The sequence below is a fragment of the Scardinius erythrophthalmus genome (genome assembly GCF_964197995.2).
Source record: "Scardinius erythrophthalmus genome assembly, chromosome: 6".
In the NCBI taxonomy this organism is placed as follows: domain Eukaryota; kingdom Metazoa; phylum Chordata; class Actinopteri; order Cypriniformes; family Leuciscidae; genus Scardinius; species Scardinius erythrophthalmus.
In genome coordinates, this window is record NC_138226.1 from 33,809,830 (window position 1) to 33,881,918 (window position 72,089).

Below are 72,089 nucleotides of genomic sequence, written 5' to 3' on the forward strand. Positions count from 1 at the left end.
AAAGGAGTCTATAACTTTATATAGTTTGAACAATTTTGAGGACACTTTGACCACAAATAAGTTCAAAAGGTCAGATATGGACATCTATATGGCTTATGAAGCATCAGAAGGAGTCTATGAGTATGGATAGAAAGCATGAGATCGAGAAATCTTTGGCCAGAAATATGTTCAGGAGGTCAAAAATAGACCTCTGAATAGCTGATTTCTCAGATATGAGGTCAGATATGGACATCTATATGGCTTATGAAGCATCAGAAGGAGTCTATGAGTATGGATAGAAAGCCCAAGATCGAGGACTCTTTGGCCAGAAATATCTTCAGGAGGTCAAAACCTCTGAATAGCTGATTTATCATCAAAAGGATTCTATAACTTTTTTATAGTTTGAACAATTTTGAGGACACTTTGACCACAAATAAGTTCAAAAGGTCAGATATGGACATCTATATGGCTTATGAAGCATCAGAAGGAGTCTATGAGTATGTATAGAAAGCCCAAGATCGAGGACTCTGTGGCCAGAAATATGTTCAGGAGGTCAAAATGGGACCTCTGAATAGCTGATTTATCATCAAAATAATTCTATAACTTTATATAATTTGAAAATTTTTGAGGACACTTTGACCACAAATAAGTTCAAAAGGTCAGATATGGACATCTATATGGCTTATGATGCATCAGAAGGAGTCTATGAGTATGGATAGAAAGCATGAGATCGAGAAATCTTTGGCCAGAAATATGTTCAGGAGGTCAAAAATAGACCTCTGAATAGCTGATTTCTCAGATATGAGGTCAGATATGGACATCTATATGGCTTATGAAGCATCAGAAGGAGTCTATGAGTATGGATAGAAAGCCCAAGATCGAGGACTCTTTGGCCAGAAATATCTTCAGGAGGTCAAAACTTCTGAATAGCTGATTTATCATCAAAAGGATTCTATAACTTTTATATAGTTTGAACAATTTTGAGGACACTTTGACCACAAATAAGTTCAAAAGGTCAGATATGGACATCTATATGGCTTATGAAGCATCAGAAGGAGTCTATGAGTATGTATAGAAAACCCAAGATCGAGGACTCTGTGGCCAGAAATATGTTCAGGAGGTCAAAATGGGACCTCTGAATAGCTGATTTATCATCAAAATAATTCTATAACTTTATATAATTTGAAAAATTTTGAGGACACTTTGTCCACAAATAAGTTGAAAAGGTCAGATATGGACATATATATGGCTTATGATGCATCAGAAGGAGTCTATGAGTATGTATAGAAAGCCCAAGATCGAGGACTCTTTGGCCAGAAATATCTTCAAGAGGTCAAAAGGGGACCTCTGAATAGCTGATTTATCATAAAAAGCATTCTATAACTTTATATAGTTTGAAAATTTTTGAGGACACTTTGACCACAAATAAGTTCAAAAGGTCAGATATGGACATCTATATGGCTTATGATGCATCAGAAGAAGTCTAGGAGTATGTATAGAAAGCCCAAGATCGAAGACTCTTTGGCCAGAAATATCTTCAGGAGGTCAAAACCTCTGAATAGCTGATTTATCATCAAAAGGAGTCTATAACTTTATATAGTTTGAACAATTTTGAGGACACTTTGACCACAAATAAGTTCAAAAGGTCAGATATGGACATCTATATGGCTTATGAAGCATCAGAAGGAGTCTATGAGTATGGATAGAAAGCATGAGATCGAGAAATCTTTGGCCAGAAATATGTTCAGGAGGTCAAAAATAGACCTCTGAATAGCTGATTTCTCAGATATGAGGTCAGATATGGACATCTATATGGCTTATGAAGCATCAGAAGGAGTCTATGAGTATGGATAGAAAGCCCAAGATCGAGGACTCTTTGGCCAGAAATATCTTCAGGAGGTCAAAACCTCTGAATAGCTGATTTATCATCAAAAGGATTCTATAACTTTTTTATAGTTTGAACAATTTTGAGGACACTTTGACCACAAATAAGTTCAAAAGGTCAGATATGGACATCTATATGGCTTATGAAGCATCAGAAGGAGTCTATGAGTATGTATAGAAAGCCCAAGATCGAGGACTCTGTGGCCAGAAATATGTTCAGGAGGTCAAAATGGGACCTCTGAATAGCTGATTTATCATCAAAATAATTCTATAACTTTATATAATTTGAAAATTTTTGAGGACACTTTGACCACAAATAAGTTCAAAAGGTCAGATATGGACATCTATATGGCTTATGATGCATCAGAAGAAGTCTAGGAGTATGTATAGAAAGCCCAAGATCGAAGACTCTTTGGCCAGAAATATCTTCAGGAGGTCAAAACCTCTGAATAGCTGATTTATCATCAAAAGGAGTCTATAACTTTATATAGTTTGAACAATTTTGAGGACACTTTGACCACAAATAAGTTCAAAAGGTTAGATATGGACATCTATATGGCTTATGAAGCATCAGAAGGAGTCTATGAGTATGGATAGAAAGCCTGAGATCGAGAAATCTTTGGCCAGAAATATGTTCAGGAGGTCAAAAATAGACCTCTGAATAGCTGATTTCTCAGATATGAGGTCAGATATGGACATCTATATGGCTTATGATGCATCAGAAGGAGTCTATGAGTATGTATAGAAAGCCCAAGATCGAGGACTCTTTGGCCAGAAATATCTTCAAGAGGTCAAAAGGGGACCTCTGAATAGCTGATTTATCATAAAAAGCATTCTATAACTTTATATAGTTTGAAAATTTTTGAGGACACTTTGACCACAAATAAGTTCAAAAGGTCAGATATGGACATCTATATGGCTTATGATGTATCAGAAGAAGTCTAGGAGTATGTATAGAAAGCCCAAGATCGAAGACTCTTTGGCCAGAAATATCTTCAGGAGGTCAAAACCTCTGAATAGCTGATTTATCATCAAAAGGAGTCTATAACTTTATATAGTTTGAACAATTTTGAGGACACTTTGACCACAAATAAGTTCAAAAGGTCAGATATGGACATCTATATGGCTTATGAAGCATCAGAAGGAGTCTATGAGTATGGATAGAAAGCCTGAGATCGAGAAATCTTTGGCCAGAAATATGTTCAGGAGGTCAAAAATAGACCTCTGAATAGCTGATTTCTCAGATATGAGGTCAGATATGGACATCTATATGGCTTATGAAGCATCAGAAGGAGTCTATGAGTATGGATAGAAAGCATGAGATCGAGAAATCTTTGGCCAGAAAAATCTTCAGGAGGTCAAAAGGGGCCCCATGAATAGCTGATTTATCATCAAAAGGAGTCTATAACTTTATATAGTTTGAAAAATTTTGAGGACACTTTGACCACAAATAAGTTCAAAAGGTCAGATATGGACATCTATATGGCTTATGAAGCGTCAGAAGGAGTCTATGAGTATGTATAGAAAGCCCAAGATCGAGGACTCTTTGGCCCGAAATTGTGACGGCTGACTACAAACAAAAAGGTGTGAGGACTCAAAAGCTGGAGAAATAAGTATTTATTAAATAAAAACACAAAACAAAACCCACGAGGGGGAAAACAGAACTAAGTAAATACAAAAATAATAACAGACTAAACACTCTGGAAGATCTCAGGGAAACAGGAAACAAAAGACAATGAACCGACACAGACTGCAAACAAGAGGGGACTAATAAAGGGAACTAATCAAGAGGGAACAGGTGGGAGAACTCAAACAATAATCAGATAACAAGTGGGAGGGATCAGACAATGACATGAGCACATGGCCCAAAATAACAAAACACCCATGTGCAGCACAAGACAGGACAGGCATGTGACATTACCCCCTCCCTACGGAGCGGCTACCAGACGCTCCATCAGACAAGGGCGGGACGGGAGGATAGACCAGGGCGGGACGGGACGGGAGGGACAGACCAGGGCGGGACGGGACGGGAGGGACAGACCAGGGCGGGACGGGAGGGACAGACCATTGCGGGACGGGAGGGACAGACCATTGCGGGACGGGAGGGACAGACCATTGCGGGACGGGAGGGACAGACCAGGGCGGGACGGGAGGGACAGACCAAGGCGGGACGGGAGGGACAGACCAGGGCGGGACAGGGGGAACAGCAAAGACAGACCAGGGTGGGACAGGGGGAACAAGAGAGACAGACCAGGGTGGGGCATGGAAAATAAACAGTTCTGGAGTCCAGGGTGGTGCCGAGAGTCCATCGGACGGCCAGGGCGGAACAGAGAGTCCATCGGGCGGCCAGGGCGGAGAAGACCCCTCGGGCGGCCAGGGCGGAGAAGACCCCTCGGGCTGCCAGGACGAGGAGCCCTCGGGCGGGCAGGGCGGAGAGGACCCCTCGGGCGGCCAGGGCGGAGAGGACCCCTCGGGCGGCCAGGGCGGAGAGGACCCCTCGGGCGGCCAGGGCGGAGAGGACCCCTCGGGCGGCCAGGGCGGAGAGGACCCCTCGGGCGGCCAGGGCGGAGAGGACCCCTCGGGGGGCCAGGGCGGAGAAGACCCCTCGGGCGGCCAGGGCGGAGACTTTCCCTCGGGCGGCCAGGGCGGAGACTTTCCCTCGGCCGGCCAGGGCGGAGACGACCCCTCGGGCGGCCACGGCGGAGACGACCCCTCGGGCGGCCACGGCGGAGACGACCCCTCGGGCGGCCACGGCGGAGACGACCCCTCGGGCGGCCAGGGCTCAGGCACTGGAACCGGCACCACCGGCTCGGGCACTGGAACCGGCACCACCGGCTCGGGCACTGGAACCGGCACCACCGGCTCGGGCACTGGAACCGGCACCACCGGCTCGGGCACTGGAACCGGCACCACCGGCTCGGGCACTGGAACCGGCACTGGAACTGGCACCACCGGCTCGGACACTGGAACTGGCCCCACCGGCCCAGGAACAGACATAGACACAGGAACAGACACAGGAACAGGCTCAGGAACAGGCTCAGGAACAGACACTGGCTCCGGCTCAGGAACAGACACTGGCTCCGGCTCAGGAACAGACACTGGCTCCGGCTCAGGAACAGACACTGGCTCCGGCTCAGGAACAGACACTGGCTCCGGCTCAGGAACAGACACTGGCTCCGGCTCAGGAACAGACACTGGCTCCGGCTCAGGAACAGACACTGGCTCCGGCTCAGGAACAGACACTGGCTCCGGCTCAGGAACAGACACTGGCTCCGGCTCAGGAACAGACACTGGCACCGGCTCGGGCACTGGAACCGGCACTGGAACTGGCCCCACCGGCTCAGGAACAGACACTGGCTCCGGCTCAGGAACAGACACTGGCTCCGGCTCAGGAACAGACACTGGCTCCGGCTCAGGAACAGACACTGGCTCCGGCTCAGGAACAGACACTGGCTCCGGCTCAGGAACAGACACTGGCTCCGGCTCAGGAACAGACACTGGCTCCGGCTCAGGAACAGACACTGGCTCCGGCTCAGGAACAGACACTGGCTCCGGCTCAGGAACAGACACTGGCTCCGGCTCAGGAACAGACACTGGCTCCGGCTCAGGAACAGACACTGGCTCCGGCTCAGGAACAGACCCTACGGCGACCATCTTGTCCGAAGGCACAGGCTCGGCAGGCGTGACGTGAACAGGTTCGGCGGCGGCCATCTTGTCCGAAGACACAGGCTCGGCAGACGTGACGGGAACACTCTCGGTGGCGGCCATCTTGTCCGAAGACACAGGCTCGGCAGGCTTGACGCGAACAGGTTCGGCGGCAGCCCTCTTGTCCGAAGACACAGGCTCGGCAGACGTGACGGGAACACTCTCGGTAGCGGCCATCCTGTCCGAAGACACAGGCTCGGCAGACGTGACGGGAGCACTCTCGGCGGCGGCCATCTTGTCCGAAGACACAGGCTCGGCAGGCGTGACGTGACCAGGCTCCGGCTGGGCAGACGTGACGTGAACAGTCTCTGGCTGGGCAGACGTGACGTGAACAGTCTCTGGCTGGGCAGACGTGACGTGAACAGTCTCTGGCTGGGCAGACGTGACGTGATCAGTCTCTGGCTGGGCAGACGTGACGTGAACAGTCTCTGGCTCGGCAGACGTGACGACCTCCATGTCTTGAGGAACAGAGGACGCCTGCTTCCTCCCTCTCCGGACCACCCGACTCGAGACCACTAAACCCGGGACCACCGGACCTGGGACCACCGGAACTGGGACCACCGGAACTGGGACCACCAGACTAGGGGCCTCTGAATCAGGAGAAGCAACAGTAGCCCCCCTTCTCCTGTGCTTTCGAGGTTGAGGTTGTGTGAGAATAACCTCCTCTGGAGATGCTGCCACTTCTGGAGAAACTCTAACCTCCTTAGCTGGAGAGTTGTCGTGACGATCAAGGAGTCTCACAAACCCCTCAAATGTCAAAAATGACAGTCCTCTCATTACTTCAAATGATATTGGCTCATCAAGGGCATAACTAAAGAAATCCTTCAGAGCCGCATCACCAAGTCTCAGTCCCTCTGCCGCAGCACTGAATCTCTGGGCAAACTCCCTCACGTTGGTCCCCTGTTGGCGAAGAGAAGTCAAGTCTCTGAACTTCAATATGCGTTCATATTGAGGGCATGGCACAGGAGAAGCCGGTGGTTTGGGCAAATCCTTCCTCCGCTGAGTCCTCATAAATGGTCGGTTCATTCTGTGACGGCTGACTACAAACAAAAAGGTGTGAGGACTCAAAAGCTGGAGAAATAAGTATTTATTAAATAAAAACACAAAACAAAACCCACGAGGGGGAAAACAGAACTAAGTAAATACAAAAATAATAACAGACTAAACACTCTGGAAGATCTCAGGGAAACAGGAAACAAAAGACAATGAACCGACACAGACTGCAAACAAGAGGGGACTAATAAAGGGAACTAATCAAGAGGGAACAGGTGGGAGAACTCAAACAATAATCAGATAACAAGTGGGAGGGATCAGACAATGACATGAGCACATGGCCCAAAATAACAAAACACCCATGTGCAGCACAAGACAGGACAGGCATGTGACAGAAATATGTTTGGAGGTCAAAAGGGGACCTCTGAATAGCTGATTTATCTTCAAAACAATTCTATAACTTTATATAGTTTGAACAATTTTGAGGACACTTTGACCACAAATAAGTTCAACAGGTCAGATATGGACATCTATATGGCTTATGAAGCATCAGGAGGAGTCTATGAGTATGTATAGAAAGCCCAAGATCGAAGAATCTTTGGCCAGAAATATGTTCAGGAGGTCAAAACATCTGAATAGCTGATTTATCATCAAAAGTTTGAAAAATTTTGAGGACCCTTGAACAGAAAAAGTTCAAAAGGTCAGATATGGACATCTATATGGGTTTTGAAGCATCAGAGGGAGTCTATGAGTATATATAGAAAGCCCAAGGTCGAGGACTCTTTGGCCAGAAATATGTTCAGGAGGTAAAAACCTCTGAATAGCTGATTTATCATCAAAAGGATTCTATATCTTTATATAGTTTGAACATTTTTGAGGACACTTTGACCAAAAATAATTTCAAAAGGTCAGATATGGACATCTATATGGCTTATGATGCATCAGAAGTAGTCTATGAGTATGTATAGAAAGCCAAAGATCGAGGACTCTTTGGCCAGAAAAATGTTCAGGAGGTCAAAACCACTGAATAGCTAATAGCTGAATAGCTAACCACTGAATATCATCATAAGGATTCTATAACTTTATATAATTTGAAAAATTTTGAGGACCCATTAACCAGAAATAAGTTCAAAAGGTCAGATATGGACATCTATATGGCTTATGAAGCATCAGAAGGAGTCTATGAGTATGTATACAAAGCCCAAGGTCGTGGACTCTTTGCCCAGAAATATGTTCTGGAGGTCAAAAGAGGACCTCTGAATAGCTGATTTATCATCAAAAGAATTCTGTAACTTTATATAGTTTGAAAAATTTTGAAGACACATTGACCACAAATAAGTTCAAAAGGTCAGATATGGATATCTATATGGCTTATGAAGCATCAGAAGGAGTCTATGAGTATGAATAGAAAGCCCAAGATCGAGGACTCTTTGGCCAGAAATATGTTTAGGAGGTCAAAAGGGGACCTCTGAATAGCTGATTTATCTTCAAAAGAATTCTATAACTTTATATAGTTTGAAGAATTTTGAGGACCCTTTGACCACAAATAAGTTCAAAAGGTCAGATATGGGCATATATATGGCTTATGATGCATCAGAAGGAGTCTATGAGTATGTATAGAAAGCCCAAGTTCGAGGACTCTTTGGCCAAAAATATGTTCAGGAGTTCAAAAGGGGCCCCATGAATAGCTGATTTATCATCAAAAGGAGTCTATAACTTTATATAGTTTGAAAAATTTTGAGGACACTTTGACCACAAATTAGTTCAAAAGGTCAGATATGGACATCTATATGGCTTATGAAGCATCAGAAGGAGTCTATGAGTATATATAGAAAGCCCAAGATCGAGGACTCTTTGGCCAGAAATATGTTCAGGAGGTCAAAAGGGGACCTCTGAATAGCTGATTTATCTTCAAAAGAATTCTATAACTTTATATAGTTTGAAAAATTTTGAGGACCCTTTGACCACAAATAAGTTCAAAAGGTCAGATTTGGACATCTATATGGCTTTTGAAGCATCAGAAGGAGTCTATGAGTATGTATAGAAAGCCCATGATCGAGGACTCTTTGGCCAGAAATATATTCAGTAGGTCAAAAGGGGACCTCTCAATTGCTGATTTATCATCAGAAAGCGTCTATAACTTAACATAGTTTGAAAATTTTTGAGGACCCTTGAACAGAAATAAGTTCAAAGGGTCATATATGGACATCTATATGGGTTTTGAAGCATCAGAGGGAGTCTATGAGTATATATAGAAAGCACAAGGTCGAGGACTCTTTGGCCAGAAATATGTTCAGGAGGTCAAAACCTCTGAATAGCTGATTTATCATAAAAAGCATTCTATAACTTTATATAGTTTGAACAATTTTGAGGATACTTTGACCACAAATAAGTTCAAAAGGTCAGATATGGACATCTATATGGCTTATGAAGCATCAGAAGGAGTCTATGAGTATGTATAGAAAGTATAGAAAGCCCAAGATCGAAGAGTCTTTGGCCAGAAATATGTTCAGGAGGTCAAAACCTCTGAATAGCTGATTTATCAACAAAAGTTTGAAAAATTTTGAGGACCCTTGAACAGAAAAAGTTCAAAAGGTCAGATATGGACATCTATATGGGTTTTGAAGCATCAGAGGGAGTCTATGAGTATATATAGAAAGCCCAAGGTCGAGGACTCTTTGGCCAGAAATATGTTCAGGAGGTAAAAACCTCTGAATAGCTGATTTATAATCAAAAGGATTCTATATCTTTATATAGTTTGAACATTTTTGAGGACACTTTGACCAAAAATAATTTCAAAAGGTCAGATATGGACATCTATATGGCTTATGATGCATCAGAAGTAGTCTATGAGTATGTATAGAAAGCCAAAGATCGAGGACTCTTTGGCCAGAAAAATGTTCAGGAGGTCAAAACCACTGAATAGCTAATAGCTGAATAGCTAACCACTGAATATCATCATAAGGATTCTATAACTTTATATAATTTGAAAAATTTTGAGGACCCTTTAACCAGAAATAAGTTCAAAAGGTCAGATATGGACATCTATATGGCTTATGAAGCATCAGAAGGAGTCTATGAGTATGTATACAAAGCCCAAGGTCGTGGACTCTTTGCCCAGAAATATGTTCTGGAGGTCAAAAGAGGACCTCTGAATAGCTGATTTATCATCAAAAGAATTCTGTAACTTTATATAGTTTGAAAAATTTTGAAGACACATTGACCACAAATAAGTTCAAAAGGTCAGATATGGATATCTATATGGCTTATGAAGCATCAGAAGGAGTCTATGAGTATGTATAGAAAGCCCATGATCGAGGACTCTTTGGCCAGAAATATGTTCAGGAGGTCAAAAGGGGACCTCTCAATTGCTGATTTATCATCAGAAAGCGTCTATAACTTTACATAGTTTAAAAAATTTTGAGGACCCTTGAACAGAAATAAGTTCAAAAGGTCATATATGGACATCTATATGGGTTTTGAAGCATCAGAAGGAGTCTATGAGTATATATAGAAAGCCCAAGGTCGAGGACTCTTTGGCCAGAAATATGTTCAGGAGGTCAAAACCTCTGAATAGCTGATTTATCATCAAAAGGATTCTATAACTTTATATAGTTTGAACATTTTTGAGGACGCTTTGACAAAAAATAATTTTTAAAGGTCAGATATGGACATCTATATAGCTTATGATGCATCAGAAGTAGTCTATGAGTATGTATAGAAAGCCCAAGATCGAGGACTCTTTGGCCAGAAATATGTTCAGGAGGTCAAAATCACTGATTAGCTAATTTATCATCAAAAGGATTCTATAACTTTATATAATTTGAAAAATTTTGAGGACCCTTTAACCAGAAATAAGTTCAAAAGGTCAGATATGGACATCTATATGGCTTATGAAGCATCAGAAGGAGTCTATGAGTATGTATAGAAAGCCCAAGGTCGTGGACTCTTTGGCCAGAAATATGTTCAGGAGGTCAAAAGAGGACCTCTGAATAGCTGATTTATCATAAAAAGGAGTCTATAACTTTATATAGTTTGAAAAATTTTGAGGACACTTTGACCACAAATAAGTTCAAAAGGTCAGATATGGACATCTATATGGCTTATGAAGCATGAAAGCCCTGATTTATCTTCAAAAGAATTCTATAACTTTATATAGTTTGAAAAATTTTGAGGACCCTTTGACCACAAATAAGTTCAAAATGTCAGATATGGACATCTATATGGCTTTTGAAGCATCAGAAGGAGTCTATGAGTATGTATAGAAAGCCCATGATCGAGGACTCTTTGGCCAGAAATATGTTCAGTAGGTCAAGAGGGGACCTCTCAATAGCTGATTTATCATCAGAAAGCGTCTATAACTTTTCATAGTTTGAAAAATTTTGAGGACCCTTGAACAGAAATAAGTTCAAAAGGTCATATATGGACATCTATATGGCTTATGAAGCATCAGAAGGAGTCTATGAGTATGTATAGAAAGCCCAAGATCGAGGACTCTTTGGCCAGAAATATCTTCAGGAGGTCAAAACCTCTGAATAGCTGATTTATCATCAAAAGGAGTCTATAACTTTTATATAGTTTGAACAATTTTGAGGACACTTTGACCACAAATAAGTTCAAAAGGTCAGATATGGACATCTATATGGCTTATGAAGCATCAGAAGGAGTCTATGAGTATGTGTAGAAAGCCCAAGATCGAGGATTCTAATGGCTTATGATGCATCAGAAGGAGCATGTGTAGAAAGCCCAAGTTTCGAATACTCCTTGGACAGAAAAAAATTCAGTATGTCAAATATAGACTTTTGTCAGGAGGATATATAATCCGAAGATATCAGTCTGAAAATATCAGTATTAATCTTTTAGGACTCTTTGGCCAAAAATATGTTCAGTAGGTTAAAAGGGGCCTCTGAATAGCTGATTTATCATCAGAAAGATTCTATAACTTTATATAAATTGAAAACATTTGAGGACCCTTTGACCAGAAATAAGTTCAAAAGGTCAGATTTGGACATCTATATGGCTTATGAAGCATCAGAAGGAGTCTATGATTATGTATGGAAAGGCCAAGATCGAGGACTCTTTGGACAGAAATATGTTCAGGAGGTCAAAAGGGGCCCTCTGAACAGCTGATTTATCATCAAAAGGAGTCTATAACTTTATATAGTTTGAACAATTTTGAGGACACTTTGACCACAAATAAGTTCAAAAGGTCAGATATGGAAATCTATATGGCTTTTGAAGCATCAGAAGGAATCTATGAGTATGTATAGAAAGCCCATGATCGAGGACTCTTTGGCCAGAAATATGTTCAGTAGGTCAAAAGGGGACATCTCAATAGCTGATTTATCATCAGAAAGCGTCTATAGCTTTACATAGTTTGAACAATTTTGAGGACCCTTGAACAGAAATAAGTTCAAAAGGTCATATATGGACATCTATATGGCTTATGAAGCATCAGAAGGAGTCTATGAGTATGTATAGAAAGCCCAAGATCGAGGACTCTTTGGCCAGAAATATGTTCAGGAGGTCAACAGGGGACTTCTGATTAGCTGATTTATCATAAAATGCATTCTATAACTTTATTTAGTTAATTTTGAGGAGACTTTGACCACAAATAAGTACAATTGGTCTTATATGGACTACAGTCTGGCTGATCATCATAAGAAGTATGTATAGTAGTAGAAATATGTATAGTAAGGTAAATGTTCAAGGTCTCTGGCCAGAAATATGTTCAGAAGGTCAAATATGGACTTCTGTATGGCTGATTTAATATCAGAAGGAGTCTGTATTCGTTTATGGTAGACTTTTGAGAACTCTTTTGTCAATGATTTATTATCAGAAGGAGACTATAACTTTATATAGTTTGAAAAATTTTGAGGACACTTTGACCAGAAATAAGTTCAAAAGGTAAGCCATAAGCCATATATAGATATCCATATCTGTATGGATATCTAAATGGCTTATGAAGCATGAGGAGTCAATGATGTATAGAAAACGAGGACTCTTTGGCCAGAATTATGTTACTTTGGTCAAATATGGACTTCTTTATGGCTGGATTAGGAGTCGAAGAGTATGTATAGAAAGTTAACATCAGCTGACTGAATGTATAAGTAGATTAATTAATGTGCAGTAAAGGAAAATCATTGCTTTACAATGGACACAATAAACTCATTCCGTTGGACAACGATAGAATGCACTGAAGAATAAACATATAGATAATACACTTTTCGCATTGCATTGCACACCAGAACTAACTCCTTCCCATGTTCATTAAAGAGATACCATTTATGTTGTTGCATTGCATTGCACAAACGATCTAACGTTGTCCACTGAACAATAACATATAGGCTATGCACTTCTTGGATTGCATTGCATTGCACGCTACAACTAATTCATTCCCATGTTCATTAAAGAGATAACATATGTTGTTGCATTGGACAAACGATCTATCGTTGTGTATCATTGAAGAAAAACATATGCACTTCTATCCCTGCATTGCACACCAGAACTAACTCCTTCCCATGTTCAGATATAACATCTGTTGTTGCATTGCATTGCACAAACGATCTAACGTTGTGCAATGAAGAGTAACATAGGCCATGCACTTTTTGCATTGCATTGCGTTGCACACCAGATCAAACTCCTTCCCATGTTCAGTAAAGAGATAACATGTTGCATTGCATTGCACAAACGATCTAACGTTGTGCATTGAAGAATAACATACAGGCTAAATGCATGCATTGTATTGCATTGCACACCCGAACTAACTCCTTCACATGTTCATAAAAGAGATAATATTTTGCATTGCATTGCACAAAACGATCGTTTGTCTCAACGATCAATGTTGTGCATTAAAGAATAACATATAGGCTAAATGCATGCATTGTATTGCATTGCACACCAGAACTCCTTCCCATGTTCATTAAAGAGATAACACATGTTGAATTGCATTGCATTGCATTGCAGAAACGATCTAACGTTGTGCATTGAAGAATAACATTTACGCACGCATTGCACACTGAAACTAACTCCTTCCCATGTTCAGTAAAGATATAACATGTTGCATTGAATTACATTGCATTGCAGAAACGATCCAACGTTGTGCACTGAAGAATAACATTTAGGGTATGCACTTTTGGCATTACATTGCATTGCACACATCCTTCAAATGTTTATTAAAGAGATAACGTAGGCCATACACTTTTTGAATTGCATTGCACATTAGAACTAACTCCTTCAAATGTTAATTGAAGAGATAACATTTTGCATTGCATTACGCAAATGATCTAACGTTGTGCATTGAAGAGTAACAAAGATCATGAACTTTTTGCACTGCATTGAATTGCACACCAGAACTAACTTTTTCCCATGTTCACTAAAGAGATAACATGTTGCATTGCATTGCATTGCAGAAACGATCTAATGTTGTGCACTGAATAATAACATTTATGCACTTTTTGCATTGCATTGCATTGCATTGCACACCAGAACTAACTACTTCAAATCTTAGAAAAGTTAGTTATGGTGTGCAATGCAAAAAGTGAAGAGCCAATGTTACTCTTCAATGCAAAACGTTAGATCGTTTGTGCATAACATATGTTATCTCTTTAATGAACATGGGAAGGAGTTAGTATGGGTGTGCAATGCAAAACAATGCATGCATTTAGCCTATATGTTATTCTTCAATGCACAACGTTAGATCGTTTGTGCAATCCAATGCAAAATGTTATCTTTTTAATAAGCATTTGAAGGAGTTAGTTCTGGTGCGCAATGCAATGCAATGCAATGCAAAAAGTGCATAAATGTTATTCAGTGCACAGCCTCGCTTATGCAAAGCAATGCAATGTTGCATAACATATGTTATCTTTTTAATGAACATGGGAAGGAGTTAGTTCGGCTGTACATGCAACACAATCCATGCATTTAGCCTATATGTCATTCTTCAATGTACAACATTAGATCGTTTGTGCAATGCAATGCAAAATGTTATCTCTTTAGTAAACATGGGAAGTAGTTAGTTCTGGAGTGCAATGCAATGCAATGCAATGCAAAAAGTGCATAGCCTTTATGTTATTCTTGTGCACAGCGTTAGATCGTTTGTGCAATGCAATGCAATGCAACATGTGTTATCTCTTTAATGAACATGGGAAGGAGTTAGTTCTGGTGTGCAATGCAATACAATGCATGCATTTAGCCTATGTTATTCTTTAAGGCACAACATTGATCGTTGAGACAAACGATCGTTTTGTGCAATGCAAAATATTATCCCTTTAATGAACTGGGAAGGAGTTAGTTCTGGTGCGATGCAATACAATGCATGCATTTAGCCTATATGTTACTCTTCAATGCAAACGTTAGATCGTTTGTGCAATACAATACAAAATGTTATCTCTTTAATAAATATTTGAAGTAGTTAGTTCTGGTGTGCAATGCAATGCAATGCAAAAAGTGCATAAATGTTATTCTTCAGTGCACAATGTTAGATCGTTTGTGCAAAGCAATGCAATGTTGCATAACATATGTTATCTCTTTAATAAACATTTGAAGGAGTTAGTTCTTGTGTGCAATGCAATGCAAGAATTGCATAGCCTATATTATTCTTCAATGCACAACGTTAGATCGTTTATGCAATTCAATGCAAAATGTTATCTCTTTAATAAACATTTGAAGGAGATAGTTCTGGTGTGCAATGCATAAAGTGCATAGCCTTGTTATTCTTCAATGCACAACGTAAGATCGTTTGTGCAATGCAATGCAAAACGTTATCTCTTTAGTAAACATGGGAAGTAGTTAGTTCTGGAGTGCAAAGCAATGTAATGCATAAAGTGCATAGCCTGTATGTTATTCTTCAATGCACAACGTGAGATCGTTTGTGCAATGCAATGCAAAATGTTATCTCTTTAGTAAACATGGGAAGTAGTTAGTTCTGGAGTGCAAAGCAATGCAATGCATAGCCTGTATGTTATTCTTCAGTGCACAGCGTAAGATCGTTTGTTCAATGCAATGCAATGCAACGTGTTATCTCTTTACTGAACATGGGAAGGAGTTAGATCTAGTGTGCAATGCAATACAATGCATGCATTTAGCCTATATGTTATTCTTCAATGCACAACGTTAGATCGATTGTGCAATCCAATGCATCATGTTATCTCTTTAATGAACATGGGAATGAGTTAGTTCTGGTGTGAAATGCAATACAATGCATGCTTTTTGCCTATATGTTATTCTTTAATGCACAACATTGATCGTTGAGACGAACGATCGTTTTGTGCAATGCAATGCAAAATATTATCCCTTTAATGAACAAGGGAAGGAGTTTGTTCTGGTGTGCAATGCAATACAATGCATGCATTTAGCCTATATGTTACTCTTCAATGCAAACGTTTGATCGTTTGTGCAATACAATGCAATGCAATGCAAAAAGTGCATAAATGTTATTCTTCAATGCACAACGTTAGATCGTTTGTGCAAAACAATGAAATGTTGCATGACATATGTTATCTCTTTAATGAACATGGGACGGAGTTAGTTCGGGTGTGCAATGCAATACAATGCATGCATTTAGCCTATATGTTATTCTTCAATGCACAACGATAGATCGTTTGTGCAATGCAATGCAAAATGTTATCTCTTTAATAAGCATTTGAAGGAGTTAGATCTGGTGTGCAATGCAATGCAAAAAGTGCATAAATGTTATTCATTAGTGCACAGCGTTAGATCGTTTGTGCAAAGCAATGCAATGTTGCATAAAATATGTTATCTTTTTACTGAACATGGGAAGGAGTTAGATCTGGTGTACAATGCAATTGAAAAAGTGCATGGCTATGTTACTATTCAATGCACAACGTTAGATCGTTTGTGCAATGCAATGCAACAACATTGCAACTTATCTCTTTAAAGAAAATGGGAATGAGTTAGTTCTTGTGTGCAATGCAATGCAAGAATTGCATAGCCTATATTATTCTTCAATGCAAAACGTTAGATCGTTTATGCAATGCAATGCAAAATATTATCTCTTTAATAAACATTTGAAGGAGATAGTTCTGGTGTGCAATGCAATGCAATGCATAAAGTGCATAGCCTGTAGGTTATTCTTCAATGCACAACGTAAGATCGTTTCTGAAATGCACTGCAACAACACTTGTTATCTCTTTAATGAACATGGGAATGAATTAGATCTACTGTGCAATGCAATGCAATCCAAGAAGTGCATAGCCTATATGTTATTGTTCATTGGACAACGTTAGATCCTTTGTGCAATTCAATGCAACAACATAAATGTTATATCTTTAATGAACATGGGAAGGAGTTAGTTCTGGTGTGCAATGCAAGGTCTATATGTTTATTCTTCAGTGCATTCTATCGTTGCCCAACGGAATGAGTTAATTGTGTCCATTGTAAAGCAACAGCTAGTGCAATGATTTTCCTTCACTGCACATCAACCTACTTATACATTCAGTCAACTGATGTTAAATCTCTATACATATTCTTCGACTCCTTTCTGGTCAAACAGTCCTCCATTTCTATACATACGCATTGACTCCCGATGTTTCATGAGCAAATATAGATATCCATGGCTTTTGGCTTACCTTTTGAAATTATTGTTGCTTAAAGTGTCCTCAAAATTTTTCAAACTATGAAAAGTTATAGTCTCCTTCTGATGATAAATCAGCTATTCATGGGGCCCCTTTTGAACTCCTGAACATAATTCTGGCCAAAGAGTCCTCGATCTTGGGCTTTCTATACATATAGACTCCTTCTGATGCTTCATAAGCCATCTAGATGTCCATATCTGACCTTTTGAACTTATTTGTGGTCAACGTGTCCTCAAAATTTTTCAAACTATGAAAAGTTATAGAATTCTTCTGATGATAAATCAGCTATTCAGAAGTCCCCTTTTGACCTCTTGAACATATTTCTGGCCAAAGAGTCCTCGATCTTGGGCTTTCTATATATACTCTTAAACTCCCTCTGATGCTTCAAAAGCCATCTAGATGTCCATATCTGACCTTTTGAACTTATTTGTGGTCAAAGGGTCCTCAAAATTTTTCAAACTATATAAAGTTATAGAATTCTTTTGATGATAAATCAGCTATTCAGAGGTCCCCTTTTGACCACTTGAACATATTTCTGGCCAAAGAGACCTCGATCTTGGGCTTTCTATACATACTCATAGACTCCTTTTGATGCTTCATAAGCCATATAGATGTCCATATCTGACCTTTTGAACTTATTTCTGTGTAAAGTGTCCGCATATAAAGTTATAGAATCTTTCTGACGATAAATCAGCTCTTTAGAGGTCCCCTTTTGACCTACTGTACATATTTCTGGCCAAAGAGTCCTAAAAGATTAATACAATAAATTCAGACTGATATCTTTGAATGTTATATCCTCCTGACAAAAGTTCATATTTGACATACTGAATTTTTTTCTGTCCAAGGAGTATTTGAAACTTGGGCTTTCTATACATACTCTTTCTGATGCTTCAAAAGCCATATAGATGTCCATACCTGACCTTTTGAACTTATTTGTGGTCAAAGTGTCGTCAAAATTTTTCAAACTATATAAAGTTATAGACTCCTTTTGATGATAAATCAGCTGTTCATGCGTCCCCTTTTGACCTCTTGAACAAATTTCTGGCCAAAGAGTCCTCGATCTTGGGCTTTCTATACAATACTCATAGACCCCTTCTGATGCTTTAAGCCATATAGATGTCCATATCTGACCTTTTGAACTTATTTGTGGTCAACGTGTCCTCAAAATTTTTCAAACTATATAAAGTTATAGAATTCTTCTGATGATAAATCAGCTATTAGAAGTCCCCTTTTGACCTCTTGAACATATTTCTGGCCAAAGAGTCCTCGATCTTGGGCTTTCTATACATACTCAAAGACTCCTTCTGATGCATCATAAGCCGTATAGATGTCCATATCTGACCTTTTGAACTTATTTGTGGTCAAAGTGTCCTCAAAAATTTTCAAACTATTTAAAGTTATAGAATGCTTTTTCTGATAAATCAGCTATTCAGAGGTCCCCTTTTGACCTCCTGAACATATTTCTGGCCAAAGACTCCGCGACCTTGGGCTTTCTATACAATACTCATAGACTCCTTCTGATGCCTTATAGGCCATATATATGTCCATATCTGACCTTTTGAACTTGTTTGTGGTCAGTGTCCTCAAAATTTTTCAAACTATATAAAGTTATAGAATACTTTTGATGATAAATCAGCTATTCAGAGGTCCCCTTTTGACCTCCTGAACATATTTCTAGCCAAAGAGTCCTCAATCTTGGGCTTACTATACATACTCATAGACTCCTTCTGATGCTTCTTAAGCCATATAGATGTCCATACCTGACCTTTTGAACTTCTTTGTGGTCAAAGTGTCCTCAAAATTTTTCAAACTATATAAAGTTATAGACTCCTTTTGATGATAAATCAGCTGTTCATGGGTCCCCTTTTGACCTCTTGAACAAATTTCTGGCCAAAGAGTCCTCGATCTTGGGCTTTCTATACAATACTCATAGACTCCTTCTGATGCGTTATAAGCCATATAGACGTCCATATCTGACCTTTTGAACTTATTTGTGGTCAACGTGTCCTCAAAATTTTTCAAACTATATAAAGTTATAGAGTACTTCTGATGATAAATCAGCTATTCAGAAGTCCCCTTTTGACCTCTTGAACATATTTCTGGCCAAAGAGACCTCGATCTTGGGCTTTCTATACATACTCAAAGACTCCTTCTGATGCTTCATAAGCCATATAGATGTTCATATCTGACCTTTTGAACTTATTTGTGGTCAACGTGTCCTCAAAATTTTTCAAACTATATAAAGTTATAGAATTCTTCTGATGATAAATCAGCTATTCAGAAGTCCCCTTTTGACCTCTTGAACATATTTCTGGCCAAAGAGACCTCGATCTTGGGCTTTCTATACATACTCATAGACTCCTTCTGATGCTTCAAAAGCCATATAGATGTCCATATCTGACCTTTTGAACTAATTTCTGGTCTAAGTGTCCTCAAAATTTTTCAAACTATATAAAGTTATAGAATACTTTTGATGATAAATCAGCTATTCAGAGGTCCCCTTTTGACCTCCTGAACATATTTCTGGCCAAAGAGTCCTCAATCTTGGGCTTACTATACATAATCATAGACTCCTTCTGATGCTTCTTAAGCCATATAGATGTCCATACCTGACCTTTTGAACTTCTTTGTGGTCAAAGTGTCCTCAAAAATTTTCAAACTATATAAAGTTATAGACTCCTTTTGATGATAAATCAGCTGTTCATGGGTCCCCTTTTGACCTCTTGAACAAATTTCTGGCCAAAGAGTCCTCGATCTTGGGCTTTCTATACAATACTCATAGACTCCTTCTGATGCGTTATAAGCCATATATATGTCCATATCTGACCTTTTGAACTTGTTTGTGTTCAGTGTCCTCAAAATTTTTCAAACTATATAAAGTTATAGAATACTTTTGATGATAAATCAGCTATTCAGAGGTCCCCTTTTGACCTCCTGAACATATTTCTAGCCAAAGAGTCCTCAATCTTGGGCTTACTATACATACTCATAGACTCCTTCTGATGCTTCTTAAGCCATATAGATGTCCATACCTGACCTTTTGAACTTCTTTGTGGTCAAAGTGTCCTCAAAATTTTTCAAACTATATAAAGTTATAGACTCCTTTTGATGATAAATCAGCTGTTCATGGGTCCCCTTTTGACCTCTTGAACAAATTTCTGGCCAAAGAGTCCTCGATCTTGGGCTTTCTATACAATACTCATAGACTCCTTCTGATGCGTTATAAGCCATATAGACGTCCATATCTGACCTTTTGAACTTATTTGTGGTCAACGTGTCCTCAAAATTTTTCAAACTATATAAAGTTATAGAGTTCTTCTGATGATAAATCAGCTATTCAGAAGTCCCCTTTTGACCTCTTGAACATATTTCTGGCCAAAGAGACCTCGATCTTGGGCTTTCTATACATACTCAAAGACTCCTTCTGATGCTTCATAAGCCATATAGATGTTCATATCTGACCTTTTGAACTTATTTGTGGTCAACGTGTCCTCAAAATTTTTCAAACTATATAAAGTTATAGAATTCTTCTGATGATAAATCAGCTATTCAGAAGTCCCCTTTTGACCTCTTGAACATATTTCTGGCCAAAGAGACCTCGATCTTGGGCTTTCTATACATACTCATAGACTCCTTCTGATGCTTCAAAAGCCATATAGATGTCCATATCTGACCTTTTGAACTAATTTCTGGTCTAAGTGTCCTCAAAAGTTTTCAAACTATATAAAGTTATAGAATACTTTTGATGATAAATCAGCTATTCAGAGGTCCCCTTTTGACCTCCTGAACATATTTCTGGCCAAAGAGTCCTCAATCTTGGGCTTACTATACATACTCATAGACTCCTTCTGATGCTTCTTAAGCCATATAGATGTCCATACCTGACCTTTTGAACTTATTTGTGGTCAAAGTATCGTCAAAATTTTTCAAACTATATAAAGTTATAGACTCATTTTGATGATAAATCAGCTGTTCATGCGTCCCCTTTTGACCTCTTGAACTAATTTCTGGCCGAAGAGACCTCGATCTTGGGCTTTCTATACATACTCATAGACTCCTTCTGATGCTTCAAAAGCCATATAGATGTCCATATCTGACCTTTTGAACTAATTTCTGGTCTAAGTGTCCTCAAAAGTTTTCAAACTATATAAAGTTATAGAATACTTTTGATGATAAATCAGCTATTCAGAGGTCCCCTTTTGACCTCCTGAACATATTTCTGGCCAAAGAGTCCTCAATCTTGGGCTTACTATACATACTCATAGACTCCTTCTGATGCTTCTTAAGCCATATAGATGTCCATACCTGACCTTTTGAACTTATTTGTGGTCAAAGTGTCGTCAAAATTTTTCAAACTATATAAAGTTATAGACTCCTTTTGATGATAAATCAGCTGTTCATGGGTCCCCTTTTGACCTCTTGAACAAATTTCTGGCCAAAGAGTCCTCGATCTTGGGCTTTCTATACAATACTCATAGACTCCTTCTGATGCGTTATAAGCCATATAGACGTCCATATCTGACCTTTTGAACTTATTTGTGGTCAACGTGTCCTCAAAATTTTTCAAACTATGTAAAGTTATAGAGTTCTTCTGATGATAAATCAGCTATTCAGAAGTCCCCTTTTGACCTCTTGAACACATTTCTGGCCAAAGAGACCTCGATCTTGGGCTTTCTATACATACTCAAAGACTCCTTCTGATGCTTCATAAGCCATATAGATGTTCATATCTGACCTTTTGAACTTATTTGTGGTCAACGTGTCCTCAAAATTTTTCAAACTATATAAAGTTATAGAATTCTTTTGATGATAAATCAGCTATTCAGAAGTCCCCTTTTGACCTCTTGAACATATTTCTGGCCAAAGAGACCTCGATCTTGGGCTTTCTATACATACTCATAGACTCCTTCTGATGCTTCAAAAGCCATATAGATGTCCATATCTGACCTTTTGAACTAATTTCTGGTCTAAGTGTCCTCAAAATTTTTCAAACTATATAAAGTTATAGAATACTTTTGATGATAAATCAGCTATTCAGAGGTCCCCTTTTGACCTCCTGAACATATTTCTGGCCAAAGAGTCCTCAATCTTGGGCTTACTATACATACTCATAGACTCCTTCTGATGCTTCTTAAGCCATATAGATGTCCATACCTGACCTTTTGAACTTCTTTGTGGTCAAAGTGTCCTCAAAATTTTTCAAACTATATAAAGTTATAGACTCCTTTTGATGATAAATCAGCTGTTCATGGGTCCCCTTTTGACCTCTTGAACAAATTTCTGGCCAAAGAGTCCTCGATCTTGGGCTTTCTATACAATACTCATAGACTCCTTCTGATGCGTTATAAGCCATATATATGTCCATATCTGACCTTTTGAACTTGTTTGTGGTCAGTGTCCTCAAAATTTTTCAAACTATATAAAGTTATAGAATACTTTTGATGATAAATCAGCTATTCAGAGGTCCCCTTTTGACCTCCTGAACATATTTCTAGCCAAAGAGTCCTCAATCTTGGGCTTACTATACATACTCATAGACTCCTTCTGATGCTTCTTAAGCCATATAGATGTCCATATCTGACCTTTTGAACTTATTTGTGGTCAACGTGTCCTCAAAAGTTTTCAAACTATATAAAGTTATAGAATACTTTTGATGATAAATCAGCTATTCAGAGGTCCCCTTTTGACCTCCTGAACATATTTCTGGCCAAAGAGTCCTCAATCTTGGGCTTACTATACATACTCATAGACTCCTTCTGATGCTTCTTAAGCCATATAGATGTCCATACCTGACCTTTTGAACTTATTTGTGGTCAAAGTGTCGTCAAAATTTTTCAAACTATATTAAGTTATAGACTCCTTTTGATGATAAATCAGCTGTTCATGCGTCCCCTTTTGACCTCTTGAACAAATTTCTGGCCAAAGAGTCCTCGATCTTGGGCTTTCTATACAATACTCATAGACTCCTTCTGATGCTTTAAGCCATATAGATGTCCATATCTGACCTTTTGAACTTATTTGTGGTCAACGTGTCCTCAAAAGTTTTCAAACTATATAAAGTTATAGAATACTTTTGATGATAAATCAGCTATTCAGAGGTCCCCTTTTGACCTCCTGAACATATTTCTGGCCAAAGAGTCCTCAATCTTGGGCTTACTATACATACTCATAGACTCCTTCTGATGCTTCTTAAGCCATATAGATGTCCATACCTGACCTTTTGAACTTATTTGTGGTCAAAGTGTCGTCAAAATTTTTCAAACTATATAAAGTTATAGACTCCTTTTGATGATAAATCAGCTGTTCATGCGTCCCCTTTTGACCTCTTGAACTAATTTCTGGCAGAAGAGACCTCGATCTTGGGCTTTCTATACATACTCATAGACTCCTTCTGATGCGTTATAAGCCATATATATGTCCATATCTGACCTTTTGAACTTGTTTGTGGTCAGTGTCCTCAAAATTTTTCAAACTATATAAAGTTATAGAATACTTTTGATGATAAATCAGCTATTCAGAGGTCCCCTTTTGACCTCCTGAACATATTTCTAGCCAAAGAGTCCTCAATCTTGGGCTTACTATACATACTCATAGACTCCTTCTGATGCTTCTTAAGCCATATAGATGTCCATATCTGACCTTTTGAACTTATTTGTGGTCAACGTGTCCTCAAAAGTTTTCAAACTATATAAAGTTATAGAATACTTTTGATGATAAATCAGCTATTCAGAGGTCCCCTTTTGACCTCCTGAACATATTTCTGGCCAAAGAGTCCTCAATCTTGGGCTTACTATACATACTCATAGACTCCTTCTGATGCTTCTTAAGCCATATAGATGTCCATACCTGACCTTTTGAACTTATTTGTGGTCAAAGTGTCGTCAAAATTTTTCAAACTATATTAAGTTATAGACTCCTTTTGATGATAAATCAGCTGTTCATGCGTCCCCTTTTGACCTCTTGAACAAATTTCTGGCCAAAGAGTCCTCGATCTTGGGCTTTCTATACAATACTCATAGACTCCTTCTGATGCTTTAAGCCATATAGATGTCCATATCTGACCTTTTGAACTTATTTGTGGTCAACGTGTCCTCAAAAGTTTTCAAACTATATAAAGTTATAGAATACTTTTGATGATAAATCAGCTATTCAGAGGTCCCCTTTTGACCTCCTGAACATATTTCTGGCCAAAGAGTCCTCAATCTTGGGCTTACTATACATACTCATAGACTCCTTCTGATGCTTCTTAAGCCATATAGATGTCCATACCTGACCTTTTGAACTTATTTGTGGTCAAAGTGTCGTCAAAATTTTTCAAACTATATAAAGTTATAGACTCCTTTTGATGATAAATCAGCTGTTCATGCGTCCCCTTTTGACCTCTTGAACTAATTTCTGGCCGAAGAGACCTCGATCTTGGGCTTTCTATACATACTCATAGACTCCTTCTGATGCTTCAAAAGCCATATAGATGTCCATATCTGACCTTTTGAACTAATTTCTGGTCTAAGTGTCCTCAAAAGTTTTCAAACTATATAAAGTTATAGACTCCTTTTGATGATAAATCAGCTGTTCATGGGTCCCCTTTTGACCTCTTGAACAAATTTCTGGCCAAAGAGTCCTCGATCTTGGGCTTTCTATACAATACTCATAGACTCCTTCTGATGCGTTATAAGCCATATAGACGTCCATATCTGACCTTTTGAACTTATTTGTGGTCAACGTGTCCTCAAAATTTTTCAAACTATATAAAGTTATAGAGTTCTTCTGATGATAAATCAGCTATTCAGAAGTCCCCTTTTGACCTCTTGAACATATTTCTGGCCAAAGAGACCTCGATCTTGGGCTTTCTATACATACTCAAAGACTCCTTCTGATGCTTCATAAGCCATATAGATGTTCATATTTGACCTTTTGAACTTATTTGTGGTCAACGTGTCCTCAAAAGTTTTCAAACTATATAAAGTTATAGAATACTTTTGATGATAAATCAGCTATTCAGAGGTCCCCTTTTGACCTCCTGAACATATTTCTGGCCAAAGAGTCCTCAATCTTGGGCTTACTATACATACTCATAGACTCCTTCTGATGCTTCTTAAGCCATATAGATGTCCATACCTGACCTTTTGAACTAATTTCTGGTCTAAGTGTCCTCAAAATTTTTCAAACTATATAAAGTTATAGAATACTTTTGATGATAAATCAGCTATTCAGAGGTCCCCTTTTGACCTCCTGAACATATTTCTGGCCAAAGAGTCCTCAATCTTGGGCTTACTATACATACTCATAGACTCCTTCTGATGCTTCTTAAGCCATATAGATGTCCATACCTGACCTTTTGAACTTCTTTGTGGTCAAAGTGTCCTCAAAATTTTTCAAACTATATAAAGTTATAGACTCCTTTTGATGATAAATCAGCTGTTCATGGGTCCCCTTTTGACCTCTTGAACAAATTTCTGGCCAAAGAGTCCTCGATCTTGGGCTTTCTATACAATACTCATAGACTCCTTCTGATGCGTTATAAGCCATATATATGTCCATATCTGACCTTTTGAACTTGTTTGTGGTCAGTGTCCTCAAAATTTTTCAAACTATATAAAGTTATAGAATACTTTTGATGATAAATCAGCTATTCAGAGGTCCCCTTTTGACCTCCTGAACATATTTCTAGCCAAAGAGTCCTCAATCTTGGGCTTACTATACATACTCATAGACTCCTTCTGATGCTTCTTAAGCCATATAGATGTCCATATCTGACCTTTTGAACTTATTTGTGGTCAACGTGTCCTCAAAAGTTTTCAAACTATATAAAGTTATAGAATACTTTTGATGATAAATCAGCTATTCAGAGGTCCCCTTTTGACCTCCTGAACATATTTCTAGCCAAAGAGTCCTCAATCTTGGGCTTACTATACATACTCATAGACTCCTTCTGATGCTTCTTAAGCCATATAGATGTCCATATCTGACCTTTTGAACTTATTTGTGGTCAACGTGTCCTCAAAAGTTTTCAAACTATATAAAGTTATAGAATACTTTTGATGATAAATCAGCTATTCAGAGGTCCCCTTTTGACCTCCTGAACATATTTCTGGCCAAAGAGTCCTCAATCTTGGGCTTACTATACATACTCATAGACTCCTTCTGATGCTTCTTAAGCCATATAGATGTCCATACCTGACCTTTTGAACTTATTTGTGGTCAAAGTGTCGTCAAAATTTTTCAAACTATATTAAGTTATAGACTCCTTTTGATGATAAATCAGCTGTTCATGCGTCCCCTTTTGACCTCTTGAACAAATTTCTGGCCAAAGAGTCCTCGATCTTGGGCTTTCTATACAATACTCATAGACTCCTTCTGATGCTTTAAGCCATATAGATGTCCATATCTGACCTTTTGAACTTATTTGTGGTCAACGTGTCCTCAAAAGTTTTCAAACTATATAAAGTTATAGAATACTTTTGATGATAAATCAGCTATTCAGAGGTTCCCTTTTGACCTCCTGAACATATTTCTGGCCAAAGAGTCCTCAATCTTGGGCTTACTATACATACTCATAGACTCCTTCTGATGCTTCTTAAGCCATATAGATGTCCATACCTGACCTTTTGAACTTATTTGTGGTCAAAGTGTCGTCAAAATTTTTCAAACTATATAAAGTTATAGACTCCTTTTGATGATAAATCAGCTGTTCATGCGTCCCCTTTTGACCTCTTGAACTAATTTCTGGCAGAAGAGACCTCGATCTTGGGCTTTCTATACATACTCATAGACTCCTTCTGATGCGTTATAAGCCATATATATGTCCATATCTGACCTTTTGAACTTGTTTGTGGTCAGTGTCCTCAAAATTTTTCAAACTATATAAAGTTATAGAATACTTTTGATGATAAATCAGCTATTCAGAGGTCCCCTTTTGACCTCCTGAACATATTTCTAGCCAAAGAGTCCTCAATCTTGGGCTTACTATACATACTCATAGACTCCTTCTGATGCTTCTTAAGCCATATAGATGTCCATATCTGACCTTTTGAACTTATTTGTGGTCAACGTGTCCTCAAAAGTTTTCAAACTATATAAAGTTATAGAATACTTTTGATGATAAATCAGCTATTCAGAGGTCCCCTTTTGACCTCCTGAACATATTTCTGGCCAAAGAGTCCTCAATCTTGGGCTTACTATACATACTCATAGACTCCTTCTGATGCTTCTTAAGCCATATAGATGTCCATACCTGACCTTTTGAACTTATTTGTGGTCAAAGTGTCGTCAAAATTTTTCAAACTATATTAAGTTATAGACTCCTTTTGATGATAAATCAGCTGTTCATGCGTCCCCTTTTGACCTCTTGAACAAATTTCTGGCCAAAGAGTCCTCGATCTTGGGCTTTCTATACAATACTCATAGACTCCTTCTGATGCTTTAAGCCATATAGATGTCCATATCTGACCTTTTGAACTTATTTGTGGTCAACGTGTCCTCAAAAGTTTTCAAACTATATAAAGTTATAGAATACTTTTGATGATAAATCAGCTATTCAGAGGTCCCCTTTTGACCTCCTGAACATATTTCTGGCCAAAGAGTCCTCAATCTTGGGCTTACTATACATACTCATAGACTCCTTCTGATGCTTCTTAAGCCATATAGATGTCCATACCTGACCTTTTGAACTTATTTGTGGTCAAAGTGTCGTCAAAATTTTTCAAACTATATAAAGTTATAGACTCCTTTTGATGATAAATCAGCTGTTCATGCGTCCCCTTTTGACCTCTTGAACTAATTTCTGGCCGAAGAGACCTCGATCTTGGGCTTTCTATACATACTCATAGACTCCTTCTGATGCTTCAAAAGCCATATAGATGTCCATATCTGACCTTTTGAACTAATTTCTGGTCTAAGTGTCCTCAAAAGTTTTCAAACTATATAAAGTTATAGACTCCTTTTGATGATAAATCAGCTGTTCATGGGTCCCCTTTTGACCTCTTGAACAAATTTCTGGCCAAAGAGTCCTCGATCTTGGGCTTTCTATACAATACTCATAGACTCCTTCTGATGCGTTATAAGCCATATAGACGTCCATATCTGACCTTTTGAACTTATTTGTGGTCAACGTGTCCTCAAAATTTTTTTTAAACTATATAAAGTTATAGAGTTCTTCTGATGATAAATCAGCTATTCAGAAGTCCCCTTTTGACCTCTTGAACATATTTCTGGCCAAAGAGACCTCGATCTTGGGCTTTCTATACATACTCAAAGACTCCTTCTGATGCTTCATAAGCCATATAGATGTTCATATCTGACCTTTTGAACTTATTTGTGGTCAACGTGTCCTCAAAAGTTTTCAAACTATATAAAGTTATAGAATACTTTTGATGATAAATCAGCTATTCAGAGGTCCCCTTTTGACCTCCTGAACATATTTCTGGCCAAAGAGTCCTCAATCTTGGGCTTACTATACATACTCATAGACTCCTTCTGATGCTTCTTAAGCCATATAGATGTCCATACCTGACCTTTTGAACTAATTTCTGGTCTAAGTGTCCTCAAAATTTTTCAAACTATATAAAGTTATAGAATACTTTTGATGATAAATCAGCTATTCAGAGGTCCCCTTTTGACCTCCTGAACATATTTCTGGCCAAAGAGTCCTCAATCTTGGGCTTACTATACATACTCATAGACTCCTTCTGATGCTTCTTAAGCCATATAGATGTCCATACCTGACCTTTTGAACTTCTTTGTGGTCAAAGTGTCCTCAAAATTTTTCAAACTATATAAAGTTATAGACTCCTTTTGATGATAAATCAGCTGTTCATGGGTCCCCTTTTGACCTCTTGAACAAATTTCTGGCCAAAGAGTCCTCGATCTTGGGCTTTCTATACAATACTCATAGACTCCTTCTGATGCGTTATAAGCCATATATATGTCCATATCTGACCTTTTGAACTTGTTTGTGGTCAGTGTCCTCAAAATTTTTCAAACTATATAAAGTTATAGAATACTTTTGATGATAAATCAGCTATTCAGAGGTCCCCTTTTGACCTCCTGAACATATTTCTAGCCAAAGAGTCCTCAATCTTGGGCTTACTATACATACTCATAGACTCCTTCTGATGCTTCTTAAGCCATATAGATGTCCATATCTGACCTTTTGAACTTATTTGTGGTCAACGTGTCCTCAAAAGTTTTCAAACTATATAAAGTTATAGAATACTTTTGATGATAAATCAGCTATTCAGAGGTCCCCTTTTGACCTCCTGAACATATTTCTGGCCAAAGAGTCCTCAATCTTGGGCTTACTATACATACTCATAGACTCCTTCTGATGCTTCTTAAGCCATATAGATGTCCATACCTGACCTTTTGAACTTATTTGTGGTCAAAGTGTCGTCAAAATTTTTCAAACTATATTAAGTTATAGACTCCTTTTGATGATAAATCAGCTGTTCATGCGTCCCCTTTTGACCTCTTGAACAAATTTCTGGCCAAAGAGTCCTCGATCTTGGGCTTTCTATACAATACTCATAGACTCCTTCTGATGCTTTAAGCCATATAGATGTCCATATCTGACCTTTTGAACTTATTTGTGGTCAACGTGTCCTCAAAATTTTTCAAACTATATAAAGTTATAGAATTCTTCTGATGATAAATCAGCTATTTAGAAGTCCCCTTTTGACCTCTTGAACATATTTCTGGCCAAAGAGTCCTCGATCTTGGGCTTTCTATACATACTCAAAGACTCCTTCTGATGCATCATAAGCCGTATAGATGTCCATATCTGACCTTTTGAACTTATTTGTGGTCAAAGTGTCCTCAAAAATTTTCAAACTATTTAAAGTTATAGAATGCTTTTTCTGATAAATCAGCTATTCAGAGGTCCCCTTTTGACCTCCTGAACATATTTCTGGCCAAAGACTCCTCGACCTTGGGCTTTCTATACAATACTCATAGACTCCTTCTGATGCCTTATAGGCCATATATATGTCCATATCTGACCTTTTGAACTTGTTTGTGGTCAGTGTCCTCAAAATTTTTCAAACTATATAAAGTTATAGAATACTTTTGATGATAAATCAGCTATTCAGAGGTCCCCTTTTGACCTCCTGAACATATTTCTGGCCAAAGAGTCCTCAATCTTGGGCTTACTATACATACTCATAGACTCCTTCTGATGCTTCTTAAGCCATATAGATGTCCATACCTGACCTTTTGAACTTCTTTGTGGTCAAAGTGTCCTCAAAATTTTTCAAACTATATAAAGTTATAGACTCCTTTTGATGATAAATCAGCTGTTCATGGGTCCCCTTTTGACCTCTTGAACAAATTTCTGGCCAAAGAGTCCTCGATCTTGGGCTTTCTATACAATACTCATAGACTCCTTCTGATGCGTTATAAGCCATATAGAAGTCCATATCTGACCTTTTGAACTTATTTGTGGTCAACGTGTCCTCAAAATTTTTCAAACTATATAAAGTTATAGAGTTCTTCTGATGATAAATCAGCTATTCAGAAGTCCCCTTTTTTACCTCTTGAACATATTTCTGGCCAAAGAGACCTCGATCTTGGGCTTTCTATACATACTCATAGTCTCCTTCTGATGCTTCAAAAGCCATATAGATGTCCATATCTGACCTTTTGAACTAATTTCTGGTCTAAGTGTCCTCAAAAGTTTTCAAACTATATAAAGTTATAGAATACTTTTGATGATAAATCAGCTATTCAGAGGTCCCCTTTTGACCTCCTGAACATATTTCTGGCCAAAGAGTCCTCAATCTTGGGCTTACTATACATACTCATAGACTCCTTCTGATGCTTCTTAAGCCATATAGATGTCCATACCTGACCTTTTGAACTTATTTGTGGTCAAAGTGTCGTCAAAATTTTTCAAACTATATAAAGTTATAGACTCCTTTTGATGATAAATCAGCTGTTCATGCGTCCCCTTTTGACCTCTTGAACAAATTTCTGGCCAAAGAGTCCTCGATCTTGGGCTTTCTATACAATACTCATAGACTCCTTCTGATGCTTTAAGCCATATAGATGTCCATATCTGACCTTTTGAACTTATTTGTGGTCAACGTGTCCTCAAAATTTTTCAAACTATATAAAGTTATAGAATTCTTCTGATGATAAATCAGCTATTTAGAAGTCCCCTTTTGACCTCTTGAACATATTTCTGGCCAAAGAGTCCTCGATCTTGGGCTTTCTATACATACTCAAAGACTCCTTCTGATGCATCATAAGCCGTATAGATGTCCATATCTGACCTTTTGAACTTATTTGTGGTCAAAGTGTCCTCAAAATTTTTCAAACTATTTAAAGTTATAGAATGCTTTTTCTGATAAATCAGCTATTCAGAGGTCCCCTTTTGACCTCCTGAACATATTTCTGGCCAAAGACTCCTCGACCTTGGGCTTTCTATACAATACTCATAGACTCCTTCTGATGCCTTATAGGCCATATATATGTCCATATCTGACCTTTTGAACTTGTTTGTGGTCAGTGTCCTCAAAATTTTTCAAACTATATAAAGTTATAGAATACTTTTGATGATAAATCAGCTATTCAGAGGTCCCCTTTTGACCTCCTGAACATATTTCTGGCCAAAGAGTCCTCAATCTTGGGCTTACTATACATACTCATAGACTCCTTCTGATGCTTCTTAAGCCATATAGATGTCCATACCTGACCTTTTGAACTTCTTTGTGGTCAACGTGTCCTCAAAATTTTTCAAACTATATAAAGTTATAGACTCCTTTTGATGATAAATCAGCTGTTCATGGGTCCCCTTTTGACCTCTTGAACAAATTTCTGGCCAAAGAGTCCTCGATCTTGGGCTTTCTATACAATACTCATAGACTCCTTCTGATGCGTTATAAGCCATATAGATGTCCATATCTGACCTTTTGAACTTATTTGTGGTCAACGTGTCCTCAAAATTTTTCAAACTATATAAAGTTATAGAGTTCTTCTGATGATAAATCAGCTATTCAGAAGTCCCCTTTTTTACCTCTTGAACATATTTCTGGCCAAAGAGACCTCGATCTTGGGCTTTCTATACATACTCATAGACTCCTTCTGATGCTTCAAAAGCCATATAGATGTCCATATCTGACCTTTTGAACTAATTTCTGGTCTAAGTGTCCTCAAAAGTTTTCAAACTCTATAAAGTTATAGAATTCTTTTGAAGATAAATCAGCTATTCAGAGGTCCCCTTTTGACCTCCTGAACATATTTCTGGCCAAAGAGTCCTCAATCTTGGGCTTACTATACATACTCATAGACTCCTTCTGATGCTTCTTAAGCCATATAGATGTCCATACCTGACCTTTTGAACTTCTTTGTGGTCAAAGTGTCCTCAAAATTTTTCAAACTATATAAAGTTATAGACTCCTTTTGATGATAAATCAGCTGTTCATGGGTCCCCTTTTGACCTCTTGAACAAATTTCTGGCCAAAGAGTCCTCGATCTTGGGCTTTCTATACAATACTCATAGACTCCTTCTGATGCGTTATAAGCCATATAGATGTCCATATCTGACCTTTTGAACTTATTTGTGGTCAACGTGTCCTCAAAATTTTTCAAACTATATAAAGTTATAGAGTTCTTCTGATGATAAATCAGCTATTCAGAAGTCCCCTTTTTTACCTCTTGAACATATTTCTGGCCAAAGAGACCTCGATCTTGGGCTTTCTATACATACTCATAGACTCCTTCTGATGCTTCAAAAGCCATATAGATGTCCATATCTGACCTTTTGAACTAATTTCTGGTCTAAGTGTCCTCAAAAGTTTTCAAACTCTATAAAGTTATAGAATTCTTTTGAAGATAAATCAGCTATTCAGAGGTCCCCTTTTGACCTTCTGAACATATTTCTGGCCAAAGAGTCCTCGATCTTGGGCTTTCTATACATACTCAAAGACTCCTTCTGATGCATCATAAGCCATGTAGATGTCCATATCTGACCTTTTGAACTTATTTGTGGTCAAAGTGTCCTCAAAAATTTTTAAACTATTTAAAGTTATAGAATGCTTTTTCTGATAAATCAGCTATTCAGAGGTCCCCTTTTGACCTCCTGAACATATTTCTGGCCAAAGAGTCCTCTATCTTGGGCTTTCCATACATACTCATAGACTCCTTCTGATGCTTCATAAGCCATATTGTCCATATAAGCCATATATATGTCCATATCTGACCTTTTGAACTTATTTGTGTTCAAAGTGTCCTCATATAAAGTTATAGAATCTTTCTGACGATAAATCAGCTATTTAGAGGTCCCCTTTTGACCTAATGAACATAATTCTGGCCAAAGACTCCTAAAAGATTAATACAATACATTCAGACTGATATCTTCGGATGTTATATCCTCATGACAAAAGTCCATATTTTACATACTGAATTTTTTTCTGGCCAAGTAGTATTCGAAACTTGGGCTTTCTGTACATACTCCTTCTAATGCTTCATAAGCCATATATATGTCCATATCTGACCTTTTGAACTTATTTGTGGTCAAAGGGTCCTTAAAATTTTTTCAAACTATATAAAGTTATAGAATTCTTTTGATGATAAATCAGCTATTCAGAGGTCCCCTTTTGACCACCTGAACATATTTCTGGTCAAAGAGTCCTCGACCTTGGGCTTTCTATACATGCTCAAAGACTCCTTCTGATGCTTCATTAGCCATTTTAGATGTCCATATCTGACCTTTTGAACTTATTTGTGGTCAAAGTGTCCTCAAAATTTTTCTAACTATATAAAGTTATAGAATTCTTTTGATGATAAATCAGCTATTCAGAGGTCCCCTTTTGACCTCCTGAACATATTTCTGGCCAAAGAGCCCTCGATCTTAGGCTTACTATACATACTTATAGACTCCTTCTGATGCTTCTTAAGCCATATAGATGTCCATACCTGACCTTTTGAAAATATTTCTGGCTAAAGAGTCCTCGATCTTGGGCTTTCTATATATACTCATTGACTCCCTCTGATGCTTCAAAATCCATATAGATGTCCATATCTGACCTTTTGAACTTATTTGTGGTCAAAAGGGTCCTCAAAATGTTTCAAACTATATAAAGTTTTAGACTCTTTCTGATGATAAATCAGCTATTCAGAGGTCCCCTTTTGACCTCCTGAACATTTTTCTGGCCAAAGAGTCCTCAATCTTGGGCTTACTATACATACTCATAGACTCCTTCTGATGCTTCTTAAGTCATATAGATGTCCATACCTGACCTTTTGAACTTAATTGTGGTCAAAGTGTCCTCAAAATTTTTAAACTATATAAAGTTATAGACTCCTTTTGATGATAAATCAGCTGTTCATGGGTCCCCTTTTGACCTCCTGAACATATTTCTGGCCAAAGAGTCCTCGATCTTGGACTTTCTATATATACTCATTAACTCCTTCTGATGCCTTATAAGCCATATATATGTCCAAATCTGACCTTTTGAACTTATTTGTGGTCAAAGTGTCCTCAAAATTTTTCAAACTATATAAAGTTATAGAATTCTTTTGATGATGAATCAGCTATTCAGAGGTCCCCCTTTCACCTCCTGAACATATTTCTGGCCAAAGAGTCCACGATCTTGGGCTTACTATACATACTCATAGACTCCTTCTGATGCTTCATAAGCCATATAGATGTCCATATAGACTCCTTTTGATGATAAATCAGCTATTCAGCTGTCCCCTTTTGACCTAATGAACATAATTCTGGCCAAAGACTCCTAAAAGATTAATACAATACATTCAGACTGATATCTTCGGATGTTATATCCTCATGACAAAAGTCCATATTTGACATACTGAATTTTTTTCTGGCCAAGTAGTATTCGAAACTTGGGCTTTCTATACATACTCCTTCTGATGCTTCATAAGCCATATATATGTCCATACCTGACCTTTTGAACATATTTCTGGCCAAAGAGTCCTCGATCTTGGGCTTTCTATATATACTCATTGACTCCCTCTGATGCTTCAAAATCCATATAGATGTCCATATCTGACCTTTTGAACATATTTGTGGTCAAAGGGTCCTCAAAATGTTTCAAACTATATAAAGTTTTAGACTCTTTTTGATGATAAATCAGCTATTCAGAGGTCCCCTTTTGACCTACTGAACATATTTCTGGCCAAAGAGTCCTACAAGATTAATACAATACATTCAGACTGATATCTTCGGATGTTATATCCTCCTAACAAAAGTCCATATTTGACATACTGAATTTTTTTCTGGCCAAGGAGTATTCAAAACTAGGGCTTTCTATACATACTCCTTCTGATGCTTCATAAGCCATATATATGTCCATATCTGACCTTTTGAACTTATTTGTGGTCAAAGGGTCATCAGAATTTTTCAAACTATATAAAGTTATAGAATCCTTTTTGATGATAAATCAGGTATTCAGAGGTTTTGACCTCCTGAACATATTTCTGGCCAAAGAGTCCTTGATCTTGGGCTTTCTATACAATACTCATAGACTCCTTCTGATGCCTTATAGGCCATATATATGTCCATATCTGACCTTTTGAACTTGTTTGTGGTCAGTGTCCTCAAAATTTTTCAAACTATATAAAGTTATAGAATACTTTTGATGATAAATCAGCTATTCAGAGGTCCCCTTTTGACCTCTTGAACATATTTCTGGCCAAAGAGTCCTCGATCTTGGGCTTTCTATACATACTCAAAGACTCCTTCTGATGCATCATAAGCCGTATAGATGTCCATATCTGACCTTTTGAACTTATTTGTGGTCAAAGTGTCCTCAAAAATTTTCAAACTATTTAAAGTTATAGAATGCTTTTTCTGATAAATCAGCTATTCAGAGGTCCCCTTTTGACCTCCTGAACATATTTCTGGCCAAAGAGTCCTCGATCTTGGGCTTTCTATACATACTCATAGACTCCCTCTGATGCTTCATAAGCCATATAGATGTCCATATCTGACCTTTTGATTTAATTTGTGGTCAAAGTGTCCTCAAAATTTTTCAAACTATATAAAGTTATAGACTCCTTTTGATGATAAATCAGCTATTCAGAGGTTTTGACCCCCTGAACATATTTCTGGCCAAAGAGTCCTCGATCTTGGGCTTTCTATACATACTCATAGATTCCCTCTGATGATTCATAAGCCATATAGATGTCCATATCTGACCTTTTGAACTTATTTGTGGTCTAAGTGTCCTCAAAATTTTTCAAACTATATAAAGTTATAGAATTCTTTTGATGATAAATCAGCTATTCATAGGTCTTCTTTTGACCTCCTGAACATATTTCTGGCCAAAGAGTCCTCGATCTTGGGCTTTCTATACATACTCATAGACTCCTTCTGATGCATCATAAGCCATATAGATGTCCATCTCTGACCTTTTGAACTCATTTGTGGTCAAAGTGTCCTCAAAATTTTTCAAACTATATAAAGTTATAGAATTCTTTTGATGATAAATCAGCTATTCAGAGGTCCTCTTTTGACCTCCTGAACATATTTCTGGCCAAAGAGTCCTCGACCTTGGGCTTTCTATACATACTCATAGAATCCTTCTGATGCTTCATAAGCCATATAGATGTCCATATCTGTCCTTTTGAACTTATTTGTGGTCAAAGTGTCCTCAAAAATTTTCAAACTATTTAAAGTTATAGAATGCTTTTTCTGATAAATCAGCTATTCAGAGGTCCCCTTTTGACCTCCTGAACATATTTCTGGCCAAAGACTCGTCGACCTTGGGCTTTCTATACAATACTCATAGACTCCTTCTGATGCCTTATAGGCCATATATATGTCCATATCTGACCTTTTGAACTTGTTTGTGGTCAGTGTCCTCAAAATTTTTCAAACTATATAAAGTTATAGAATACTTTTGATGATAAATCAGCTATTCAGAGGTCCCCTTTTGACCTCCTGAACATATTTCTGGCCAAAGAGTCCTCAATCTTGGGCTTACTATACATACTCATAGACTCCTTCTGATGCTTCTTAAGCCATATAGATGTCCATACCTGACCTTTTGAACTTCTTTGTGGTCAAAGTGTCCTCAAAATTTTTCAAACTATATAAAGTTATAGAATTCTTCTGATGATAAATCAGCTATTCAGAAGTCCCCTTTTGACCTCTTGAACATATTTCTGGCCAAAGAGACCTCGATCTTGGGCTTTCTATACATACTCATAGACTCCTTCTGATGCTTCAAAAGCCATATAGATGTCCATATCTGATCTTTTGAACTAATTTCTGGTCTAAGTGTCCTCAAAAGTTTTCAAACTATATAAAGTTATAGAATACTTTTGATGATAAATCAGCTATTCAGAGGTCCCCTTTTGACCTCCTGAACATATTTCTCGCCAAAGAGTCCCCAATCTTGGGCTTACTATACATACTCATAGACTCCTTCTGATGCTTCTTAAGCCATATAGATGTCCATACCTGACCTTTTGAACTTATTTGTGGTCAAAGTGTCGTCAACATTTTTCAAACTATATAAAGTTATAGACTCCTTTTGATGATAAATCAGCTGTTCATGCGTCCCCTTTTGACCTCTTGAACAAATTTCTGGCCAAAGAGTCCTCGATCTTGGGCTTTCCATACAATACTCATAGGCTCCTTCTGATGCGTTATAAGCCATATAGATGTCCATATCTGACCTTTTGAACTTATTTGTGGTCAACGTGTCCTCAAAATTTTTCAAACTATATAAAGTTATAGAGTTCTTCTGATGATAAATCAGCTATTCAGAAGTCCCCTTTTTTACCTCTTGAACATATTTCTGGCCAAAGAGACCTCGATCTTGGGCTTTCTATACATACTCATAGACTCCTTCTGATGCTCCAAAAGCCATATAGATGTCCATATCTGACCTTTTGAACTAATTTCTGGTCTAAGTGTCCTCAAAAGTTTTCAAACTCTATAAAGTTATAGAATTCTTTTGAAGATAAATCAGCTATTCAGAGGTCCCCTTTTGACCTTCTGAACATATTTCTGGCCAAAGAGTCCTCGATCTTGGGCTTTCTATACATACTCAAAGACTCCTTCTGATGCATCATAAGCCATGTAGATGTCCATATCTGACCTTTTGAACTTATTTGTGGTCAAAGTGTCCTCAAAAATTTTTAAACTATTTAAAGTTATAGAATGCTTTTTCTGATAAATCAGCTATTCAGAGGTCCCCTTTTGACCTCCTGAACATATTTCTGGCCAAAGAGTCCTCTATCTTGGGCTTTCCATACATACTCATAGACTCCTTCTGATGCTTCATAAGCCATATTGTCCATATAAGCCATATATATGTCCATATCTGACCTTTTGAACTTATTTGTGTTCAAAGTGTCCTCATATAAAGTTATAGAATCTTTCTGACGATAAATCAGCTATTTAGAGGTCCCCTTTTGACCTAATGAACATAATTCTGGCCAAAGACTCCTAAAAGATTAATACAATACATTCAGACTGATATCTTCGGATGTTATATCCTCATGACAAAAGTCCATATTTTACATACTGAATTTTTTTCTGGCCAAGTAGTATTCGAAACTTGGGCTTTCTGTACATACTCCTTCTAATGCTTCATAAGCCATATATATGTCCATATCTGACCTTTTGAACTTATTTGTGGTCAAAGGGTCCTTAAAATTTTTTCAAACTATATAAAGTTATAGAATTCTTTTGATGATAAATCAGCTATTCAGAGGTCCCCTTTTGACCACCTGAACATATTTCTGGTCAAAGAGTCCTCGACCTTGGGCTTTCTATACATGCTCAAAGACTCCTTCTGATGCTTCATTAGCCATTTTAGATGTCCATATCTGACCTTTTGAACTTATTTGTGGTCAAAGTGTCCTCAAAATTTTTCTAACTATATAAAGTTATAGAATTCTTTTGATGATAAATCAGCTATTCAGAGGTCCCCTTTTGACCTCCTGAACATATTTCTGGCCAAAGAGCCCTCGATCTTAGGCTTACTATACATACTTATAGACTCCTTCTGATGCTTCTTAAGCCATATAGATGTCCATACCTGACCTTTTGAAAATATTTCTGGCTAAAGAGTCCTCGATCTTGGGCTTTCTATATATACTCATTGACTCCCTCTGATGCTTCAAAATCCATATAGATGTCCATATCTGACCTTTTGAACTTATTTGTGGTCAAAAGGGTCCTCAAAATGTTTCAAACTATATAAAGTTTTAGACTCTTTCTGATGATAAATCAGCTATTCAGAGGTCCCCTTTTGACCTCCTGAACATTTTTCTGGCCAAAGAGTCCTCAATCTTGGGCTTACTATACATACTCATAGACTCCTTCTGATGCTTCTTAAGTCATATAGATGTCCATACCTGACCTTTTGAACTTAATTGTGGTCAAAGTGTCCTCAAAATTTTTAAACTATATAAAGTTATAGACTCCTTTTGATGATAAATCAGCTGTTCATGGGTCCCCTTTTGACCTCCTGAACATATTTCTGGCCAAAGAGTCCTCGATCTTGGACTTTCTATATATACTCATTAACTCCTTCTGATGCCTTATAAGCCATATATATGTCCAAATCTGACCTTTTGAACTTATTTGTGGTCAAAGTGTCCTCAAAATTTTTCAAACTATATAAAGTTATAGAATTCTTTTGATGATGAATCAGCTATTCAGAGGTCCCCCTTTCACCTCCTGAACATATTTCTGGCCAAAGAGTCCACGATCTTGGGCTTACTATACATACTCATAGACTCCTTCTGATGCTTCATAAGCCATATAGATGTCCATATAGACTCCTTTTGATGATAAATCAGCTATTCAGCTGTCCCCTTTTGACCTAATGAACATAATTCTGGCCAAAGACTCCTAAAAGATTAATACAATACATTCAGACTGATATCTTCGGATGTTATATCCTCATGACAAAAGTCCATATTTGACATACTGAATTTTTTTCTGGCCAAGTAGTATTCGAAACTTGGGCTTTCTATACATACTCCTTCTGATGCTTCATAAGCCATATATATGTCCATACCTGACCTTTTGAACATATTTCTGGCCAAAGAGTCCTCGATCTTGGGCTTTCTATATATACTCATTGACTCCCTCTGATGCTTCAAAATCCATATAGATGTCCATATCTGACCTTTTGAACATATTTGTGGTCAAAGGGTCCTCAAAATGTTTCAAACTATATAAAGTTTTAGACTCTTTTTGATGATAAATCAGCTATTCAGAGGTCCCCTTTTGACCTACTGAACATATTTCTGGCCAAAGAGTCCTACAAGATTAATACAATACATTCAGACTGATATCTTCGGATGTTATATCCTCCTAACAAAAGTCCATATTTGACATACTGAATTTTTTTCTGGCCAAGGAGTATTCAAAACTAGGGCTTTCTATACATACTCCTTCTGATGCTTCATAAGCCATATATATGTCCATATCTGACCTTTTGAACTTATTTGTGGTCAAAGGGTCATCAGAATTTTTCAAACTATATAAAGTTATAGAATCCTTTTTGATGATAAATCAGGTATTCAGAGGTTTTGACCTCCTGAACATATTTCTGGCCAAAGAGTCCTTGATCTTGGGCTTTCTATACAATACTCATAGACTCCTTCTGATGCCTTATAGGCCATATATATGTCCATATCTGACCTTTTGAACTTGTTTGTGGTCAGTGTCCTCAAAATTTTTCAAACTATATAAAGTTATAGAATACTTTTGATGATAAATCAGCTATTCAGAGGTCCCCTTTTGACCTCTTGAACATATTTCTGGCCAAAGAGTCCTCGATCTTGGGCTTTCTATACATACTCAAAGACTCCTTCTGATGCATCATAAGCCGTATAGATGTCCATATCTGACCTTTTGAACTTATTTGTGGTCAAAGTGTCCTCAAAAATTTTCAAACTATTTAAAGTTATAGAATGCTTTTTCTGATAAATCAGCTATTCAGAGGTCCCCTTTTGACCTCCTGAACATATTTCTGGCCAAAGAGTCCTCGATCTTGGGCTTTCTATACATACTCATAGACTCCCTCTGATGCTTCATAAGCCATATAGATGTCCATATCTGACCTTTTGATTTAATTTGTGGTCAAAGTGTCCTCAAAATTTTTCAAACTATATAAAGTTATAGACTCCTTTTGATGATAAATCAGCTATTCAGAGGTTTTGACCTCCTGAACATATTTCTGGCCAAAGAGTCCTCGATCTTGGGCTTTCTATACATACTCATAGATTCCCTCTGATGATTCATAAGCCATATAGATGTCCATATCTGACCTTTTGAACTTATTTGTGGTCTAAGTGTCCTCAAAATTTTTCAAACTATATAAAGTTATAGAATTCTTTTGATGATAAATCAGCTATTCATAGGTCTTCTTTTGACCTCCTGAACATATTTCTGGCCAAAGAGTCCTCGATCTTGGGCTTTCTATACATACTCATAGACTCCTTCTGATGCATCATAAGCCATATAGATGTCCATCTCTGACCTTTTGAACTCATTTGTGGTCAAAGTGTCCTCAAAATTTTTCAAACTATATAAAGTTATAGAATTCTTTTGATGATAAATCAGCTATTCAGAGGTCCTCTTTTGACCTCCTGAACATATTTCTGGCCAAAGAGTCCTCGACCTTGGGCTTTCTATACATACTCATAGAATCCTTCTGATGCTTCATAAGCCATATAGATGTCCATATCTGTCCTTTTGAACTTATTTGTGGTCAAAGTGTCCTCAAAAATTTTCAAACTATTTAAAGTTATAGAATGCTTTTTCTGATAAATCAGCTATTCAGAGGTCCCCTTTTGACCTCCTGAACATATTTCTGGCCAAAGACTCGTCGACCTTGGGCTTTCTATACAATACTCATAGACTCCTTCTGATGCCTTATAGGCCATATATATGTCCATATCTGACCTTTTGAACTTGTTTGTGGTCAGTGTCCTCAAAATTTTTCAAACTATATAAAGTTATAGAATACTTTTGATGATAAATCAGCTATTCAGAGGTCCCCTTTTGACCTCCTGAACATATTTCTGGCCAAAGAGTCCTCAATCTTGGGCTTACTATACATACTCATAGACTCCTTCTGATGCTTCTTAAGCCATATAGATGTCCATACCTGACCTTTTGAACTTCTTTGTGGTCAAAGTGTCCTCAAAATTTTTCAAACTATATAAAGTTATAGAATTCTTCTGATGATAAATCAGCTATTCAGAAGTCCCCTTTTGACCTCTTGAACATATTTCTGGCCAAAGAGACCTCGATCTTGGGCTTTCTATACATACTCATAGACTCCTTCTGATGCTTCAAAAGCCATATAGATGTCCATATCTGATCTTTTGAACTAATTTCTGGTCTAAGTGTCCTCAAAAGTTTTCAAACTATATAAAGTTATAGAATACTTTTGATGATAAATCAGCTATTCAGAGGTCCCCTTTTGACCTCCTGAACATATTTCTCGCCAAAGAGTCCCCAATCTTGGGCTTACTATACATACTCATAGACTCCTTCTGATGCTTCTTAAGCCATATAGATGTCCATACCTGACCTTTTGAACTTATTTGTGGTCAAAGTGTCGTCAACATTTTTCAAACTATATAAAGTTATAGACTCCTTTTGATGATAAATCAGCTGTTCATGCGTCCCCTTTTGACCTCTTGAACAAATTTCTGGCCAAAGAGTCCTCGATCTTGGGCTTTCCATACAATACTCATAGGCTCCTTCTGATGCGTTATAAGCCATATAGATGTCCATATCTGACCTTTTGAACTTATTTGTGGTCAACGTGTCCTCAAAATTTTTCAAACTATATAAAGTTATAGAGTTCTTCTGATGATAAATCAGCTATTCAGAAGTCCCCTTTTTTACCTCTTGAACATATTTCTGGCCAAAGAGACCTCGATCTTGGGCTTTCTATACATACTCATAGACTCCTTCTGATGCTCCAAAAGCCATATAGATGTCCATATCTGACCTTTTGAACTAATTTCTGGTCTAAGTGTCCTCAAAAGTTTTCAAACTCTATAAAGTTATAGAATTCTTTTGAAGATAAATCAGCTATTCAGAGGTCCCCTTTTGACCTTCTGAACATATTTCTGGCCAAAGAGTCCTCGATCTTGGGCTTTCTATACATACTCAAAGACTCCTTCTGATGCATCATAAGCCATGTAGATGTCCATATCTGACCTTTTGAACTTATTTGTGGTCAAAGTGTCCTCAAAAATTTTTAAACTATTTAAAGTTATAGAATGCTTTTTCTGATAAATCAGCTATTCAGAGGTCCCCTTTTGACCTCCTGAACATATTTCTGGCCAAAGAGTCCTCTATCTTGGGCTTTCCATACATACTCATAGACTCCTTCTGATGCTTCATAAGCCATATTGTCCATATAAGCCATATATATGTCCATATCTGACCTTTTGAACTTATTTGTGTTCAAAGTGTCCTCATATAAAGTTATAGAATCTTTCTGACGATAAATCAGCTATTTAGAGGTCCCCTTTTGACCTAATGAACATAATTCTGGCCAAAGACTCCTAAAAGATTAATACAATACATTCAGACTGATATCTTCGGATGTTATATCCTCATGACAAAAGTCCATATTTTACATACTGAATTTTTTTCTGGCCAAGTAGTATTCGAAACTTGGGCTTTCTGTACATACTCCTTCTAATGCTTCATAAGCCATATATATGTCCATATCTGACCTTTTGAACTTATTTGTGGTCAAAGGGTCCTTAAAATTTTTTCAAACTATATAAAGTTATAGAATTCTTTTGATGATAAATCAGCTATTCAGAGGTCCCCTTTTGACCACCTGAACATATTTCTGGTCAAAGAGTCCTCGACCTTGGGCTTTCTATACATGCTCAAAGACTCCTTCTGATGCTTCATTAGCCATTTTAGATGTCCATATCTGACCTTTTGAACTTATTTGTGGTCAAAGTGTCCTCAAAATTTTTCTAACTATATAAAGTTATAGAATTCTTTTGATGATAAATCAGCTATTCAGAGGTCCCCTTTTGACCTCCTGAACATATTTCTGGCCAAAGAGCCCTCGATCTTAGGCTTACTATACATACTTATAGACTCCTTCTGATGCTTCTTAAGCCATATAGATGTCCATACCTGACCTTTTGAAAATATTTCTGGCTAAAGAGTCCTCGATCTTGGGCTTTCTATATATACTCATTGACTCCCTCTGATGCTTCAAAATCCATATAGATGTCCATATCTGACCTTTTGAACTTATTTGTGGTCAAAAGGGTCCTCAAAATGTTTCAAACTATATAAAGTTTTAGACTCTTTCTGATGATAAATCAGCTATTCAGAGGTCCCCTTTTGACCTCCTGAACATATTTCTGGCCAAAGAGTCCTCAATCTTGGGCTTACTATACATACTCATAGACTCCTTCTGATGCTTCTTAAGCCATATAGATGTCCATACCTGACCTTTTGAACTTAATTGTGGTCAAAGTGTCCTCAAAATTTTTAAACTATATAAAGTTATAGACTCCTTTTGATGATAAATCAGCTGTTCATGGGTCCCCTTTTGACCTCCTGAACATATTTCTGGCCAAAGAGTCCTCGATCTTGGACTTTCTATATATACTCATTAACTCCTTCTGATGCCTTATAAGCCATATATATGTCCATATCTGACCTTTTGAACTTATTTGTGGTCAAAGTGTCCTCAAAATTTTTCAAACTATATAAAGTTATAGAATTCTTTTGATGATGAATCAGCTATTCAGAGGTCCCCTTTTCACCTCCTGAACATATTTCTGGCCAAAGAGTCCACGATCTTGGGCTTACTATACATACTCATAGACTCCTTCTGATGCTTCATAAGCCATATAGATGTCCATATAGACTCCTTTTGATGATAAATCAGCTATTCAGCGGTCCCCTTTTGACCTAATGAACATAATTCTGGCCAAAGACTCCTAAAAGATTAATACAATACATTCAGACTGATATCTTCGGATGTTATATCCTCATGACAAAAGTCCATATTTGACATACTGAATTTTTTTCTGGCCAAGTAGTATTCGAAACTTGGGCTTTCTATACATACTCCTTCTGATGCTTCATAAGCCATATATATGTCCATACCTGACCTTTTGAACATATTTCTGGCCAAAGAGTCCTCGATCTTGGGCTTTCTATATATACTCATTGACTCCCTCTGATGCTTCAAAATCCATATAGATGTCCATATCTGACCTTTTGAACATATTTGTGGTCAAAGGGTCCTCAAAATGTTTCAAACTATATAAAGTTTTAGACTCTTTTTGATGATAAATCAGCTATTCAGAGGTCCCCTTTTGACCTACTGAACATATTTCTGGCCAAAGAGTCCTACAAGATTAATACAATACATTCAGACTGATATCTTCGGATGTTATATCCTCCTAACAAAAGTCCATATTTGACATACTGAATTTTTTTCTGGCCAAGGAGTATTCAAAACTAGGGCTTTCTATACATACTCCTTCTGATGCTTCATAAGCCATATATATGTCCATATCTGACCTTTTGAACTTATTTGTGGTCAAAGGGTCATCAGAATTTTTCAAACTATATAAAGTTATAGAATCCTTTTTGATGATAAATCAGGTATTCAGAGGTTTTGACCTCCTGAACATATTTCTGGCCAAAGAGTCCTCGATCTTGGGCTTTCTATACAATACTCATAGACTCCTTCTGATGCCTTATAGGCCATATATATGTCCATATCTGACCTTTTGAACTTGTTTGTGGTCAGTGTCCTCAAAATTTTTCAAACTATATAAAGTTATAGAATACTTTTGATGATAAATCAGCTATTCAGAGGTCCCCTTTTGACCTCTTGAACATATTTCTGGCCAAAGAGTCCTCGATCTTGGGCTTTCTATACATACTCAAAGACTCCTTCTGATGCATCATAAGCCGTATAGATGTCCATATCTGACCTTTTGAACTTATTTGTGGTCAAAGTGTCCTCAAAAATTTTCAAACTATTTAAAGTTATAGAATGCTTTTTCTGATAAATCAGCTATTCAGAGGTCCCCTTTTGACCTCCTGAACATATTTCTGGCCAAAGAGTCCTCGATCTTGGGCTTTCTATACATACTCATAGACTCCCTCTGATGCTTCATAAGCCATATAGATGTCCATATCTGACCTTTTGATTTAATTTGTGGTCAAAGTGTCCTCAAAATTTTTCAAACTATATAAAGTTATAGACTCCTTTTGATGATAAATCAGCTATTCAGAGGTTTTGACCTCCTGAACATATTTCTGGCCAAAGAGTCCTCGATCTTGGGCTTTCTATACATACTCATAGATTCCCTCTGATGATTCATAAGCCATATAGATGTCCATATCTGACCTTTTGAACTTATTTGTGGTCTAAGTGTCCTCAAAATTTTTCAAACTATATAAAGTTATAGAATTCTTTTGATGATAAATCAGCTATTCATAGGTCTTCTTTTGACCTCCTGAACATATTTCTGGCCAAAGAGTCCTCGATCTTGGGCTTTCTATACATACTCATAGACTCCTTCTGATGCATCATAAGCCATATAGATGTCCATCTCTGACCTTTTGAACTCATTTGTGGTCAAAGTGTCCTCAAAATTTTTCAAACTATATAAAGTTATAGAATTCTTTTGATGATAAATCAGCTATTCAGAGGTCCTCTTTTGAACTCCTGAACATATTTCTGGCCAAAGAGTCCTCGACCTTGGGCTTTCTATACATACTCATAGAATCCTTCTGATGCTTCATAAGCCATATAGATGTCCATATCTGTCCTTTTGAACTTATTTGTGGTCAAAGTGTCCTCAAAAATTTTCAAACTATTTAAAGTTATAGAATGCTTTTTCTGATAAATCAGCTATTCAGAGGTCCCCTTTTGACCTCCTGAACATATTTCTGGCCAAAGACTCGTCGACCTTGGGCTTTCTATACAATACTCATAGACTCCTTCTGATGCCTTATAGGCCATATATATGTCCATATCTGACCTTTTGAACTTGTTTGTGGTCAGTGTCCTCAAAATTTTTCAAACTATATAAAGTTATAGAATACTTTTGATGATAAATCAGCTATTCAGAGGTCCCCTTTTGACCTCCTGAACATATTTCTGGCCAAAGAGTCCTCAATCTTGGGCTTACTATACATACTCATAGACTCCTTCTGATGCTTCTTAAGCCATATAGATGTCCATACCTGACCTTTTGAACTTCTTTGTGGTCAAAGTGTCCTCAAAATTTTTCAAACTATATAAAGTTATAGAATTCTTCTGATGATAAATCAGCTATTCAGAAGTCCCCTTTTGACCTCTTGAACATATTTCTGGCCAAAGAGACCTCGATCTTGGGCTTTCTATACATACTCATAGACTCCTTCTGATGCTTCAAAAGCCATATAGATGTCCATATCTGATCTTTTGAACTAATTTCTGGTCTAAGTGTCCTCAAAAGTTTTCAAACTATATAAAGTTATAGAATACTTTTGATGATAAATCAGCTATTCAGAGGTCCCCTTTTGACCTCCTGAACATATTTCTCGCCAAAGAGTCCCCAATCTTGGGCTTACTATACATACTCATAGACTCCTTCTGATGCTTCTTAAGCCATATAGATGTCCATACCTGACCTTTTGAACTTATTTGTGGTCAAAGTGTCGTCAAAATTTTTCAAACTATATAAAGTTATAGACTCCTTTTGATGATAAATCAGCTGTTCATGCGTCCCCTTTTGACCTCTTGAACAAATTTCTGGCCAAAGAGTCCTCGATCTTGGGCTTTCTATACAATACTCATAGACTCCTTCTGATGCTTTAAGCCATATAGATGTCCATATCTGACCTTTTGAACTTATTTGTGGTCAACGTGTCCTCAAAATTTTTCAAACTATATAAAGTTATAGAATTCTTCTGATGATAAATCAGCTATTTAGAAGTCCCCTTTTGACCTCTTGAACATATTTCTGGCCAAAGAGTCCTCGATCTTGGGCTTTCTATACATACTCAAAGACTCCTTCTGATGCATCATAAGCCGTATAGATGTCCATATCTGACCTTTTGAACTTATTTGTGGTCAAAGTGTCCTCAAAAATTTTCAAACTATTTAAAGTTATAGAATGCTTTTTCTGATAAATCAGCTATTCAGAGGTCCCCTTTTGACCTCCTGAACATATTTCTGGCCAAAGACTCCTCGACCTTGGGCTTTCTATACAATACTCATAGACTCCTTCTGATGCCTTATAGGCCATATATATGTCCATATCTGACCTTTTGAACTTGTTTGTGGTCAACGTGTCCTCAAAATTTTTCAAACTATATAAAGTTATAGAGTTCTTCTGATGATAAATCAGCTATTCAGAAGTCCCCTTTTGACCTCTTGAACATATTTCTGGCCAAAGAGACCTCGATCTTGGGCTTTCTATACATACTCATAGACTCCTTCTGATGCTTCATAAGCCATATAGATGTTCATATCTGACCTTTTGAACTTATTTGTGGTCAACGTGTCCTCAAAATTTTTCAAACTATATAAAGTTATAGAATTCTTCTGATGATAAATCAGCTATTCAGAAGTCCCCTTTTGACCTCTTGAACATATTTCTGGCCAAAGAGACCTCGATCTTGGGCTTTCTATACATACTCATAGACTCCTTCTGATGCTTCAAAAGCCATATAGATGTCCATATCTGATCTTTTGAACTAATTTCTGGTCTAAGTGTCCTCAAAAGTTTTCAAACTATATAAAGTTATAGAATACTTTTGATGATAAATCAGCTATTCAGAGGTCCCCTTTTGACCTCCTGAACATATTTCTCGCCAAAGAGTCCTCAATCGTGGGCTTACTATACATACTCATAGACTCCTTCTGATGCTTCTTAAGCCATATAGATGTCCATACCTGACCTTTTGAACTTATTTGTGGTCAAAGTGTCGTCAAAATTTTTCAAACTATATAAAGTTATAGACTCCTTTTGATGATAAATCAGCTGTTCATGCGTCCCCTTTTGACCTCTTGAACAAATTTCTGGCCAAAAAGTCCTCGATCTTGGGCTTTCTATACAATACTCATAGACTCCTTCTGATGCTTTAAGCCATATAGATGTCCATATCTGACCTTTTGAACTTATTTGTGGTCAACGTGTCCTCAAAATTTTTCAAACTATATAAAGTTATAGAATTCTTCTGATGATAAATCAGCTATTTAGAAGTCCCCTTTTGACCTCTTGAACATATTTCTGGCCAAAGAGTCCTCGATCTTGGGCTTTCTATACATACTCAAAGACTCCTTCTGATGCATCATAAGCCGTATGGATGTCCATATCTGACCTTTTGAACTTATTTGTGGTCAAAGTGTCCTCAAAAATTTTCAAACTATTTAAAGTTATAGAATGCTTTTTCTGATAAATCAGCTATTCAGAGGTCCCCTTTTGACCTCCTGAACATATTTCTGGCCAAAGACTCCTCGACCTTGGGCTTTCTATACAATACTCATAGACTCCTTCTGATGCCTTATAGGCCATATATATGTCCATATCTGACCTTTTGAACTTGTTTGTGGTCAGTGTCCTCAAAATTTTTCAAACTATATAAAGTTATAGAATACTTTTGATGATAAATCAGCTATTCAGAGGTCCCCTTTTGACCTCCTGAACATATTTCTGGCCAAAGAGTCCTCAATCTTGGGCTTACTATACATACTCATAGACTCCTTCTGATGCTTCTTAAGCCATATAGATGTCCATACCTGACCTTTTGAACTTCTTTGTGGTCAAAGTGTCCTCAAAATTTTTCAAACTATATAAAGTTATAGACTCCTTTTGATGATAAATCAGCTGTTCATGGGTCCCCTTTTGACCTCTTGAACAAATTTCTGGCCAAAGAGTCCTCGATCTTGGGCTTTCTATACAATACTCATAGACTCCTTCTGATGCGTTATAAGCCATATAGATTTCCATATCTGACCTTTTGGAACTTATTTGTGGTCAAAGTGTCCTCAAAATTTTTCAAACTATATAAAGTTATAGAATCCTTTTGATAATAAATAAGCTATTCAGAGGTTTTGACCTCCTGAATATATTTCTGGCCAAAGAGTCCTCGATCTTGGGCTTTCTATACATACTCATAGAATCCCTCTGATGCTTCAAAAGCCATATAGATGTCCATATCTGACCTTTTGAACTTATTTGTGGTCAAAGTGTGGCTATCTTTATTTATCTTTATATAGTTTGAAAAATTTTGAGGACACTTTGAACACAAATAAGTTGAAATGGTCAGATATGGACATCTATATGGCTTATGAAGCATCAGAAGGAGTCTATGAGTATGTATAGAAAGCCCAAGATCGAGGAGTCTTTGGCCAGAAATATCTTCAAGAGGTCAAAAGGGGACCTCTGAATAGATGATTTATCATAAAAAGCATTCTATAACTTTATATAGTTTGAAAAATTTTGAGGACACTTTGACCACAAATAAGTTCAAAAGGTCAGATATGGACATCTATATGGCTTATGAAGCATCAGAAGGAGTCTATGATTATGTATAGAAAGCCCAAGATCGAGGACTCTTTGGCCAGAAATATGTTCAGGAGGTCAAAAGGGGACCTCTGAATAGCTGATTTATCATCAAAAGAATTCTATAACTTTATATAGTTTGAAAATTTTTGAGGACCCTTGAACAGAAATAAGTTCAAAAGGTCATATATGGACATCTATATGGCTTATGATGCATCAGAAGGAGTCTAGGAGTATGTATAGAAAGCCAAAGATCGAGGACTCTTTGGCCAGAAAAATGTTCAGGAGGTCAAAAGGGGACCTCTGAATAGCTGATTTATCATAAAAAACATTCTATAACTTTATATAGTTTGAAAAATTTTGAGGACACTTTGACCACAAATAAGTTCAAAAGGTCAGATATGGACATCTATATGGCTTATGATGCATCAGAAGGAGTCTATGAGTATGTATAGAAAGCCCAAGATCGAGGAGTCTTTTGCCAGAAATATGTTCTGGAGGTCAAAAGGGGACCTCTGAATAGCTGATTTATCATCAAAAGGAGTCTATAACTTTATATAGTTTGAACAATTTTGAGGACACTTTGACCACAAATAAGTTCAAATGGTCAGATATGGACATCTATATGGCTTATGAAGCATCAGAAGGAGTCTATGAGTATGTATAGAAAGCCCAAGATCAAGGACTCTTTGGCCAGAAAAATGTTCAGGAGGTCAAAAGGGGACCTCTGAATAGCTGATTTATCATCAAAAGGAGTCTATAACTTTATATAGTTTGAACAATTTTGAGGACACTTTGACCACAAATAAGTTCAAAAGGTCAGATATGGACATCTATATGGCTTATGAAGCATCAGAAGGAGTCTATGAGTATGTATAGAAAGCCCAAGATCAAGGACTCTTTGGCAAGAAAAATGTTCAGGAGGTCAAAAGGGGACCTCTGAATAGCTGATTTATCATAAAAAGCATTCTATAACTTTATATAGTTTGAAAAATTTTGAGGACACTTTGACCACAAATAAGTTCAAAAGGTCAGATTTTGACATCTATATTGCTTATGAAGCATCAGAAGGAGTCTATGATTATGTATAGAAAGCCCAAGATCGAGGACTCTTTGGCCAGAAATATGTTCAGGAGGTCAAAAGGGGACCTCTGAATAGCTGATTTATCATCAAAAGAATTCTATAACTTTATATAGTTTGAAAATTTTTGAGGACTCTTGAACAGAAATAAGTTCAAAAGTTCATATATGGACATCTATATGGCTTATGATGCATCAGAAGGAGTCTATGAGTATGTATAGAAAGCCAAAGATCGAGGACTCTTTGGCCAGAAATACCTTCAGGAGGTCAAAACCTCTGAATAGCTGATTTATCATCAAAAGGAGTCTATAACTTTATATAGTTTGAACAATTTTGAGGACACTTTAACCACAAATAAGTTCAAAAGGTCAGATATGGACATCTATATGGCTTATTAAGCATCAGAAGGAGTCTATGAGTATGTATAGAAACCCCAAGATCGAGGACTCTTTGGCCAGAATAATGTTCAGGAGGTCAAAAGGGGACCTCTGAATAGCTGATTTATCATAAAAGCATTGTATAAATTTATATAGTTTGAAAAATTTTGAGGACACATTGACCGCTTATGATGCATCAGAAGTAGTCTATGAGTATGTATAGAAAGCCAAAGATCGAGGACTCTTTGGCCAGAAATATGTTCAGGAAGTCAAAACCACTGAATAGCTAATAGCTGAATAGCTAACCACTGAATATCATCAAAAGGATTCTATAACTTTATATAATTTGAAAAATTTTGAGGACCCTTTAACCACAAATAAGTTCAAAAGGTCAGATATGGGCATATATATGGCTTATGAAGCATCAGAAGGAGTCTATGAGTATGTATATAAAGCCCAAGATCGAGGACTCTTTGGCCAGAAATATGTTCAGGAGGTCAAGAGGGGACATCTCAATAGCTGATTTATCATCAGAAAGCGTCTATAACTTTATATAGTTTGAAAAGTTTTGAGGACCCTTGAACAGAAATAAGTTCAAAAGGTCATATATGGACATCTATATGGCTTATGAAGCATCAGAAGGAGTCTATGAGTATGTATAGAAAGCCCAAGATTGAAGACTCTTTGGCCAGAAATATCTTCAGGAGGTCAAAACCTCTGAATAGCTGATTTATCATCAAAAGGAGTCTATAACTTTATATAGTTTGAACAATTTTGAGGACACTTTGACCACAAATAAGTTCAAAAGGTCAGATATGGACATCTATATGGCTTATGAAGCATCAGAAGGAGTCTATGAGTATGTATAGAAAGCCCAAGATCGAGAAGTCTTTGGCCAGAAATATGTTCTGAGGTCAAAAGGGGAACTCTGAATAGCTGATTTATCTTCAGAAGAATTCTATAACTTTATATAGTTTGAACAATTTTGAGGACACTTTGACCACAAATAAGTTCAAAAGGTCAGATATGGACATCTATATGGCTTATAAAGCATCAGAAGGAGTCTATGAGTATGTATAGAAAGCCCAAGGTCGTGGACTCTTTGGCCAGAAATATGTTCAGGAGGTCAAAAGAGGACCTCTGAATAGCTGATTTATCATCAAAAGAATTCTATAACTTTATATAGTTTGAAAAAGTTTGAGGACCCTTTGACTACAAATAAGTTCAAAAGGTCAGATATGGGCATATATATGGCTTATGAAGCATCAGAAGGAGTCTATGAGTATGTATAGAAAGCCCAAGATCGAGGACTCTTTGGCCAGAAATATGTTCAGGAGGTCAAAAGGGGACCTCTGAATAGCTGATTTATCTTCAAAAGATTTCTATAACTTTATATAGTTTGAAAAATTTTGAGGACCCTTTGACCACAAATAAGTTCAAAAGGTCAGATATGGACATCTATATGGCTTTTGAAGCATCAGAAGGAGTCTATGAGTATGTATAGAAAGCCCATGATCGAGGACTCTTTGGCCAGAAATATGTTCAGTAGGTCAAGAGGGGACCTCTCAATAGCTGATTTATCATCAGAAAGCGTCTATAACTTTACATAGTTTGAAAAATTTTGAGGACCCTTGAACAGAAATAAGTTCAAAAGGTCATATATGGACATCTATATGGCTTATGAAGCATCAGAAGAAGTCTATGAGTATGTATAGAAAGCCCAAGATCGAGGACTCTTTGGCCAGAAATATCTTCAGGAGGTCAAAACCTCTGAATAGCTGATTTATCATCAAAAGGAGTCTATAACTTTTATATAGTTTGAACAATTTTGAGGACACTTTGACCACAAATAAGTTCAAAAGGTCAGATATGGACATCTATATGGCTTATGAAGCATCAGAAGGAGTCTATGAGTATGTATAGAAAGCCCAAGATCGAGGACTCTGTGGCCAGAAATATGTTCAGGAGGTCAAAATGGGACCTCTGAATAGCTGATTTATCATCAAAATAATTCTATAACTTTATATAATTTGAAAAATTTTGAGGACACTTTGACCACAAATAAGTTCAAAAGGTCAGATATGGACATCTAATGGCTTATGATGCATCAGAAGGAGCATGTGTAGAAAGCCCAAGTTTCGAATACTCCTTGGACAGAAAAAAATTCAGTATGTCAAATATAGACTTTTGTCAGGAGGATATATAATCCGAAGATATCAGTCTGAAAATATCAGTATTAATCTTTTAGGACTCTTTGGCCAAAAATATGTTCAGTAGGTTAAAAGGGGCCTCTGAATAGCTGATTTATCATCAGAAAGAATCTATAACTTTATATAAATTGAAAACTTTTGAGGACCCTTTGACCAGAAATAAGTTCAAAAGGTCAGATTTGGACATCTATATGGCTTTTGAAGCATCAGAAGGAGTCTATGAGTATGTATAGAAAGCCCAAGATCGAGGACTCTTTGGCCAGAAATATGTTCAGGAGGTCAAAACCACTGAATAGCTAATAGCTGAATAGCTAACCACTGAATATCATCAAAAGGATTCTATAACTTTATATAATTTGAAAAATTTTGAGGACCCTTTAACCACAAATAAGTTCAAAAGGTCAGATATGGGCATATATATGGCTTATGAAGCATCAGAAGGAGTCTATGAGTATGTATATAAAGCCCAAGATCGAGGACTCTTTGGCCAGAAATATGTTCAGGAGGTCAAGAGGGGACATCTCAATAGCTGATTTATCATCAGAAAGCGTCTATAACTTTATATAGTTTGAAAAATTTTGAGGACCCTTGAACAGAAATAAGTTCAAAAGGTCATATATGGACATCTATATGGCTCATGAAGCATCAGAAGGAGTCTATGAGTATGTATAGAAAGCCCAAGATCGAGGACTCTTTGGCCAGAAATATCTTCAGGAGGTCAAAACCTCTGAATAGCTGATTTATCATCAAAAGGATTCTATAACTTTTATATAGTTTGAACAATTTTGAGGACACTTTGACCACAAATAAGTTCAAAAGGTCAGATATGGACATCTATATGGCTTATGAAGCATCAGAAGGAGTCTATGAGTATGTATAGAAAGCCCAAGATCGAGGACTCTGTGGCCAGAAATATGTTCAGGAGGTCAAAATGGGACCTCTGAATAGCTGATTTATCATCAAAATAATTCTATAACTTTATATAATTTGAAAAATTTTGAGGACACTTTGTCCACAAATAAGTTGAAAAGGTCAGATATGGACATATATATGGCTTATGATGCATCAGAAGGAGTCTATGAGTATGTATAGAAAGCCCAAGGTCGAGGACTCTTTGGCCAGAAATATCTTCAAGAGGTCAAAAGGGGACCTCTGAATAGCTGATTTATCATAAAAAGCATTCTATAACTTTATATAGTTTGAAAATTTTTGAGGACACTTTGACCACAAATAAGTTCAAAAGGTCAGATATGGACATCTATATGGCTTATGATGCATCAGAAGAAGTCTAGGAGTATGTATAGAAAGCCCAAGATCGAAGACTCTTTGGCCAGAAATATCTTCAGGAGGTCAAAACCTCTGAATAGCTGATTTATCATCAAAAGGAGTCTATAACTTTATATAGTTTGAACAATTTTGAGGACACTTTGACCACAAATAAGTTCAAAAGGTCAGATATGGACATCTATATGGCTTATGAAGCATCAGAAGGAGTCTATGAGTATGGATAGAAAGCCTGAGATCGAGAAATCTTTGGCCAGAAATATGTTCAGGAGGTCAAAAATAGACCTCTGAATAGCTGATTTCTCAGATATGAGGTCAGATATGGACATCTATATGGCTTATGAAGCATCAGAAGGAGTCTATGAGTATGTATAGAAAGCCCAAGATCGAGGAATCTTTGGCCAGAAATATGTTCAGGAGGTCAAAACCTCTGAATAGCTAATAGCTGAATAGCTAACCACTGAATATCATCAAAAGGATTCTATAACTTTATATAATTTGAAAAATTTTGAGGACCCTTTAACCAGAAATAAGTTCAAAAGGTCAGATATGGACATCTATATGGCTTATGAAGCAGCAGAAGGAGTCTATGTGTATGTATAGAAAGCCCAAGGTCGTGGACTCTTTGGCCAGAAATATGTTCAGGAGGTCAAAAGAGGACCTCTGAATAGCTGATTTATCATCAAAAGAATTCTATAACTTTATATAGTTTGAAAAAGTTTGAGGACCCTTTGACCACAAATAAGTTCAAAAGGTCAGATATGGGCATATATATGGCTTGTGATGCATCAGAAGGAGTCTATGAGTATGTATAGAAAGCCCAAGATCGAGGACTCTTTGGCCAGAAATATCTTCAGGAGGTCAAAACCTCTGAATAGCTGATTTATCATCAAAAGGAGTCTATAACTTTATATAGTTTGAGCAATTTTGAGGATACCTTGACCACAAATAAGTTCAAAAGGTCAGATATGGACATCTATATGGCTTATGAAGCATCAGAAGGAGTCTATGAGTATGTATAGAAAGCCCAAGATCGAGGAGTCTTTGGCCAGAAATATGTTCTGGAGATCAAAAGGGGACATCTGAATAGCTGATTTATCATCAAAAGGAGTCTATAACTTTATATAGTTTGAACAATTTTGAGGACACTTTGACCACAAATAAGTTCAAAAGGTCAGATATGGACATCTATATGGCTTATGAAGCATCAGAAGGAGTCTATGAGTATGTATATAAAGCCCAAGGTCGTGGACTCTTTGGCCAGAAATATGTTCAGGAGGTCAAAAGAGGACCTCTGAATAGCTGATTTATTTTCAAAAGAATTCTATACCTTTATATAGTTTGAAAAATTTTGAGGACCCTTTGACCACAAATAAGTTCAAAAGGTCAGATATGGACATATATATGGCTTATGATGCATCAGAAGGAGTCTATGAGTATGTATAGAAAGCCAAAGATCGAGGACTCTTTGGCCAGAAAAATCTTCAGGAGGTCAAAAGGGGCCCCATGAATAGCTGATTTATCATCAAAAGGAGTCTATAACTTTATATAGTTTGAAAAATTTTGAGGACACTTTGACCACAAATAAGTTCAAAAGGTCAGATATGGACATCTATATGGCTTATGAAGCGTCAGAAGGAGTCTATGAGTATGTATAGAAAGCCCAAGATCGAGGACTCTTTGGCCAGAAATATGTTCAGGAGGTCAAAAGGGGACCTCTGAATAGCTGATTTATCTTCAAAACAATTCTATAACTTTATATAGTTTGAACAATTTTGAGGACACTTTGACCACAAATAAGTTCAACAGGTCAGATATGGACATCTATATGGCTTATGAAGCATCAGGAGGAGTCTATGAGTATGTATAGAAAGCCCAAGATCGAAGAATCTTTGGCCAGAAATATGTTCAGGAGGTCAAAACATCTGAATAGCTGATTTATCATCAAAAGTTTGAAAAATTTTGAGGACCCTTGAACAGAAAAAGTTCAAAAGGTCAGATATGGACATCTATATGGGTTTTGAAGCATCAGAGGGAGTCTATGAGTATATATAGAAAGCCCAAGGTCGAGGACTCTTTGGCCAGAAATATGTTCAGGAGGTAAAAACCTCTGAATAGCTGATTTATCATCAAAAGGATTCTATAACTTTATATAGTTTGAACATTTTTGAGGACACTTTGACCAAAAATAATTTCAAAAGGTCAGATATGGACATCTATATGGCTTATGATGCATCAGAAGTAGTCTATGAGTATGTATAGAAAGCCAAAGATCGAGGACTCTTTGGCCAGAAAAATGTTCAGGAGGTCAAAACCACTGAATAGCTAATAGCTGAATAGCTATAACCACTGAATATCATCATAAGGATTCTATAACTTTATATAATTTGAAAAATTTTGAGGACCCTTTAACCAGAAATAAGTTCAAAAGGTCAGATATGGACATCTATATGGCTTATGAAGCATCAGAAGGAGTCTATGAGTATGTATACAAAGCCCAAGGTCGTGGACTCTTTGCCCAGAAATATGTTCTGGAGGTCAAAAGAGGACCTCTGAATAGCTGATTTATCATCAAAAGAATTCTGTAACTTTATATAGTTTGAAAAATTTTGAAGACACATTGACCACAAATAAGTTCAAAAGGTCAGATATGGATATCTAAATGGCTTATGAAGCATCAGAAGGAGTCTATGAGTATGAATAGAAAGCCCAAGATCGAGGACTCTTTGGCCAGAAATATGTTTAGGAGGTCAAAAGGGGACCTCTGAATAGCTGATTTATTTTCAAAAGAATTCTATAACTTTATATAGTTTGAAGAATTTTGAGGACCCTTTGACCACAAATAAGTTCAAAAGGTCAGATATGGACATCTATATGGCTTATGAAGCATCAGAAGGAGTCTATGAGTATGTATAGAAAGCCCAAGGTCGTGGACTCTTTGGCCAGAAATATGTTCAGGAGGTCAAAAGAGGACCTCTGAATAGCTGATTTATCATCAAAAGAATTCTTTAACTTTATATAGTTTGAAAAATTTTGAGGACCCTTTGACCACAAATAAGTTCAAAAGGTCAGATATGGGCATATATATGGCTTATGATGCATCAGAAGGAGTCTATGAGTATGTATAGAAAGCCCAAGTTCGAGGACTCTTTGGCCAAAAATATGTTCAGGAGTTCAAAAGGGGCCCCATGAATAGCTGATTTATCATCAAAAGGAGTCTATAACTTTATATAGTTTGAAAAATTTTGAGGACACTTTGACCACAAATTAGTTCAAAAGGTCAGATATGGACATCTATATGGCTTATGAAGCATCAGAAGGAGTCTATGAGTATATATAGAAAGCCCAAGATCGAGGACTCTTTGGCCAGAAATATGTTCAGGAGGTCAAAAGGGGACCTCTGAATAGCTGATTTATCTTCAAAAGAATTCTATAACTTTAAAAAATTTTGAGGACCCTTTGACCACAAATAAGTTCAAAAGGTCAGATTTGGACATCTATATGGCTTTTGAAGCATCAGAAGGAGTCTATGAGTATGTATAGAAAGCCCATGATCGAGGACTCTTTGGCCAGAAATATATTCAGTAGGTCAAAAGGGGACCTCTCAATTGCTGATTTATCATCAGAAAGCGTCTATAACTTAACATAGTTTGAAAATTTTTGAGGACCCTTGAACAGAAATAAGTTCAAAGGGTCATATATGGACATCTATATGGGTTTTGAAGCGTCAGAGGGAGTCTATGAGTATATATAGAAAGCACAAGGTCGAGGACTCTTTGGCCAGAAATATGTTCAGGAGGTCAAAACCTCTGAATAGCTGATTTATCATAAAAAGCATTCTATAACTTTATATAGTTTGAACAATTTTGAGGATACTTTGACCACAAATAAGTTCAAAAGGTCAGATATGGACATCTATATGGCTTATGAAGCATCAGAAGGAGTCTATGAGTATGTATAGAAAGTATAGAAAGCCCAAGATCGAAGAGTCTTTGGCCAGAAATATGTTCAGGAGGTCAAAACCTCTGAATAGCTGATTTATCAACAAAAGTTTGAAAAATTTTGAGGACCCTTGAACAGAAAAAGTTCAAAAGGTCAGATATGGACATCTATATGGGTTTTGAAGCATCAGAGGGAGTCTATGAGTATATATAGAAAGCCCAAGGTCTAAGACTCTTTGGCCAGAAATATGTTCAGGAGGTAAAAACCTCTGAATAGCTGATTTATCATCAAAAAGATTCTATAACTTTATATAGTTTGAACATTTTTGAGGACACTTTGACCAAAAATAATTTTAAAAGGTCAGATATGGACATCTATATGGCTTATGATGCATCAGAAGTAGTCTATGAGTATGTATAGAAAGCCAAAGATCGAGGACTCTTTGGCCAGAAATATGTTCAGGAGGTCAAAACCACTGAATAGCTAATAGCTGAATAGCTAACCACTGAATATCATCAAAAGGATTCTATAACTTTATATAATTTGAAAAATTTTGAGGACCCTTTAACCACAAATAAGTTCAAAAGGTCAGATATGGGCATATATATGGCTTATGAAGCATCAGAAGGAGTCTATGAGTATGTATATAAAGCCCAAGATCGAGGACTCTTTGGCCAGAAATATGTTCAGGAGGTCAAGATGGGACATCTCAATAGCTGATTTATCATCAGAAAGCGTCTATATCTTTATATAGTTTGAAAAATTTTGAGGACCCTTGAACAGAAATAAGTTCAAAAGGTCATATATGGACATCTATATGGCTTATGAAGCATCAGAGGGAGTCTATGAGTATGTATAGAAAGCCCAAGATCGAGGACTCTTTGGCCAGAAATATGTTCAGGAGGTCAAAATGGGACCTCTGAATAGCTGATTTATCATCAAAAGGATTCTAAAACTTTATATAATTTGAAAAATTTTGAGGACCCTTTAACCAGAAATAAGTTCAAAAGGTCAGATATGGACATCTATATGGCTTATGAAGCATCAGAAGGAGTCTATGAGTATGTATAGAAAGCCAAAGGTCGTGGACCCTTTGGCCAGAAATATGTTCAGGAGGTCAACAGAGGACCTCTGAATAGCTGATTTATCATAAAAAGCATTCTATAACTTTATATAGTTTGAACAATTTTGAGGATACTTTGACCACAAATAAGTTCAAAAGGTCAGATATGGACATCTATATGGCTTATGAAGCATCAGAAGGAGTCTATGAGTATGTATAGAAAGCCCAAGATCGAGGAGTCTTTGGCCAGAAATATGTTCTGGAGGTCAAAAGGGGACCTCTGAATAGCTGATTTATCATCAAAAGGAGTCTATAACTTTATATAGTTTGAACAATTTTGAGGACACTTTGACCACAAATAAGTTCAAAAGGTCAGATATGGATATCTATATGGCTTATGAAGCATCAGAAGGAGTCTATGAGTATGAATAGAAAGCCCAAGATCGAGGAGTCTTTGGCCAGAAATATGTTGAGAAGGTAAAAAGGGGACCTCTGAATAGCTGATTTATCATCAAAAGCATTCTATAACTTTATATAGTTTGAAAATTTTTGAGGACACTTTGACCACAAATAAGTTCAAAAGGTCAGATATGGACATCTATATGACTTATGAAGCATCAGAAGGAGTCTATGAGTATGTATATAAAGCCCAAGATCGAGGACTCTTGCCAGAAATATGTTCAGGAGGTCAAAAGGGGACCTCTGAATAGCTGATTTATCTTCAAAAGAATTCTATAACTTTATATAGTTTGAAAAATTTTGAGGACCCTTTGACCACAAATAAGTTCAAAAGTTCAGATATGGACATCTATATGGCTTTTGAAGCATCAGAAGGAGTCTATGAGTATGTATAGAAAGCCCATGATCGAGGACTCTTTGGCCAGAAATATGTTCAGTAGGTCAAAAGGGGACCTCTCAATTGCTGATTTATCATCAGAAAGCGTCTATAACTTTACATAGTTTGAAAAATTTTGAGGACCCTTGAACAGAAATAAGTTCAAAAGGTCATATATGGACATCTATATGGGTTTTGAAGCATCAGAGGGAGTCTATGAGTATATATAGAAAGCCCAAGGTGGAGGACTCTTTGGCCAGAAATATGTTCAGGAGGTCAAAACCTCTGAATAGCTGATTTATCATCAAAAGGATTCTATAACTTTATATAGTTTGAACATTTTTGAGGACGCTTTGACAAAAAATAATTTCAAAAGGTCAGATATGGACATCTATATAGCTTATGATGCATCAGAAGTAGTCTATGAGTATGTATAGAAAGCCCAAGATCGAGGACTCTTTGGCCAGAAATATGTTCAGGAGGTCAAAATCACTGAATAGCTAATTTATCATCAAAAGGATTCTATAACTTTATATAATTTGAAAAATTTTGAGGACCCTTTAACCAGAAATAAGTTCAAAAGGTCAGATATGGACATCTATATGGCTTATGAAGCATGAAAAGGAGTCTATGAGTATGTATAGAAAGCCCAAGGTCGTGGACTCTTTGGCCAGAAATATGTTCAGGAGGTCAAAAGAGGACCTCTGAATAGCTGATTTATCATAAAAAGGAGTCTATAACTTTATATAGTTTGAAAAATTTTGAGGACACTTTGACCACAAATAAGTTCAAAAGGTCAGATATGGACATCTATATGGCTTATGAAGCATCAGAAGGAGTCTATGAGTATGTATAGAAAGTACAAGATCGAGGAGTCTTTGGCCAGAAATATGTTCTGAGGTCAAAAGGGGACCTCTGAATAGCTGATTTATCTTCAAAAGATTTCTATAACTTTATATAGTTTGAAAAATTTTGAGGACCCTTTGACCACAAATAAGTTCAAAAGGTCAGATATGGACATCTATATGGCTTTTGAAGCATCAGAAGGAGTCTATGAGTATGTATAGAAAGCCCCTGATCGAGGACTCTTTGGCCAGAAATATGTTCAGTAGGTCAAGAGGGGACCTCTCAATAGCTGATTTATCATCAGAAAGCGTCTATAACTTTACATAGTTTGAAAAATTTTGAGGACCCTTGAACAGAAATAAGTTCAAAAGGTCATATATGGACATCTATATGGCTTATGAAGCATCAGAAGGAGTCTATGAGTATGTATAGAAAGCCCAAGATCGAGGACTCTTTGGCCAGAAATATCTTCAGGAGGTCAAAACCTCTGAATAGCTGATTTATCATCAAATGGAGTCTATAACTTTTATATAGTTTGAACAATTTTGAGGACACTTTGACCACAAATAAGTTCAAAAGGTCAGATATGGACATCTATATGGCTTATGAAGCATCAGAAGGAGTCTATGAGTATGTATAGAAAGCCAAAGGTCGTGGACTCTTTGGCCAGAAATATGTTCAGGAGGTCAACAGAGGACCTCTGAATAGCTGATTTATCATAAAAAGCATTCTATAACTTTATATAGTTTGAACAATTTTGAGGATACTTTGACCACAAATAAGTTCAAAAGGTCAGATATGGACATCTATATGGCTTATGAAGCATCAGAAGGAGTCTATGAGTATGTATAGAAAGCCCAAGATCGAGGAGTCTTTGGCCAGAAATATGTTCTGGAGGTCAAAAGGGGACCTCTGAATAGCTGATTTATCATCAAAAGGAGTCTATAATTTTATATAGTTTGAACAATTTTGAGGACACTTTGACCACAAATAAGTTCAAAAGGTCAGATATGGATATCTATATGGCTTATGAAGCATCAGAAGGAGTCTATGAGTATGAATAGAAAGCCCAAGATCGAGGAGTCTTTGGCCAGAAATATGTTGAGAAGGTAAAAAGGGGACCTCTGAATAGCTGATTCATCATCAAAAGCATTCTATAACTTTATATAGTTTGAAAATTTTTGAGCACACTTTGACCACAAATAAGTTCAAAAGGTCAGATATGGACATCTATATGGCTTATGAAGCATCAGAAGGAGTCTATGAGTATGTATATAAAGCCCAAGATCGAGGACTCTTGCCAGAAATATGTTCAGGAGGTCAAAAGGGGACCTCTGAATAGCTGATTTATCTTCAAAAGAATTCTATAACTTTATATAGTTTGAAAAATTTTGAGGACCCTTTGACCACAAATAAGTTCAAAAGTTCAGATATGGACATCTATATGGCTTTTGAAGCATCAGAAGGAGTCTATGAGTATGTATAGAAAGCCCATGATCGAGGACTCTTTGGCCAGAAATATGTTCAGTAGGTCAAAAGGGGACCTCTCAATTGCTGATTTATCATCAGAAAGCGTCTATAACTTTACATAGTTTGAAAAATTTTGAGGACCCTTGAACAGAAATAAGTTCAAAAGGTCATATATGGACATCTATATGGGTTTTGAAGCATCAGAGGGAGTCTATGAGTATATATAGAAAGCCCAAGGTTGAGGACTCTTTGGCCAGAAATATGTTCAGGAGGTCAAAATCTCTGAATAGCTGATTTATCATCAAAAGGATTCTATAACTTTATATAGTTTGAACATTTTTGAGGACGCTTTGACAAAAAATAATTTCAAAAGGTCAGATATGGACATCTATATAGCTTATGATGCATCAGAAGTAGTCTATGAGTATGTATAGAAAGCCCAAGATCGAGGACTCTTTGGCCAGAAATATGTTCAGGAGGTCAAAATCACTGAATAGCTAATTTATCATCAAATGGATTCTATAACTTTATATAATTTGAAAAATTTTGAGGACCCTTTAACCAGAAATAAGTTCAAAAGGTCAGATATGGACATCTATATGGCTTATGAAGCATGAAAAGGAGTCTATGAGTATGTATAGAAAGCCCAAGGTCGTGGACTCTTTGGCCAGAAATATGTTCAGGAGGTCAAAAGAGGACCTCTGAATAGCTGATTTATCATCAAAAGAATTCTATAACTTTATATAGTTTGAAAAAGTTTGAGGACCCTTTGACCACAAATAAGTTCAAAAGGTCAGATATGGGCATATGGCTTATGATGCATCAGAAGGAGTCTATGAGTATGTATAGAAAGCCCAAGATCGAGGACTCTTTGGCCAGAAATATGTTCAGGAGTTCAAAAGGGGACCCATGAATAGCTTATTTATCATCAAAAGGAGTCTATAACTTTATATAGTTTGAAAAATTTTGAGGACACTTTGACCACAAATAAGTTCAAAAGGTCAGATATGGAAAGCTATATGGCTTATGAAGCATCAGAAGGAGTCTATGAGTATGTATAGAAAGCCCAAGATCAAGGACTCTTTGGCCAGAAATATGTTCAGGAGGTCAAAAATGGACCTCTGAATAGCTGGTTTCTCAGATATGAGGTCAGATATGGACATCTATATGGATAATGATGCATCAGAAGGAGTCTATGAGTATGTATAGAAAGCCCAAGATCGAGGACTCTTTGGCCAGAAATATCTTCAGGAGGTCAAAACCTCTGAATAGCTGATTTATCATCAAAAGGAGTCTATAACTTTATATAGTTTGAAAAATTTTGAGGACACTTTGACCACAAATAAGTTCAAAAGGTCAGATATGGAAAGCTATATGGCTTATGAAGCATCAGAAGGAGTCTATGAGTATGTATAGAAAGCCCAAGATCAAGGACTCTTTGGCCAGAAATATGTTCAGGAGGTCAAAAATGGACCTCTGAATAGCTGGTTTCTCAGATATGAGGTCAGATATGGACATCTATATGGCTTATGAAGCATCAGAAGGAGTCTATGATTATGTATGGAAAGGCCAAGATCGAGGACTCTTTGGCCAGAATAATGTTCAGGAGGTCAAAAGGGGCCTTCTGAATAGCTGATTTATCATCAAAAGGAGTCTATAACTTTATATAGTTTGAACAATTTTGAGGACACTTTGACCACAAATAAGTTCAATAGATCAGATATGGACATCTATATGGCTTATGAAGCATCAGAAGGAGTCTATGATTATGTATAGAAAGCCCAAGATCGAGGACTCTTTGGCCAGAATAATGTTCAGGAGGTCAAAAGGGGACCTCTGAATAGCTGATTTATCTTCAAAAGAATTCAATAACTTTATATAGTTTGAAAAATTTTGAGAACCCTTTGACCACAAATAAGTTCAAAAGGTCAGATATGGACATCTATATGGCTTATGAAGCATCAGAAGGAGTCTATGAGTATGTATAGAAAGCCCAAGGTCGTGGACTCTTTGGCCAGAAATATGTTCAGTAGGTCAAAAGGGGACCTCTCAATAGCTGATTTATCATCAGAAAGAGTCTATAACTTTACATAGTTTGAAAAATTTTGAGGACCCTTGAACAGAAATAAGTTCAAAAGGTCATATATGGACATCTATATGGGTTTTGAAGCATCAGAGGGAGTCTATGAGTATGTATAGAAAGCCCAAGATCGAGGACTCTTTGGCCAGAAATATGTTCAGGAGGTCAAAATGGGACCTCTGAATAGCTGATTTATCATCAAAAGGATTCTATAACTTTATATAATTTGAAAAATTTTGAGGACCCTTTAACCAGAAATAAGTTCAAAAGGTCAGATATGGACATCTATATGGCTTATGAAGCATCAGAAGGAGTCTATGAGTATGTATAGAAAGCCAAAGGTCGTGGACCCTTTGGCCAGAAATATGTTCAGGAGGTCAACAGAGGACCTCTGAATAGCTGATTTATCATAAAAAGCATTCTATAACTTTATATAGTTTGAACAATTTTGAGGATACTTTGACCACAAATAAGTTCAAAAGGTCAGATATGGACATCTATATGGCTTATGAAGCATCAGAAGGAGTCTATGAGTATGTATAGAAAGCCCAAGATCGAGGAGTCTTTGGCCAGAAATATGTTCTGGAGGTCAAAAGGGGACCTCTGAATAGCTGATTTATCATCAAAAGGAGTCTATAACTTTATATAGTTTGAACAATTTTGAGGACACTTTGACCACAAATAAGTTCAAAAGGTCAGATATGGATATCTATATGGCTTATGAAGCATCAGAAGGAGTCTATGAGTATGAATAGAAAGCCCAAGATCGAGGAGTCTTTGGCCAGAAATATGTTGAGAAGGTAAAAAGGGGACCTCTGAATAGCTGATTTATCATCAAAAGCATTCTATAACTTTATATAGTTTGAAAATTTTTGAGGACACTTTGACCACAAATAAGTTCAAAAGGTCAGATATGGACATCTATATGACTTATGAAGCATCAGAAGGAGTCTATGAGTATGTATATAAAGCCCAAGATCGAGGACTCTTGCCAGAAATATGTTCAGGAGGTCAAAAGGGGACCTCTGAATAGCTGATTTATCTTCAAAAGAATTCTATAACTTTATATAGTTTGAAAAATTTTGAGGACCCTTTGACCACAAATAAGTTCAAAAGTTCAGATATGGACATCTATATGGCTTTTGAAGCATCAGAAGGAGTCTATGAGTATGTATAGAAAGCCCATGATCGAGGACTCTTTGGCCAGAAATATGTTCAGTAGGTCAAAAGGGGACCTCTCAATTGCTGATTTATCATCAGAAAGCGTCTATAACTTTACATAGTTTGAAAAATTTTGAGGACCCTTGAACAGAAATAAGTTCAAAAGGTCATATATGGACATCTATATGGGTTTTGAAGCATCAGAGGGAGTCTATGAGTATATATAGAAAGCCCAAGGTGGAGGACTCTTTGGCCAGAAATATGTTCAGGAGGTCAAAACCTCTGAATAGCTGATTTATCATCAAAAGGATTCTATAACTTTATATAGTTTGAACATTTTTGAGGACGCTTTGACAAAAAATAATTTCAAAAGGTCAGATATGGACATCTATATAGCTTATGATGCATCAGAAGTAGTCTATGAGTATGTATAGAAAGCCCAAGATCGAGGACTCTTTGGCCAGAAATATGTTCAGGAGGTCAAAATCACTGAATAGCTAATTTATCATCAAAAGGATTCTATAACTTTATATAATTTGAAAAATTTTGAGGACCCTTTAACCAGAAATAAGTTCAAAAGGTCAGATATGGACATCTATATGGCTTATGAAGCATGAAAAGGAGTCTATGAGTATGTATAGAAAGCCCAAGGTCGTGGACTCTTTGGCCAGAAATATGTTCAGGAGGTCAAAAGAGGACCTCTGAATAGCTGATTTATCATAAAAAGGAGTCTATAACTTTATATAGTTTGAAAAATTTTGAGGACACTTTGACCACAAATAAGTTCAAAAGGTCAGATATGGACATCTATATGGCTTATGAAGCATCAGAAGGAGTCTATGAGTATGTATAGAAAGCACAAGATCGAGGAGTCTTTGGCCAGAAATATGTTCTGAGGTCAAAAGGGGACCTCTGAATAGCTGATTTATCTTCAAAAGATTTCTATAACTTTATATAGTTTGAAAAATTTTGAGGACCCTTTGACCACAAATAAGTTCAAAAGGTCAGATATGGACATCTATATGGCTTTTGAAGCATCAGAAGGAGTCTATGAGTATGTATAGAAAGCCCCTGATCGAGGACTCTTTGGCCAGAAATATGTTCAGTAGGTCAAGAGGGGACCTCTCAATAGCTGATTTATCATCAGAAAGCGTCTATAACTTTACATAGTTTGAAAAATTTTGAGGACCCTTGAACAGAAATAAGTTCAAAAGGTCATATATGGACATCTATATGGCTTATGAAGCATCAGAAGGAGTCTATGAGTATGTATAGAAAGCCCAAGATCGAGGACTCTTTGGCCAGAAATATCTTCAGGAGGTCAAAACCTCTGAATAGCTGATTTATCATCAAATGGAGTCTATAACTTTTATATAGTTTGAACAATTTTGAGGACACTTTGACCACAAATAAGTTCAAAAGGTCAGATATGGACATCTATATGGCTTATGAAGCATCAGAAGGAGTCTATGAGTATGTATAGAAAGCCAAAGGTCGTGGACTCTTTGGCCAGAAATATGTTCAGGAGGTCAACAGAGGACCTCTGAATAGCTGATTTATCATAAAAAGCATTCTATAACTTTATATAGTTTGAACAATTTTGAGGATACTTTGACCACAAATAAGTTCAAAAGGTCAGATATGGACATCTATATGGCTTATGAAGCATCAGAAGGAGTCTATGAGTATGTATAGAAAGCCCAAGATCGAGGAGTCTTTGGCCAGAAATATGTTCTGGAGGTCAAAAGGGGACCTCTGAATAGCTGATTTATCATCAAAAGGAGTCTATAATTTTATATAGTTTGAACAATTTTGAGGACACTTTGACCACAAATAAGTTCAAAAGGTCAGATATGGATATCTATATGGCTTATGAAGCATCAGAAGGAGTCTATGAGTATGAATAGAAAGCCCAAGATCGAGGAGTCTTTGGCCAGAAATATGTTGAGAAGGTAAAAAGGGGACCTCTGAATAGCTGATTCATCATCAAAAGCATTCTATAACTTTATATAGTTTGAAAATTTTTGAGCACACTTTGACCACAAATAAGTTCAAAAGGTCAGATATGGACATCTATATGGCTTATGAAGCATCAGAAGGAGTCTATGAGTATGTATATAAAGCCCAAGATCGAGGACTCTTGCCAGAAATATGTTCAGGAGGTCAAAAGGGGACCTCTGAATAGCTGATTTATCTTCAAAAGAATTCTATAACTTTATATAGTTTGAAAAATTTTGAGGACCCTTTGACCACAAATAAGTTCAAAAGTTCAGATATGGACATCTATATGGCTTTTGAAGCATCAGAAGGAGTCTATGAGTATGTATAGAAAGCCCATGATCGAGGACTCTTTGGCCAGAAATATGTTCAGTAGGTCAAAAGGGGACCTCTCAATTGCTGATTTATCATCAGAAAGCGTCTATAACTTTACATAGTTTGAAAAATTTTGAGGACCCTTGAACAGAAATAAGTTCAAAAGGTCATATATGGACATCTATATGGGTTTTGAAGCATCAGAGGGAGTCTATGAGTATATATAGAAAGCCCAAGGTTGAGGACTCTTTGGCCAGAAATATGTTCAGGAGGTCAAAATCTCTGAATAGCTGATTTATCATCAAAAGGATTCTATAACTTTATATAGTTTGAACATTTTTGAGGACGCTTTGACAAAAAATAATTTCAAAAGGTCAGATATGGACATCTATATAGCTTATGATGCATCAGAAGTAGTCTATGAGTATGTATAGAAAGCCCAAGATCGAGGACTCTTTGGCCAGAAATATGTTCAGGAGGTCAAAATCACTGAATAGCTAATTTATCATCAAATGGATTCTATAACTTTATATAATGTGAAAAATTTTGAGGACCCTTTAACCAGAAATAAGTTCAAAAGGTCAGATATGGACATCTATATGGCTTATGAAGCATGAAAAGGAGTCTATGAGTATGTATAGAAAGCCCAAGGTCGTGGACTCTTTGGCCAGAAATATGTTCAGGAGGTCAAAAGAGGACCTCTGAATAGCTGATTTATCATCAAAAGAATTCTATAACTTTATATAGTTTGAAAAAGTTTGAGGACCCTTTGACCACAAATAAGTTCAAAAGGTCAGATATGGGCATATGGCTTATGATGCATCAGAAGGAGTCTATGAGTATGTATAGAAAGCCCAAGATCGAGGACTCTTTGGCCAGAAATATGTTCAGGAGTTCAAAAGGGGACCCATGAATAGCTTATTTATCATCAAAAGGAGTCTATAACTTTATATAGTTTGAAAAATTTTGAGGACACTTTGACCACAAATAAGTTCAAAAGGTCAGATATGGAAAGCTATATGGCTTATGAAGCATCAGAAGGAGTCTATGAGTATGTATAGAAAGCCCAAGATCAAGGACTATTTGGCCAGAAATATGTTCAGGAGGTCAAAAATGGACCTCTGAATAGCTGGTTTCTCAGATATGAGGTCAGATATGGACATCTATATGGATAATGATGCATCAGAAGGAGTCTATGAGTATGTATAGAAAGCCCAAGATCGAGGACTCTTTGGCCAGAAATATCTTCAGGAGGTCAAAACCTCTGAATAGCTGATTTATCATCAAAAGGAGTCTATAACTTTATATAGTTTGAAAAATTTTGAGAACACTTTGACCACAAATAAGTTCAAAAGGTCAGATATGGAAAGCTATATGGCTTATGAAGCATCAGAAGGAGTCTATGAGTATGTATAGAAAGCCCAAGATCAAGGACTCTTTGGCCAGAAATATGTTCAGGAGGTCAAAAATGGACCTCTGAATAGCTGGTTTCTCAGATATGAGGTCAGATATGGACATCTATATGGCTTATGAAGCATCAGAAGGAGTCTATGATTATGTATGGAAAGGCCAAGATCGAGGACTCTTTGGCCAGAATAATGTTCAGGAGGTCAAAAGGGGCCTTCTGAATAGCTGATTTATCATCAAAAGGAGTCTATAACTTTATATAGTTTGAACAATTTTGAGGACACTTTGACCACAAATAAGTTCAATAGATCAGATATGGACATCTATATGGCTTATGAAGCATCAGAAGGAGTCTATGATTATGTATAGAAAGCCCAAGATCGAGGACTCTTTGGCCAGAATAATGTTCAGGAGGTCAAAAGGGGACCTCTGAATAGCTGATTTATCTTCAAAAGAATTCAATAACTTTATATAGTTTGAAAAATTTTGAGAACCCTTTGACCACAAATAAGTTCAAAAGGTCAGATATGGACATCTATATGGCTTATGAAGCATCAGAAGGAGTCTATGAGTATGTATAGAAAGCCCAAGGTCGTGGACTCTTTGGCCAGAAATATGTTCAGTAGGTCAAAAGGGGACCTCTCAATAGCTGATTTATCATCAGAAAGAGTCTATAACTTTACATAGTTTGAAAAATTTTGAGGACCCTTGAACAGAAATAAGTTCAAAAGGTCATATATGGACATCTATATGGGTTTTGAAGCATCAGAGGGAGTCTATGAGTATATATAGAAAGCCCAAGGTCGAGGACTCTTTGGCCAGAAATATGTTCAGGAGGTCAAAACCTCTGAATAGCTGATTTATCATCAAAAGGATTCTATAACTTTATATAGTTTGAACATTTTTGAGGACGCTTTGACAAAAAATTATTTCAAAAGGTCAGATATGGACATTTATATAGCTTATGATGCATCAGAAGTAGTCTATGAGTATGTATAGAAAGCCCAAGATCGAGGACTCTTTGGCCAGAAATATGTTCAGGAGTTCAAAAGGGGCCCCATGAATAGCTGATTCATTATCAAAAGGAGTCTATAACTTTATATAGTTTGAACAATTTTGAGGACACTTTGACCACAAATAAGTTCAAAAGGTCAGATATGGACATCTATATGGCTTATGAAGCATCAGAAGGAGTCTATGATTATGTATGGAAAGGCCAAGATCGAGGACTCTTTGGACAGAAATATGTTCAGGAGGTCAAAAGGGGCCTTCTGAATAGCTGATTTATCATCAAAAGGAGTCTATAACTTTATATAGTTTGAACAATTTTGAGGACACTTTGACCACAAATAAGTTCAAA